The following is a 72,089-nucleotide window of genomic DNA, read 5'->3' on the forward strand; positions in this document are numbered from 1 at the left end:
TCAGAGGGACCATGTAGGTAGAAATAGGTTAGTAAATGCTCCGACTGTCAAGTGTCATTCTGAACTTTAAGCCATGACTAACAGCCTGTTTAAATCCATAATGTACAGTTCATCATTATGATTAGTGCTAACATGACAACTCTGATATGACCTCAACACATAGAAGCCCATTTCCTTTCCCTCAATAAAGCAGCCAGTTTACTTAACCCCTTTGTGACAGGTATGTAGTTTCTGCTTAACCCTGCATTGAGTGCTGCCCGTGTCAAGTTAATGCAGGAGCTGGGGTGCAGGTCGGTATCCTGAATTCCAGAAAGGAATATGCTGCGATACAATTCATTAATGAGTATTTTATTTGGATACAAATACACTAGTTGGAACCCCGATCATTACTGCTAATAATAATAATAATAATAGCATGTTCTTGTATAGCGCTGCTAATTGTACGCAGCGCTTTACAGAGACATTTTGCAGGCACAGGTCCCTGCCCCGTAGAGCTTACAATCGATGTTTTTGGTGCCTGAGGCACAGGGAGATAAAGTGACTTGCCCAAGGTCACAAGGAGCCGACACCAGGAATTGAACCAGTCTCCCCTGCAGCAATCTCAGTGTCAGTCAGTGTCTTTACTCACTGAGCCACTTCTTCTTGTTGCCCTGCTGCAGGCTTTATATCAAAGTATCCTCTGAGGCTGCACATTGCAACATGTCTATATTTTGTCTCTATATTTGTATTATTATTTTCCCAGAGCGCATTTGCTATTACTATTTTTCTTAACCCCTTCAGTGCCCAGAAGCCTGCCATTCATTGCAAATGAATGCGCTGCTTAGTTTAACCTTTACAGTGCTCTGGGTGCAGTGGGTACCACTTGACCTCAGGCACTTTCGCATCACGTGATTGCTCCTGAAATGATTCCATGACGCGTATTGGCGTAACCGTGCCGCTGGGCCCTGCAATGCCAGGGGGTCCCTAGAGGAGGGAGGAGGGGGTCCCGAGAGCAGGGGAGGGTCCCTGGACATTGGGCATGGCGGTGGTCACAGGACGGGCTTAAGTTCCGCGTCGGCTGCAGCTGGGGCCTCCGCTTAATGTGAGGCTGTCACTCCGCAGCCAATTCCTCCTCCCCTGCCTGTTTCCCCAACCGGATGTCGGCACAATCTTCCGCTGAGCACACAGCAGGAGCTGCTGGGATCGGAGCAGCCATATTGACCGTGGGGTGTGTGGTGTGTGTGTGTGTGTGTGTCAGACTGAGTGTCTGTCAGACTGTGTGTGTGTGTGTGTGTGTTGGGGGGGAGGAGAATTGTGTGGGGAACGGGGTTGAGTGTGAGGGAGAGAGAGGAGGCAGGGGAGTGAAAGAGAGGAGGGTGTAAGAGAAGGAGAGAGAGTGGGGAGGGGAGTGAGGTCAGTGAGATGAGGGGGGGGGAGAAAATGGGGAAGAAATACAGGGAGAAATAGGGGAGAGGATGTGAGAGAAATAGAGGAGGGTGAGAGCAAGGAGGTGTGTGAGAAGGGAGTAGTTTCCAAGGCTGCTAACACGGGGGCCCTGGGGAAGACTAGATTTATTTAGATTTTTTTTTTATTTGGGGGCCGAAATATTGTAGTTACGCCACTGATGATGAGACAAGGCCCCAGAAATGGAAGTAGAAGGGGGTCCACTTCTGTTTGGGTCACGCTGGCTTCTCCGCCAGAAGAGTCGACTCAGTCCGCGACTAAAAAATTGCCAAGTGCCGATGAAATACCTGTATTGTATTGTATTGTATGTCTTTATTTATATAGCCCCATTAATGTACATAGCACTTCTTAGTAGTAATACACGGGGTAATCCAATAAATAACAGATAATATAAATAACAGAGCATGGGAATAAGCGCTTTAGACATAAAAGTAACATTAAGGAAGAGGAGTCCCTGCCCCGAGGAGCTTACAGTCTAATTGGTAGGTAGGGAGAACGTACAGAGACAGTAGGAGGGAGTTCTGGTAAGTGCGTCTGCAGGGGGCCAAGCTTTATGTATCATGTGTTCAGAATATCCACAGTGCTACTCATATGCTTCTTTAAGCAAGTGTGTCTTAAGGTGGGTCTTAAAGGTGGATAGAGAGGGTGCTAGTCGGGTACTGAGGGGAAGGGCATTCCAGAGGTGTGGGGCAGTCAGTGAAAAAGGTTTAAGGCGGGAGAGGGCTTTAGATACAAAGGGGGTAGAAAGAAGACATCCTTGAGAAGAACGCAAGAGTCTGCATGGTGCATAACGAGAAATTAGGGCTGAGATGTAAGGAGGGGCAGAAGGGTGTAAAGCTTTAAAAGTGAGGAGAAGAATGGAGTGTGAGATGCGGGATTTGATCGGAAGCCAGGAGAGGGATTTCATGAGGGGAGATGCTGAGACAGGTCTAGGAAAGCGTAGAGTGATTCTGGCAGCAGCGTTTAGGATAGATTGTAGGGGAGACAGGTGAGAGGCAGGAAGGTCAAACAGCAGGAGGTTACAGTAAATCTGTTACATCATTAGGGCACAGTAAAAGTTAACAACAGTTCAGTGGATTAATCCTTATAATAATGCTGTACCTTTCATGCTGGAGGGCCTCCCCCCCCCCCCCCCCATTGCCAAACAAACCTCATTGAGCACATGGGGGGAGCACTGAGCATTTTCCTGCAAGTTGTGTTAAGATGTAAATGTCTTCACATTGTTCATAATTTGTACAGTTTTTGCCAGAATTTCAGCATTCTTCACCACTTTCGTGAAAATGGCAGTATGCAAAGGGCCATGTGACCTAAATATTGACTTTTAAAGGCTTGACTAATTTTGTTTGCCAAGCCTGCCGATTTCCATTCATCTTTTGTGAATAAAATAGGCAGATTTTGTGAACATGTTACACATCTTTAATGATAAGTACACAAAGCAGGGTAGAACAGGATTTAGGGCGTGGGGCAGATGCAGAATTGACACTTTCTATTGAAGGCTACCAAAAAAAATCATACTTGTGCAATTGTTGAACAGTTCTCGTTTTACACCACATTTCCATTGTTTACAAATAGTACAAACAGGATTGTGTTTCCTATGTTCATTGGTGCCATTTCACATTGCGGAGCCATGTTGATGGGACCTTGCAGGAGGAGATGGTAAGAGACGTAAATATATAAATCTGTAAATAAAATAAATGAATTAAAAACAGAAAATGAAATGTAATTGCAAGAAGGCTCTGGGTAACCCTGCCTCCTATTGTAATGTTGTAAAGTGCTGCGTACATTTTGAAGTTAACCTTTAATGAGGGCTTTTCTTTTTCTGTGAGCTAAAAAGCAATATTTAATGGATCCCTTCCCCCTCCCTTCAACCCCCCCCCCCCCCCTCCACACACGTTTCTCAATTTCAGGAATATCCCATCTTTACACAAGTGATGTTTTGCTATGAAGCTTGTCATGTTATTTCCATTCTCTGTGTGATAAAATGCTTTGCACAAATAGTACACCAGTGACCACTAGTGGTGAATTCTATATTATTCAAGTCTAAAGTCAAAGGAACATCAACAAAATCATCAGTGTATGTCGATTATTTTACGCAATGATATCACTTTGTTGCAAGATAGTAGGAAAATATAAAGAGAGGCAATTCTTTGTTAGAGAAAAATCTAACACTTAATGGTTTCGTGCCGGCAGCTAATTAAATGACCCATGTGATGCGTGAGAACTTTTAATTACTCTCAGAAATGATGAGAACTTAATTCAATAGACAGGGTTATGTTGCAGTATTTAGCGCAATGCTGTGAGATGTTATGGGAAATCGCTTAGCGGTTGTATTGTTATTTACAACCCTTACAATTGCAATGCAAAATTCAAAGAAGGGAAGGGTCTTATTACTAGTTGAATTAAACAGAAATCCTGCCTATGTTTTTTTTTTTTTTTTTTTTTTTACTGAATTTGGAACCCGGAGGTCCTCCAAAGCTGAACGGAGCTACTTTCAGCTCTATACACCGCCTAGTTCTGGAGATACTTAAAGGTGTGGTTCAGGAGTTGCCAACTCCAGTCCTCAAGGGCCACCAACAGGTCAGGTTTTCAGGATGTCTCTGCTTCAGCCCAGGTGGCTTAATGAGTGGCCTAGTCTTCAACTGAGCCACCTGTGCTGAAGCAGGCTCTTTGGCTGAGCCAGTAATTGAGCCACCTATGCTGAAGCAGGGATTTCCTTAAAACCTGACCTGTTGGTAGCCCGTGAGGACTGGAGTTGGCAACCCCTGGTGTAGTTACTAGTGTTCTCCATGGGTATTTAAATGGCCAATCAATAGCAAGCTGCAAGCAAGGAGGTTGCGAGACCCAGAAGATGTGGTGGCCATTTTTAATTCTAGCGTGAGCTGAAACACTATTAACAACCGGCAAGTATCTCGAGAACTAGGTAATCTCTGGAGACATTGCATTGTTCAGCTCCAGAGGAACCCCTCCACAGTTCCAATGCTATAAAATAAATCAATGTTGTAAGCCATGAACGCCCATTATGGATTCTTTAAAGCAGCAGTACCGGTTTCATCTTTTTACATTTTTCTTATTATAGGTGTTGAAGCAGGGGGTCTCCTGAGCTGAATTGCGTTAGTTTCAGCTCTGGTGACCCCCTGCTTCCTGAGATACCTCCGTAGGCAGGTCCTCCGACAGGGGCAGAGAGCCGGGATAAGTGTCCTGGGACATGTGGCGTTGCAAGTTGAGCCCGACTTCTCGCCGCCGGGCCCCCCGACTCTCCCCAGCTGCGGGCCTCCCTAACGACACCTAACACTGTCCCACAGCGAGCTTCTGACGTCAGCGTGCGCCAGGACTCTCTGATGTTGGACCATGCCGGAGGCAACCTGGGCTCAGCTTCAGGCACGCGCTGGCATGAGAGGGAGGCCCGGTGCAGGCCGATGTCAGAAGCTCGGTATGGGACAGTGTTAGGTGTCAGTGAGGGAGGCCCGCAGCTGAGGAGAGCCGGGCCCGGTAGCGAGAGGATGGGCAGCAGCCCCAAGATAGGCAAGATAGGCAAGTTTAAACTGTTTTTAGCCTGCAGCCACGTCACGGCATGACCAGTATGAAGGTCCTAACACTACCTGCTACTTAAAAAGTGGTGAGGAGTGAGCTTAGACCCAGGGAGGAGGGGGCACCCTTTGGCACACATATATATATATATATGATGTGGTGGGTGCTGGGGTTAGAGCTTGCAGGGATTGTGTGTTATTTAATTGTAAACTGGTATCAGTTAGTTGGAGGTTGGTGGCCCCTCCTCCCTGGGCTTAAGCTCACTCCTCCCTACTTTTTAAGTAGCAGGTTTTTCCATGTACCTGTGCAGGACAGGTCCACTGAGACCCTTCTCCCTCCACTGTAGAGGTAAATGAAAATACTCACAGGTAGTGTTAGGACCTGCATACTGGTCATGCTGTGATTTGGCTGCAGTCTCCGTGTGACCTTGGGCAAGTCATTATATCTCCCTGCGACTCAGGTACCAAAAATATAGACTGTAAGCTCATCTGGGCAGGGACGGTGTCTGTAACATTCCTATGTGCTGCGTACTGCGCGCTGTACTGTAATTGTGAAGCACTTTGTGTCCCATTGGGAGAAAAGAGCGATATGAAACAAAGTTATTATTATTTACTAAACCAGTAAGTTATCTCAAGAACCGGGGGGTACTCTGGAGCTCAATTTAGCAGGTTTACCCCTGAAGGGTCTCCCCGCTTTCAATTATGTAAATAATCAATAAAAAATTCAACAGGATTGCTGCGTCAATTCTAGTTCAGTAATGCACAGTATCATATTGAGGCAAATTACTTTGAGTTGGTTTAAAGTGCACTTAGGTCTCATCCTGCATAACACTAACAAGATTAGTTTCTAGTAACCAACCTTTTAAGGAGTTTTTGAAGGTTTACAAATTGATGTGTTCCTTTGAATGCTTTAGAGAAAAATGTTTTCAGCTGTTAATTGCTAAATTGTCTCCAGTGAAACGGTATCGAGTAAAATCATAGACAAACTTAGTAAAGGTTTTTAAGTAACCCGGGGATTTTTGCAAGCCGCAAAATACATGAAACCTTTTATAATTGCTGTTAGAAAAATAATATCCTTTTTTTTTTATCATGAAAAAATCTATGTCAGAGTCTAATCTCTTTACTACCAGAGGGGTTGTCCAGCCGTGAAGAGATGAAAGACTTTAAAATCACAGCTGCAGTCAATCTGAACCCCTTCATTCTACATCTGCGTCGCCCCAAAGGCGCATAGCCGAAGGGCAGCCAAAGGGTGTGAGACATTTGCTGCCGTTCGCTGATGTTTGATGGAGTTAAAGCTTCTCTATTTCAAATCTGAAACTCTCCAGCCCTTTTATCCCCTGTACCCAATTTTCCAACTCTAACTGTCCATGAAATGTCTGTGAATTGACTGTATAACCCTGTTCTTTTAATGTAACCATGTATTGTTATAACTCTGTGCCCAGAACATACTTGAAAATGAGAGGTACCTCTCCATGTATTACTTCCTGGTTAAACATTTTATAAATAAATAAGTGAATTTGTCCCTTTCTCCCACTCGCCACAATAGTGTGTCTGTAAATTTACATTGACGAAATTCACAAATTTAGAAGATTTCATAAACATTTCTCACTTGAGAACCACGGACTACCAAAATCAGGTTACCACCTTTTTTCAGCTGCCACATCTGGAAGAATTCTCCAGGAAAACACCTTGCACCTTGCAGCCTTCGTATAAATATCAGTACATATCTTGCAGTAATCTATATTCATTGCCTCTTGTGAGTTGTTTTGCACATTGGATTATATATATATATATACTATGTGTATGTGTATGTGTGTGTGTATATATATATATATATATATATATATATATATATATATATATATATATATATATATATATATATATGCAAATGTAAATACAACTGTATGCTCATCTGCATGTCTTAAGCAGGTCTGCAACTCTGCCTTTCCCCATTATCACCCAGCACATAGCACTTCCACTGCAGCAAGGGATTCTGGGAAATGACATGCAAATGAGCACACAGTGCCACTTTTTGCTTCAAAACCCATTTTTAACATGGTTCCCTATAGGCTTAAGCTTGCTGCATGGTCACAGCTTTGAGCACAGCCAGGGTTAAGGTGCATACCCAGAAAACCACCCACAGACAGCTGTTTCGACCTTAATGGGTCTCATCAGTGTGGGGTTGATTAACTGGGTATGCAAAGAAGCTAAAGGATGGGCCAACCATAATACTGAGTTAAGTTATGGTGAGTACAAAAAGTGACAAAAACCCTCCACAGCAAAGCAAATATGCAAATGTAAATACAACTGTATGCTCATCTGCATGTCTTAGGCAGGTCTGCAACCCCACCTTTCCCCATTATCACACAGCACTTCCACTGCAGCAAGGGATTCTGGGAAATGACATGCACATATATAGACAAAAGGAAGCGCAGGCTCCATAGCATGTAACTGTATAATTAAAAGGTGCATTTAATATAACAAGCAGTCCCAAGGAATTGCACTTACAGGATTTAAAAAACACACACACATTGGAGAGAAATCTCTATAGGGAGTCATCACCGGGGGTGGAGGAGTCCAGAAGATGCAAGGTGCACGTGGTCAGATGAAGAACGCATGCAGCTCCTGCCACGAGCTGGCGTCACCCCACAGCGTCTCGCAATGCCTCTGTACTTTCCTTCCGCTTCAGCTTATTTTTTCACTGCCGGTGTCCGATTGAAGCAGAAGGAAAGTACAGAGGCATCGTAAGATTAAAGTGAATATGTTAAAACATTGTCAGAGATAAATATATATGCAACATGCAGGTTTATTGACTTGTGGTTGGCTGGAATAGGTCAGATATAGAAGTTTATTATTTATAGATCTGTTTGGTAATATTACACAGGTTTTTATTGTAATAGTCATCATTTTCAGTAGCTATTTACTATTTGCAGTATTGACTGTAGAGTTGTATTTCTTCATTTTAATGGAGCAGGCATAGGTGGCAGTCTTGATCAAGTTTTCACAAAGAAAAAATCTTGAAGGACAAGGAAGGATATTCGAGAAAGGGTGTTACTAGAGACTTTACAGCAGGGGTGGCCAACTCCAGTCCACAAGCTACCAACAGGTAAGGATTCTGAATCTCCCTGCTTCAGCACAGGTGGCTCAAATACTGAGCCTCTGATTGAGCCACATGTGCTGAAGCAGGGACTGATTGAGCCACCTAAGTCAGAAGTGGCCAACTCCAGTCCTCAAGGGCCACCAACAGGTCAGGTTTTCAGGATATCCATGCTACAGCACAGGTGGCTCAATCAGTGGCTCAGTCGAAGACTTTGGCACTTTATATGGACTTTATTCCCAAACAGACTTTGTGGTTGCCATAAAGTAATTTGGTTCTGTAGTATTGCGTGACCTTTCTGGGCTTCCAGTTTATTGCTATATTGGATCTTCTTTGTTTTTATTGTGTATTTTTTGACCTTCCATCCAGGTTATGGGTCTTATTATTAAAGTTCTCTAGATTTTCTGTTTGTTTATTTTTTTGGCATGCGCGCTTTCTTTTAATTTTTTTTTTTAGTTTCTCTTCTAAATTGGTTTCCCGTCAGGAATAATCCAGTTCTGTTGCTGTGTTTCTTATTTATCTTGCTAACACCGTCTTCCACATCTCCTCGCCTACACCCACTCAATCACTTCATCGCTTTAGGACCATTTGGGGTCCCTGTGTTACACTTACACCTGGTGGCCACCTTCTGTTTATTGTAGTGATGTACCAAGTACCGGGTAATTACCCGGTACCCAGCTTACCCGGCGCTTTTTCAGCTACCCGGGAAATTACCCGGACCCGGCAGCAGGGGGCTGGAACCGGCGCCGGATAATTTCCGAGTAGCTGAAGATTTGAACACTTACCTGCAGCTGGTGGCAGAGGGTGATGAAGACTGCTGCAGAGGGTGAGGAGGACCGCGGTGACATCGTGGCAGCCGCAGCAGACATACTGGTGGTGGTGGCAGCCGAAGGCGTCCTTGTTCAGCTGGTGGGAGCAGCGGAACACACCACATAGCGGATGCCGGTGGGAGCTGGGGAACCACGTGACCAGAGTAGGAGCGTTCCTATTGGACAGCCAGGGAGAAGCTGGCTGGCCAATATGAATGCTCCTGCTCCGGTCATATGAATGAAACATTAGATCTGGAACTGCAGCTTACAGGAACTTGTAGTCACACTGGAACCGGTGTCTTTAGCCGGTGAAGTTCCTCACTCTCCCCTGACGTCACAACCGAAGATTTCTCAACAAAGGGACAGGGAGACTGCTGTTCCCAGAGAAGGGGGGGGCAGAGAAGAGTTCTCCCCAGCAAGGAAAGCTGGTACAGTCCCTAAGGCCCGCTGGACGGTGGGACTGCCTGGGTTGTTAATCCCAGGAAGATGGAAGGACGCAAGACCGTGCTGAAGCGAGGATGTCCTGTTCTTAACATTGGACTTACAGAGGAGAGATTATCTGAGCTCTCGTGGGGCTGAGCTCCCCTAGGAAGGAAGGCCGCAAGGCCGCGCTGAAGTGGGGACGTCTGCTCCAAACCCTGGAGTAACATAGAAGCAAAACACTTTATTGCTGTGTTCAGAGACTGTACAGTATATGTTCAGCTATAATAGTGTCTGTTTGGGGTGGTAACCAGCATAGCTGTCCATCCAGGTAGTAAGGGTTGAAGCTGAATGTGTAGTTAGTCTCCTAAGAGGAGTAGGAGTTTATTTTATGATTTGTTTTGACTTAAAGGGACGGTGGGCCTGTTAGTGTATTATTTGTCCTTGTAAATAAACCCCATATAGAAAAATACTGGTACCCCATAATGGGGTCTGTATCTCAGGAAGCAGGGGGTCCCAGACCTCAAATAAATGCGGTTCTGCTCCGGAGACCCCCTGCTCATCTACACTAGTTTTAAAATTGATATTAAAATCTTGCGATCGCTGGCGAGATATGCGCCAGCAAGATCGCTGCAGGTCGCCGGGTGAGCCCTTTAGAGAGATGTGACCATCACATCGCTGGCTACTCCCTCGTTTTGGGAATTTTGCTATCACTGGTTATCGAGGCTTTCTGAATACCGTGATAGCAACGCTTGATTTTAAAGCATTGCTGCTCCTGGACATTGCTCCCAGCCATCCCGTGTACCTGGATGACCACCATCCAAACGTCATTCTGGTGTTCATACCCCCCAACACCACCTCATTGATACAGCCGATGGACTATGGGGTTATCGCTTCATTCAAGGCCTACTATCTTAGGCAAACATTTGCCCAGGCCATCAGAGCAACTGATGTGAAAGGAGGTGCCATCTTGAAAGAATTTTGGAAGGGTTACAACACTCTCCATGCAGTAAGAAATATCGGAGAGGCATGGAATGAGGTCCAACAATCCAATTTAAATGGAGTTTGGTGTAAATTGTGCCCTGATTTTGTCTCAGATGTCCAAGGCCTTACAGAGACTGTTGCAGAGGTTACAGAAACTGTTGTGCAAATGGCAAGAGATCTCAACTTGGAGGTGGAAACCGAGGATATTGAGGAGTTGCTCGCCTCACATTCTAACGAGCTGAGCAATGAAGACCTCATGCAATTAGAACAGCAAAAAATTGCTGAAGAAGAGACCCACAATCTGCTGAAGTGGGACAGCCATGTAAATCTTTATCAACCAAAATGTTGACTGCGGCATTCAAGCACATTGATAGCGCACTGTCCATATTTGAGGAAAATGACCTCAACATTGAACGGAGTTCTTCAATCAGTCGCAGGGTGTCCAACCTAAAATAGAGAGAGATCTACAGGCAGAAAAGGAAAGGTTCTATCCAGACTTCATTGAAGAGCTTCTTCAAGAGGCCCAAACATTCAATTCACCTACATCACCTCCAAGAAGTCCGATATTTGTTGAAGATCTCCCCCCCCAATCATCTTCCTCCAATAATTGATGTTTGTTGTTTTTTTACTCATAATGTACATTACTGTACAGAATATAGTTTTATTATACAGTTCTGAAATCAATAAATATAATGTTTACATCATAATTTATGTGTGTGCTGCATATCTTATTGTCTGCGTGAAATAATTTGTGTATTTTACTTTTAAATATTTTACTTTTAAAAATGCCTTCAGGAACGGAACCTTTGATTTAAACTGTGTTCCTATGGGAACATGTGATTCACTTTACGACGCTTCGCTATCCGATGCCATTTTGAGTAACGCATTGCGTCAGATAACCGAGGACCGCCTGTAATTATCATTTGGGGGATTCATAACGTTTTCCAGCTCAAGTTTATCAGTGGGATTATTATGGGACTATTATAGGAATTTTCTTATTGAGATATATATTGCAGACCTGTCTAAGACATGCAAATGAACATACAGTAATATTTACAGTTGCTATATATATATATATAACATCGCCGGAAGAAGAGATCAGTGTATCTCGAAAGCTCGCACAAATAAAAGCATTTCGTTAGCCACAGAACGGTATCATCTATTTATTTTTTGATTATATATATATATATATATATATATATATATATATATATATATATATATATATGCAAATATAACTGTATGCTCATCTGCATGTCTTAGGCAGGTCTGCAACCCCGCCTTTCCCCATTATCACCCAGCATACAGCACTTCCACTGCAACAAGGGATTCTGGGAAATGACATGCAAATGAGCACACAGTGTCACTTTTTGCCTCAATAACCATATATATATATAGAGCAAACACAGGGGGTGCCCAGTGCTACATCCAAATGACAAAACATACATGGTAATAATTACAAGAAATGATGCTTCAGTGTAAATAATAATGCTAATGCTATTAATATTAAAATATGTTTTTTTAGTTAGAAATTTTGGCCAAAACATCATAAGCTTGCACACCAAATAGTCAAGGTAAACCATAATAAGTGCAAGTCCTACACTACACTGCATTAGTTCCCTATACCTCTGTGTGAGGGGGAAGAACCATAATAGATTCATTACCTGCAGCAAGAGGAGAAGATCCACAATTAAAAAGGGGGAGGTGACGTGAGCTCTGGGGGAGGTGCCACAACCTCCATACAACTGATTCCAGTCAGAAATTAAATTAACAGGTGGGTGTGGGCGTTTGAGCTTGCTGGGTGTGTATGTTAATATATATATATATATATATATATATATATATATATATATATATATATATACATATATATATATAGCAACTGTAAATATTACTGTATGTTCATTTGCATGTCTTAGACAGGTCTGCATATATATATATATACTAGCTGAGAGACCCGGCGTTGCCCGGGATGTAATGTTCCCGTTCCTCTCTCTCCTCCCCCCTCTCTCTGTTTGTCCCCCATTCACATCAATCCAGTCCCCCCCCTCCCTCCCTCCTTTACAGCTTCATGTAGCGTGTGTGCGTCAGTCACTGTGTGTTTGCTCGCGCGTCAGTGAGTCTGAGGCAGAAACACAAACACACACAGACTGACTGACGCACACACAGTCAGTGTGTGCCTCAGTCAGTGTGTGCGTGCGTCAGTCAGGCTTTGTGTGCGCGTCAGTCAGTGTGTGCGTGCGTGCGGCAGTCAGTCAGTGTGTGCGCGCGGGGCGTCAAAGGCAGGGGGGGGCGTCAAAGGCAGGGGGGGGCGTCAAAGGGAGGGGGGGGGCGTCAAAGGGAGGGGGGGGGGGCGTCAAAGGGAGGGGGGGGGGGCGTCAAAGGGAGGGGGGGGCGTCAAAGGGAGGGGGGGGGCGTCAAAGGGAGGGGGGGGGCGTCAAAGGGAGGGGGGGGGGCGTCAAAGGGAGGGGGGGGGCGTCAAAGGGAGGGGGGGGGCGTCAAAGGGAGGGGGGGGGGCGTCAAAGGGAGGGGGGGGGGCGTCAAAGGGAGGGGGGGGCGTCAAAGGGAGGGGGGGGCGTCAAAGGGAGGGGGGGGCGTCAAAGGGAGGGGGGGGGGCGTCAAAGGGAGGGGGGGGGGGGCGTCAAAGGGAGGGGGGGGGGCGTCAAAGGGAGGGGGGGGGGCGCCTCAAAGGCATGGATTCCTCCCCCTGCATTTCCTGCAGTGGACAGGAGGGGGGGGGCAGTGGACAGGAGGGGGGGGGCAGTGGACAGGAGGGGGGGGGCAGTGGACAGGAGGGGGGGGCAGTGGACAGGAGGGGGGGGCAGTGGACAGGAGGGAGGGGGCAGTGGACAGGAGGGGGGGGCAGTGGACAGGAGGGGGGGGGCAGTGGACAGGAGGGGGGGGGGCAGTGGACAGGAGGGGGGGGGCAGTGGACAGGAGGGGGGGGCAGTGGACAGGAGGGGGGGGCAGTGGACAGGAGGGGAGGGGCAGTGGACAGGAGGGGGGGGCAGTGGACAGGAGGGGGGGGCAGTGGACAGGAGGGGGGGGCAGTGGACAGGAGGGGGGGGGCAGTGGACAGGAGGGAGGGGGCAGTGGACAGGAGGGGGGGGGCAGTGGACAGGAGGGGGGGGCAGTGGACAGGAGGGGGGGGGCAGTGGACAGGAGGGAGGGGGCAGTGGACAGGAGGGGGGGGGCAGTGGACAGGAGGGGGGGGCAGTGGACAGGAGGGGGGGCAGTGGACAGGAGGGGGGGCAGTGGACAGGAGGGGGGGCAGTGGACAGGAGGGGGGGGGCAGTGGACAGGAGGGGGGGGCAGTGGACAGGAGGGGGGGGGCAGTGGACAGGAGGGGGGGGGCAGTGGACAGGAGGGGGGGGGCAGTGGACAGGAGGGGGGACAGGAGGGGGGACGCAGTGGACAGGAGGGGGGACGCAGTGGACAGGAGGGGGGGGCAGTGGACAGGAGGGGGGGGCAGTGGACAGGAGGGGGGGGCAGTGGATAGGAGGGGGGGGCAGTGGACAGTGACACACACACACACACACACACACACACACACACACCTCAGTTGATGCGCCCTTTCTCAGTTCCGTTTGGCGCCGGAGGTGGGGAGCGACACCTACCTGTACTTCCGGGCGCCGCCACCGTCTGACTCGGCGCCGCGAGGGAGGAAGGGGGTCCGCCATCTTACGCGCCGCGTGGCAGCTGCGGGAAGCGAGGTGATTTGGAGCGGGGAGGGGGGAGAGGTGATTTGGAGCGGGGAGAGGTGATTTGGAGCGGGGAGAGGTGATTTGGAGCGGTGAGGGGGGAGAGGTGATGCCGCTGGGGAGGGGGAAGAGGTGATGCCGCTGGGGAGGGGGAAGAGGTGATGCCGCTGGGGAGGGGGAAGAGGTGATGCCGCTGGGGAGGGGGAAGAGGTGATGCCGCTGGGGAGGGGGAAGAGGTGATGCCGCTGGGGAGGGGGAAGAGGTGATGCCGCTGGGGAGGGGGAAGAGGTGATGCCGCTGGGGAGGGGGAAGAGGTGATGCCGCTGGGGAGGGCGAAAAGGTGATTTGGAGAGGGGAGAGAGGTGTGTGTGTGTGTGTGTGTGTGTGTGTGTTTTATTTATTTTTTTGGACCTTTGGCCCGTCACTCCGCCTCAGGCCAATGAGAGGTGTGGGGGGCGGGCCAAGGGGGTGGTGTGAGTGTGTGAGGCCAATGAGAGGTGTGCGGGGGCGGGCGGGCCAAGGGACCAATGAGATTGCCGCTAGGGACACCGGACATCCAGCAGGCAGGCATGCATGCAGGCAGGCAGGCAAACATACAGTGCTTTCACTAATATAGTATAAGATATATATATATATATATATTTGTCCTGAGTTGTCATTCGTGTTAATATTTTAGTTCTTTAAATGCTAAACACAGAGGGACAATTTATCCAAAACAGATCTCAAAGAGCAGCCACAAATAACTATATTATTTACTGTCTTTTTCTGGAATTCTTCGGGTGAGCTGAGATCTGACGACATGCAAATTGCTCGTGCGGAGACAGCATGCAACTGTAGAAATAACACATTTCAAGCCTTTTCATTTAATAGGGTCTTTTTTTTCTGATCTTTTATTCTTAGTAGTTTAAACCCAAAGGAAGACATTAATATTAAAGGCCTAATGAAAACGATGCAAAGTAATAAACTGTTGCCAAAAGCATGTGCCTTATGGTTAGTTTGCAAGGGAATGAAGCAAACCTCGGAATCCACAGTGTGAAGGATGTGTATTAGCTGTTCTAGTCAGTCTTTGTTGTAGTTTGACACCAAAGTCTTTCAGGCTCTTGGATCGCATGATAGAATTAGGGCTAATGGTTTACAGGCTCACCTCTTCTCTTCTAAACAGTACAATCTGGACCACCTTGAATGAACCCTTCTGGAAATCAACATTAAACATTGTGGGCATATGAGACTGGAAACTTCTTAATGTATTCCAGTTATACTAGTGTATTTTTGTTACATCTGACAGTGCTTGACTCCAGTGGCTAGATACACGAAGCTCCGTTAAATCAGGGGTCATAAAATGGCATTACCTAAAGCAGGAACGGATGTGCTGCTCCCTGAGTTAACATGGTATACTCAAAGATAATAATATGCAAGCATGTCTGAACTAGAACTCACTTGCATAGGCTGGTCATGGTATTGAAGCATAACGTTGCATTATCTTCCAATGACGTGACGTTATGCCAGTCTTGGGGCTAATAGAAATAGAGCAATTGCTGAAGAGGAGAGAGACAGAGGACAAGAAATGGATTGGAAATAATGCTATGTTATTTAAATTATGTCTAACTGTGCTGTTACACCCATCCAAGTACAATAGAGGCCAGGAACTGTAGGGCCCCGCTTTTCGGCGCCCCGCTTTTCGGTATTTCACTCATACAGCGGTACCGAGAGGGGGGGGGGGGTGCCGAGGTTGCGCATGCGCAGAATGGAGGTCGCGCATGCACAGAAGGGGGAATTGCAGATCTGCGCAGACGCCAAAAATCACCGGTTCCGCTTTCCGGCGGGGCTATAGAACAGAACCCGCCGTATTAGCGGGGCCCGGCTGTACTCAACACTGTTCTACAAAAGAACTCATGTTTATTGCGGGATGAATAGTAGCTTTACTATAATCTGTCTGCTGTTCACCCCATAATAAATGTAACTTTTTTGGGAAAACAAATACCTGTGTTAACCTTAAAGGACTTTAGTGGATATGCTTTATACTTTATGATAACGCCTCATTTGTATATCATGTGCCTGGCATTATCACTAACCTCCGTTATAGTTAGTACTGTGCTCTTGAAAACATGGTCATGTGACACACACACTGTTAGTGTTGGCGTGACGCAAAGTTAGGCTAACGCCAAATGAAGTAACAATGGAGCTTGGTGGATCTGAGCCTTAGATTATAAGTAAACAATAATATATAAATCAAAGCTATAATCCTTAGCACTCACCATTATATTTAATGATATTTGGCTGTCATATTACAGTGTGAATTTGTGCTGTAAGTACACCGATTACTGATGTGTTATTAAAACTAGTAGTGCTATGTCATGGTTGATAATTACAAATGATGAAAAAGGTGGATACGAAAAAGTCAGATAGCTGTATATTTCAGACACACGTGGTGCATTGTGGTTAGGTGGACCCATTTTATTGGTTTGGTTGCTATACATTTTTTCTACAACTTTTGGTCATTGTAATATATTCCGGTTGGCTTCAAAACCCCAGTACCGTCTGCTCTTCTTTTTTTTCTTTTTTTAACATGATTTGGTTTGGGGGTTCCCCCATGCTATTTCTAGACCTGGGAACCCCTGATTTCAAAGGTACTCACCAGTAAAGGTACCAGTATTTATTTCCCCACCAGTGAAAACAAAATGGCAGACGAATCTTGGGCCGTGACATCATTGTTTGCGACTTCCTATTGGATGGCCATTTAAATGTCCGGCTGAGGCACCATTAACTATAGTGGTGAGTGTCTGGAGAACCGCTGTGTCCCTGATGCTAAAAATAGAACAGTTTAGGTCCAGGGGACCCACTAGTTTGAATCCCAGGACAACAAGCACTTGCTGAAACTGGTCACCTTTGTGTAGTTTGTGGGTTCTGAAGGAGACCATTCCTGGCGTATTATCGAGGTTGGAGATATAGCAGATGTAGAGAAGTAATTGGGAAGTAGACTGAATTGCATGAGAGATTATATATAAACTGTAAGAAAAGTAGACATCTCAGAGAAAAACATATATGGTAATAAGTATAACGTTTAAATACTTCAATAATAATAATAATTACTTGGTTATTTAAGTTGGTTAAATACTTGGTTAAGTTTTTAAACGTTATACTTATTACGATATATATTTGTCAATTGGATGTAGCATTGGGCACCCCTGTCTTTTGTTGTATCCCAGCTTCAGGACAGGTGGCTGATTGAGCCACCTGTGCTGAAGCGGGGACTGATTCAGCCACCTGTGCTGAAGTAGGAATATCCTGAAAACCTGACTTATTGGAGGGCGGGAGTTGAGCACCCTTATCTTAGCATACAAAGCTTCAACTGCAGCCTGGGATTCTGGGTAATGACATGAAAAGCAGCACACAGTGTGTTACTTTTTGCTTCTTGTCCATTTTAACATGGAGCCCTATTAGCTTACACCTGCCGCATTCCACAGCTTTTTTTAGCACAGTCTACATTTGACACTCCATAGCACTGAGACTGCACTCTTGCATAGTACTGGTCACTATCTGCAGGAGCCCCAGCTCTTGGAACATTTCATGTTTATGTATGTGGTTTCACCTGAGTGACACGCAAATTCCGATTTATATTTCCCACTTCATGCAAAAACAAATAGGACGCGAGAAGTGGCCAGAACAAGTCTGTGTGAATAACAGGAAAAGCCTCTTTTGCCTTTATCATATGGTTGCCATTTATAAAGTACTACATCATTTTCATTCCGGACGTATTTTCTCGAAGCATTAATAAAACGCCAGCACAGAAGACGCACAATGCCGAAAGCATGTTTTACATTACCCATTGCCCCATACTTTTTCAATTGCACTGCACTGGGTTTTTCTTTATTGCGGCTCCGTTGGGAATTGAACAAAGATGACCAAATAAGTAGAATATTTACTTTGTTGCGGTTTGACGCATTCAAGTCTAAAGACTGTAAATTTACTGTGAATAAAATGGTTGACCAACTTGGATTCCTATGTTGCATGTTCATCTGCACAGAAGATTCATTTTTGGATAATGTATGTCCTAACCCAGTGATGGGCAACTCCAGTCCTGAAGGGCCACTATCATGTCAGGTTTGCAGGATATCCCTGCTTCAGCACAGGTGGCTCAATCAGTCCCTGCTTCAGCACAGGTGGCTCAATCAGTCCCTGCTTCAGGACAAATGGAGCCACCTGTGCTGAAGCTGGGATATCCTCAAAACCTGATCAGTTGGTGGCCCTGCAGCTGCTCACCCCTGTCCTTTAAGGTTATATGAGGTTGAAAGTTGTTTGACCTGCTCCTTTTACAGGAATGGCGTTGTAAGGAGACTGTGGCAAAGGTACTATACTAGCCAGATATTTAAGCATATTCCAGCATCATCATAAAGAGTCAGTTTTATACCAAAGGGTAGGAATGTGGATGCTTATTAAAGGCTTTCCCGTGATGTTGAAGAAAGATGCTACTACTAGTAACGGGACATTATATCAAAGCTCAGCCCAAGCCGCAAATATTCGTCCGTGCGGTTTTCGATTAAAAACCCGCCGGGAAGCATGAAAACCCGCCATTTCTCTTCTTTTCGTTCCAACAAAGTTTTAAAATATTCACCTGTATAGTTTATTCGTACATAGATTAGTTTGATAAGATTTGCAAGCGAATAAATGCCATTTTCACTGTACATTCGAGCTTTGGCGAATAAGTTGCCTACCTTTTAGCTGCTACTCGCAGGGGTACTTTCCATTGGGAAGTGGAATCGTCGGGGCCTCCTGGTTTGCACTAGATTGAATTTTGGTGGTGAGAGACATTGCAATAAAGTGAGAATTACAAAATGTAAACAATATTCAAGGTATCATCCATAATCTCACCTTTATCCCTGATGAAGGCTCCCTTAGGAATCTAAATGTCAGATCTTTTTCCCACTGCCGGATTACACACTAGGCACGTGCCTGGGGCCCCCCAAGGTTAGGGGCCTCTATAGGTTGAGGAGGGCCAGTACTATAGCTCCCAAGGCAGCAGCTTGGCAGTCACTATATGCCATACTCTGTTGGCGCCAGGATCTAACTTCCACCTGACCGTAGGAGGGAGCTGAAGAGTCTTCGGACCTCACCCAAAGTAAGGTGTGTGTGTGTGAGAGTGTTATCTCTTACCTTCTCCAGAGCGGCCCTCCCCCAAAGCGGCGTGTTGCCATGACAACATGAGATCACATGATGCCCCAACATCATGAAGCCGCGACGCTGCAGGAGGAGGGCCGCCTCGAGGAAAGGCCCCCAAAGTATTGGTGCAAAGTTGCCCCAGATGGTCTTAATCCACCACTGGTTTTCCCCAAAGTAGTTTGTTATGCATTGCCATTAATACATTTCTTATTTGCTAATTTATGCCTCTGCGCTGTTTTTATTGTCCAGCGTTTGCTGGGGATAATTATCCCTATGCCATCTTCCTCTACGTTCCCATGCACAGGTTCCTAGCATCCTTACATTAATGCACATGAGTGCTTTCTACGGGTATCTATTTTTTATGTAACTCCTGTCCATAATTGAGGAATTCTGTACACTGCGGGTATGAGGGTCTTTGATTACCTTACACATTCACACCAAGTGTTTGCTTGCTATCCTATGTTGGATGGCCTAATTGATCTAATTCCCTTGGCAGTGGGCGCTAGTGCTATCTGAATTTCTCCAACCTTTTTTTAATATTATCTTCCAATAACGTGACATTTAAGTATGTCTTAGCGTTACTCTGATCCAGATGAGATGGATGGATCACACAGTGCTATGATGGATGGGAGTCACACGGTGCTACTTAACTCCACCACTAACTGTGGTGCTACACCCATGCAAACCCTGTAAAATGACTATTTCAGGGTCTGGATATGAGTTGCGGCAAGTTTAGGTATGACTTAACTCAGTGGTGCTCAACTCCTGTCATCAAGCCCCTCCCCCCCCCCCCACAGGTCAGGTCTTCAGGATATCCCTTCTTCAGCACAGGTGGCTCAATCAGTCCCTGCTTCAGCACAGGTGGCTCAATCAGAGGCTCAGTCATTCTGAAAACCTGACCTGTTGAGGGGGGCTTAAGGATTGAAGTTGAGCACCCCTGCCTTAAATAACGTAAGACTAAGTGCCCACATTAGCCTTAGCGCACTATTGTGGGTATGTGCTGTTAATGTAACACATCCTTTGCACATTATTTGCATGCCATCACTAACAGACGTTCTAGTTGAGCAATGATCTTCATGGAAGAAAATGACTTAACGTTACCTTATTGACCTTTGAAGTTACGCGGTTAGGATTAACATCCCGCCAAGTAACGTAACTTTTGTAGATCTGGGTTTAGCCGGTTAATGATACAGTGTGTCCATTTACTACAGTAGCTCTGTGCTGGGATTCAACACTGGTGCTGTCAAAGGTTCCCCGTATCACCCAAGTAACTGTAATAAGAATCTAACCTGCTCTGTGATCCTGGACAATGTGTTGCATTAAAATCCTGAAGATGCCTCCAAGAAGGAACATAAATATTACAAAAACCTTGCAGGCAGGATTTGGTCGGCATCGATGTACTGTTTTCATAAACACAGTTTGTAGACTTTATTCCAACTGGGGGAGTTTGCAGATTTCATGCTCGTCTCAAACCACGGTTCATGTTTCTTTTTTTTTCTTTTTTTAAAGGATTGTAATATAAAATGTATTTCATGTTAATTACTTGGCAACTGGTACACGTTTACACATGTTATTCATTTCTGTTTGTTATATTCATGTCTTTTGATGTTATTATAAATAACTTTTTTTTTATATATCTACTCTTTTTTGTCAGACACCAAGTTTTGTTAAATTGACTGGACAATGATCCAACTACAGATGTGTAACCTTAGACAGTTTAGTTGCCTTAAAGCAGCAATATTACGTTACCCCTTTTTCTTTCTTATTATTTTTATATGTAAAGCATGTAACAATGTATAATTCTACATTTTTACCAAAGCTGGCAATTGTTTGGTGCTCTTGTTATAAATCTGAAAAATGCATATTGTGTGCCTAACAAAATGGCCGCCTTCTAACTTTGTGCTGCAGTCTGTGAAATACTACAGCTGATATGAAACATTATATTACAGCTCAACCCCGTTATAACGCGAACCGTTACAACGCGAATCCGCTTATAACGCGAAGCAAGTGTGGCTCCCAATTTTCGTATGTATGAATACTTTTCAACACGATTATTGGTGTCTTAAATACTTTATTGTACAATGCATACAATTGTACATTAGTTCTAATGCGATCCGCTTATAACGAAATGTGATTCTTTTGACCCCAAGCACAGCGTTATAAGAGGATTGAGCTGTACTAAGTGTAACACATTATAGTTATATCTTTGAGAGTAATAGACAGTCTGCTGTTTGGAACACATCAAGAGACCTGTTTGTGATACTTTGTTGTCAAAGGGCAGAGCTCAAAAAGGTGTGTGTCAGAGCATGTTTCAAAAGAGGAAGTGGAAATGTACTTTCTAAATGGTGGCTCTAACAACCAAAGGATGATCAGTGCATTAAAAAAATCATTAAAAATTGCATTAGAAGTTAAAAACAAATGCAGACAGTATTATCTAATAATACAGAACTGATTTTTTTTTTTTTTTTTAAAGACGAGTATTTCAAAGGTTGTAAATTACCCTCACTAGACTCGCAAGCCTCAGACGCCTGGAGTGCTCCAGTTACTGAGGAAGAAGTTTGAAACCGTTAAATCCATCAAAAAAGCAAACGTACTGGGGCCAGATGGGTTTTCAAACCTGTACTATGAAAAGTATGCAGCAATTTTTAAACACTACCTCGTTGGATTATTTAACAAAATGCTCAGAGGATCTGTGAGACCGGGCAAACTACTAAAGGCCTCGATAACCGCAATATCAAAGGAAGGAAACGACCCTTCACTATGCACAAGCTACAGGGTTATAGCCCTGATAAATACGAATATAAAGGTTTTTGCCAAAATAATGGCAACGCGCCTTGTGACAGGGTGAATTCACTACCCCAATATTATGGAGCTATTCAGGTAGCTTCGATAAGTGAGTTATCTACAGTTTTGAGCACTTTTCGGGCGAGTTTGCATGTGTAGCTATAATATAAATTGGTTAAAATTGTTATTACAGCCTTGTTTGTTTGTTTTATGTTTGATGTTGTTGTAGTTTTGTGTGTGTTAGTACGTGATGTGAGTCAGTGTTCTACGTTTGTCTGTTTAGTTTAACAGTATACACTATGATTTCTCTTTGGGGGTTAAACACACACATATCACGGGACGTTATCCATGGAGCCACAAAGTCGATCCAGATGAACAGGACTTTATTTTCCTAAAAGAAGTTTAACCTCCATCATTACATCTGGACATTCACCGGACTGTATTTTCCAAGGCGCCGGTTTGTATTTGTTGTTTCCGTGACACAAAGGCAGGCGGTAATGCTAAGTCTTGACTTAGAAAATGCTTTTGACAGGGTTTCCTGGCCCTTTATGTTCTGGATAATGAGTAAAATGGAACTGCATGATAGATTCATAACAGGGATAAAAGTGCTATACTCTATAGCCCCCTCCAGTGGGGCAGAAGTTGGATCCCAGCGTTGACAGGAGGAAGGAGCGTTGGGTCCCCAGACGAAATGCGCTTCTCCTCACCGAGAGGTAGGTGTGTGTGTTTTTTTCTTTGTGAGAGGGGTCTAAGGCTGCGGCTATGGTCTGCGCACTTGTGGACGGCCATAGAGGGCGCGGACGATTTTTGGCAAGACAAATTTGTTTGATTTTGTCGCACGATGGCCGTGTCACGTGCACGGCTCAGCCAATGAGGGCGAACCGCTCACGTGACATCATGGCCCCGCCTCCCCCCCGCCCACATCAGAGGAATCCTACAGGCCACGAATCGCTTCTCCTACAGGCGCGCAACGGCATGCGCTCCGTCGCTCGCGCCTGCTATATCCGAGGCCTTACCTTTTCCCGGTGCGGGGTCACCGCAACACTGGCAGGCCACTCATCAAGGTAAGTCTCCTTAACCTTTTTTTACGGGAGGGGGTTTGGATGCCAGCGTGCCGTCTTGGGCCTCACAAAGCCTAAGGCTGTCCCAGGACTCCAGGCTGACAACCTCCTCTCAGCCCCCTGTGTGAGACGCTGGCTGTCTGCATAGACGGCTTGTTAAATCCGTCAGCTCAGGCTAACTGATTACACCCGGAAGCTGCTGCCATCATGCGTTATCCCCATGCTGGGAACTGCGCACGCTCTGACCTTCTGCTGACACACACAGCCTCTGAATCTGTCAAAATCTATATCCTCCATCTTTGGGACTAGAGTTGCCAGGTGTCCAGTGATGAACTGGACTGTCCTGTATTAGAGGTAATGTTGGACATGTATGTGTCCGGTATTACATCTCTTGACATAGTGACCTGACTGGCTTAGGCGGGGGGGGGGGATTTCCCCCAAGTAGGGAGAGAGCAGGGCTGTTGCTAGAGGGTTGGGCAGCTTCCTACATCCTGATTGGTTGCAGCGAATCAGGCAGAGGTGTCAGGAGCCTGGGGGTGGGGCCAAGGAGAGGAGGAAACAGCATGGAGCGGAGAGAGGTGAGAGTATTTTTGGAGAAGCCACCTGGCAACCCTATTTAGGGCTTATATATAGTATTTTATTGAAAGGATCTGGATTAAGTCAGTAATGTTCAAGTATTGCCACTCCCTATCTGAACTTCCAATTTATTATTGATTGCAAAACGCCCTGTCGCTAGCAAATATTAATTAATTAATAGAAAAAATTCTGCAGGGTGGAAAGGTTCAGTATGGAGGACACAACAGTTCTAAGATCTTTTACAGGAAACGAAAAGTGGCTGAAAAACAAACAACATTTTCAGTATAAAAATAGAATTACAACTACAGCTTTAATTATCAGCGTTTGTTTTAGAGCAGATAAACTTCAATATGTAGGAATTAATGCAAAAAGAACATGATATTCCTTAAATTACCTGCAGTACTTAATGTCAGATGTTTTCTAACTACTTTATTAAAGCCATCAATGAAATGCACAATGAGGTTGTTGGTTTTTAATCAAAGCTAATGATCATTATGAGGCAATTATATTGTCAATCATTTCATACCTTAACCAGCCATCAAATGGCCATAGTACTCAGGCCGAGGGGGGCGTTCCTGGGGGTGTTCCCAGTGACGTCACAGAGCTGGTTCACCCTCATTGGGCGAACCGTTCACGTGACCGCCCTATCGCGCAAGAAATCAGTTAAAACGGATTTCTCGCGCATCGCGCGCCCCTTCCTGCCTCCGCACGCCCGCACCCCACATGGACGCGATCACTGCCTTGAGGCAGTATGATCGCCCAGCGTGCAGACGCGTCCGCGTGGCCCATACTATGGACGCAGCTTAGGCCGCTGGCTGGAGCACGAAGAAGCTACTACCTGCGGCTGCAATGTCCGTCCTGCCTGTGCACCATGCCCTTGAAGTGTAACATGTGGCATATACTCTAATAAATGAGCATGCCGCACTGTAAAATAATACCAGGGCCCTGCATTGCTCTGTAATTCAACGTGTTCACCCAAACTGCCCTCTAATATGCAATGTGTCAACAGGTAAAAGATCTTTATCAACGGTTTGAAAGGGTCATTATGGGTAGTAGTTCCGGAAATATGAACACTTACAAATCTGGTGCTATTCTCATTGTGATGTATGTATGTATGTATGTACAGTATGTGTGTCTTTATTTATATTGCAAAACATACTGGACACCTAACAAGCTCCTATTGTAAATCATTCTTCCTGTTATTTCACAGGTTATTAAGAATTTATATTAGCGTTAGGGACCCCTGATATGTGGTCTGCCTTGGCGTTGGCTCAGGGGCTTACAACAATTTTGGCCAAAAATGTCAAACTAAAAGACCATTTTACTTATTAGATATTTATACATATATATTTAGGCACTGTACCGTGTATGAGTCTCACTGGATGTGCTAAAAACTGAGCTTTGTCTGTGTTTTATGTTCTGTCTCTGGTTTTAAAATATATATTGCCATGCTCAGTAGCACTCCTCTGTGACACTCATATGCTTATATATATGTTGTGGTCATTTTGGGGGTTCAATAGGAGCTTGTTAGGTGTCCAGTATGTTTTACAATTCTTGTCCAGCTAGTCATGGCTGATTGGAGGGTGGCAACCTCCTTCCTAATTTAAGCTCACCCCCTCCCACATTTAAATGGTTATGGGCTCACTCCATAGCATCTTCCACTCAGGGGAACTTGCCTGCTTGCAGTTTGGCTGTGACATCTCTAATACAGAGTGCTTTTCCTGGTAATGTACAGGTTAATAAAAGCTTCAGTCAGACTCAGAACTTTGCAACTAATATTGACAGATTTACTATAAATCATTCTTCCTGTTATTTCACAGGTTATTAAGAATTTATATTAGCGTTAGGGACCCCTGATATGTGGTCTGCCTTGGCGTTGGCTCAGGGGCTTACAACAATTTTGGCCAAAAATGTCAAACTAAAAGACCATTTTACTTATTAGATATTTATACATATATATTTAGGCACTGTACCGTGTATGAGTCTCACTGGATGTGCTAAAAACTGAGCTTTGTCTGTGTTTTATGTTCTGTCTCTGTTTTTAAAATATTTATTTATATTGCACCATTAATGTACATAGAGCTTCACAGCAGTAATACACGTGCCAATCATATAAATAACAAATAATTTAAATAATACAAATAACACATTATGGGAAGAAGTGCTTAAGACATACAAGTAACATTTAGGAAAAGGAGTCCCTGCTCCGAAGAGCTTACAATCTAATTGGTAGGTAGGAAGAACCTACAAAGACAGTAGGGCATTCTGGTAAGTGCGTCTGCAAGGGGCCAATGTTTATGTATGAGGTGTAGAGTATTAGCCACGGTGCTACTCATATGCTTCTTTAAGCAGGGGGGTCTTAAAGTTGGATAGGGATGGTGCTAATCAGATATTGAGGGGAAGGGCATTCCAGAGGTGTGGGGCAGTCAGTGAGAAAGGTTTAAGGCGGAAGAGGGCTTTAGATACAAAAGGGGTGGAGAGCAGACATCCTTGAACAGAGTCGGGATGTTATATAGCGAGAAATTAGGGCTGAGATGTAAGGAGGAGCAGAAGAGTGTAAAACTTTTAAAGTGAGGAGGAGAATTGAGTGTGAGATACGGGATTTGATAGGAAGCCAGGAGAGGGATTTCAGCAGGGCAGACGCTGAGACAGATCTAGGAAAGAGTAGAGTGATTCTGGCAGCAGCGTTTAGGATAGATTGTAGGGGAGACAGGTGAGAGGCAGGAAGGCCGGACAGCAGTAGGTTACAGTAATTGAGATGGGAGAGAATGAGGGCCTGAGTCAGAGTTTTAGCAGTCGAGCAACAGAGGAAAGGGTGAATCTTTGTAATATTGCGGAGGAAAAAATGACAGTTTTTGGCTACCTTTTGAATGTTAGAGAGGAGTCGAGTGTGACCCCCTAGGCAGCGTGCTTGTGCTACTAGGTGAATGATCGTATTTCCAAGAGTAATGTGGAAGGAGGTAGTAGGGCCAGGTTTGGGAGGAAATATGAGGAGCTCTGATTTTGACATGTTAACTTTAAGTCGGTGGAGGGCCATCCAGGATGATATAGTAGAGAGACATTCAGAAACTTTGGTCTGACATTCAGAAACTCCTTGGTGAAGCCAGTTTCCTGAAGTTTGTGGTTCAATACTATATCAACACCGCTGATCGATGAGGAGTCTGTTCCTTCTTCCGGGCATTCAGCATATGCATTTCCACCAATCAGAGCTTCATCAATTCAGGTGTAAGGTCAGGGGTTGAAAAGTAAATTTGTGTGTCATCAGCATAAAGGTGATATTTTAATCCAAGAAATTTGGTTAGGTCCCCTAGAGATAGTGTGTAAAGAGAAGAGAGATCGATAGAGGTGTTAGCAAAAGAGACACTGAAAGTATGATGGGAGAGGTAAGAGGAGACCCAGAATAGAGCTTTGTTATGAATACCAAGAGTATGTAGAATGTGAAGGAGAAGAGGGTGGTCCACAGTATCAAATGCTGCAGAGAGGTCGTGTCCTGGAACAGGATTGTGTTTTTTCTGTCTTCTGGCTGTCAGCACTCCTCAGCCTAGCTTTTGCAACAATGTTGTGACCCTTGTGGGTTTCTTGGCTTCAGCCAGTTGCCTTGGCAACCCCCCCCCACCTTTTTACCAGGATGGACTACTCCCCCTCCCCTTGCCAGGTGGTATTGTCCCAGTACATTTTTCGTTACCACAGACCGGCATGCTGTCTTTAAGTACCAGCAGCCACCTTGAGCAGACATCTCTCATATCCAGGTAAAGCTACTGATTTTTTCCTATCCCTATACCTTGCATTAGCCCACTTCCCTCATAGCTCCCCTTCCCCTCCATTACTCTTATGTCCCAGTGTTCCCTCAGTACTTTTCCCCCCTTTTTATTTGTATGTTGTTGCCCCAAATAAACACTTCAGCAAGTAAGAAGGTTCCTTTGCTTGATATATGGAATTGAGTAACCTGATTGTCCCTACTCTTCTACCAGGGTGTGCTTGGGCCAGAACAGTTCGATTTAATATGAGCAGAGTGTAATGACCCGTGTCTTTGGCAGCATCGATGTCATAGTTATTTTAGTGAGAGCTGTTTCAGTGGAGTGAGCAGTGCGGAAGCCAGATTGTAGAGGGTCTAGTAAAGAATAGGTGTTGAGAAAATGGAGCAAGCAAGAGAATACAAGACATTCAAGGAGATTAGAGGCAAAAGGCAGGAGGGAAACAGTACGATAGTTAGAAAGACAGGTAGGGTCAAGCTTGCTGTTTTTGAGTAATGGTATAACTGTTCCATATTTAGAGGAGAGAAAGGTACCAGAGTAGAGGGAGGACTTAAAATGTGTGTGAGCATAGGGATTATAGAAGGAGCAAGAACATTTGGTATCTGTAATGGAACACTATTTGGAGCAAGCTAAGCACAATTAAAACTCATTCATGTTGTACACATATTACTGTATATACAAATACAATTCTATACATACATACATACACACAATATGGAGGGATGTATGCTGGATATTACCCGAAGAGACAGGAAAAGGAATGAATGGTTCAGAAAGCAAACAAAAGTCTGTGACATCATCACAAGATAATGGTGCTGGGCCAAACATATTGCAAGAAGAAATAACCATCGTTGGACAGGGATGGTACTGGACTGGGTACCAAGGGGTATCAAAAGACCGTGATGATGACCAATAGTACGATGGGAAGATCAAATGAGAACATTGAAACAACGTAGAGAAGAGAGGCTTGCAACCACGGGGATGATTATATTTGTATTGAGAAAGGTCCCACATATGCCAAAAAAAAAACTGTTTCACTTCGTGTTAAGCAGTAATTTTTGATAATATATTTGCACATTTTCGGACTAGCAATTAAAGCAAGAGTTTCAGAAAGTACAGTAAAATGAATATTTCATGTTGTTTCATTGATTGTTTTTCCTGTAGAATGCTATCACTAGCACTTTGAAACCGCTTGTGGCTCACATGGTATGAACAGTAAACCGTTCCCCATAAGATGTCAGTTCAGGCTGCTTTAATGAACAACCCTCCTAGGATAGTAGGATAGGGCTGGCTTTAGGGCAAAGTGGTTGCCTTGGGCCCTTCGCCTTCGGGGAGGTCGGGGGGGGGGCCACGCTCCCTCCTCGCCATCTTGCTTTTGGCGCTGGGATCCAAATGCCGCTCAACAGGAGAGGGGAGAGCTCAAGGAGGGAGCTGGGGAGTCCCCGAACCGGCGCAGGACGGCACCAATGCTCACCCCAAAGTAGGGATGGGGGAGGGTGTCTGTAGCTGGAGGAGGTGTCTGGCTGGGGGACAGGAGGGGTGTGTGCGTGTATGTGTATAAAGCTGGGGGAGGGGAGAGTGTGTGCGTGCATGTGTATAAAGCTGGGGGGCAGAGGTGTGTGTGTGCATGTGTATAAAGCTGGGGGAGGGGAGAGGTGTGTGCGTGCGTGTGTATATAGCTGGGGGAGGGGAGAGGAGTGTGCGTGCGTGTGTATAAAGCTGGGGGAGGGGAGAGGTGTGTGCGTGCGTGTGTACATAGCTGGGGGAGGGGAGAGGAGTGTGCGTGCATGTGTATAAAGCTGGGGGAGGGGAGAGGTGTGTGCGTGCGTATAAAGCTGGGGGAGGGGAGAGGTGTGTGTGTGTGCGTGTGTATAAAGCTGGGGGGGAGAGGTGTATGTGTGCGTGCGTGTGTATAAAGCTGGGGGAGGGGAGAGGTGTATGTGTGCGTGCGTGTGTATAAAGCTGGGGGGGAGAGGTGTGTGGGTGCATGTGTATAAAGCAGGGGGAGGGGAGAGGTGTGTGCGTGTGTATAAAGCTGGGGGAGGGGAGAGGTGTGTGTGTGCGTGCGTGTGTGTGTGTATAAAGCTGGGGGAGGGTAGAGGTGTGTGCGTACGTGTGTATAAAGCTGGGGGAGGGGAGAGGTGTGTGCGTGTGTATAAAGCCGGGGGAGGGGAGAGGTGTATGTGTGCGTGCGTGTGTATAAAGCTGGGGGGGAGAGGTGTGTGCGTGTGTATAAAGCTGGGGGAGGGGAGAGGTGTGTGCGTGCGTGTGTATATAGCTGGGGGAGGGGAGAGGAGTGTGCGTGCGTGTGTATAAAGCTGGGGGAGGGGAGAGGTGTGTGCGTGCGTGTGTATAAAGCTGGGGGAGGGGAGAGGTGTATGTGTGCATGTGTATAAAGCTGGGGGAGATCTTACCTTATGCAGAGTGGCCTTCCTTCAGCAGCGTCGCGTTGTCATTTTGACCCACTGTGTTGCCATGACAATGCAACGTTGTTATGCCCCAATGTCATGACTCTGCAGTAAGAGGAGCCCTGCTGCCGGCACACGCCTCCTTGGGCCCCGCCAAAGGTAAGGCCGGCCCTTATCAGAGAGTAGGGACTGGCTAAAAGGTTCAGAAAATCTGGGATCAAATTGAACTAGCAAAGGCAATTGCTACTCATTCAATTTTGAACTTGTTTCTTAATTCTCTCTTCAGAAGTCCACTGCAGTTCACTAACAAAGGAGCGGCTCAGTGAGTAAAGACACTGACTTTTTAAGCAACAACACTGAGTTTGAAGTAGGGGAGTCTGGTTCAATTCATGGTGTCAGCTCTTTGGGACCTTTGGCAAGTCACTTTATCTCCCTGTGCCACTGACCCCAAAACATAGATTGTAAGCTCATCTGGACAGGGCCTGTGTCTGTAACATTCCTATGTGCTGCGTACCGCGCGCTATACTGTAATTGTGACGCGCTTTGAGTCCCATAGGGAGAAAGGCGCTATATGAAATAAAGTTATTATAATGTCGATCTGAAACAGGTGAAGAGCCAGCATAGTCTGCTTCTGAGTGGATGTTAAATAGCAATAATGGTTGTGTGATAAGGCTACAATATATTTGAATGAAAAAAACACATGTATAAGGCCTTATTTATGTTACATTCAAATACAAGGGCTGCAAGGGGCCTTATAGGCCCCCATCTAGTACATCGCCCATAGGGCTTAACTGACGAGATTCTATTGGATATCAAATGGAACAGTCACAGCGCACATTTACTGCTATTTCAATACCGTGGATCCTGTGTAGCAGCCCAGGCTTTCATATTCGTCTCATTGTTATTTTTATTGCAAAAGTCAACACACCTTTGTCAGGAAAAGTGATCAGCCATTGCATTTAAAGTGTATGTGCCCTATTTTTAGTCTCAATGTTAGGTGGGTGTAGCGTTTTTAGAGAATTGTGCAAAGGAGCATGTTAAGCGAAAGTGTAACGCACATTGATTTAACGTTTGGGGGAATCGATTGCGAACTCTGACCAGGGCACGATTTTTTCCATTAGTGAAAAAAAGGCATCTTTTGTCTGCTTCGCAACCTCGGGTGAGAATGTAAACACTTCTCTCCTCTCAAGGTAGACATTGCTGTCCAATGTACCGCATGGATTTCTAGCACTGAGGAGGTTATTCGCATATAATCAGTCACGATAACACAGAACCTAAATAATGTAGCAGGTTTGTTTACTAGTTTCAATTGAGTTAAAATCTCAAAACCACCAGGAGCCATTTAAAAACAAGGACTTTGATGTTGCTGGGCAAAATAGGGAGATAGGCTACTTTGTCTTCTGCCAAGTTTTGACAGTTACCATGAACAAGATAATGCATTATATGAGCACTCAAATCAATTGTAAAACAAAGGCCAGATGCAGACATGAATTTATGCATAAATATCTACTCAATAATCCTGAAAGAAATGACCGGCAATCACCTCACAAAAGCCTGAATGATTCTGAAACATATGTTACATAGTTACACAGTTGCATAGTAGATAAGGTTGAAAAAGACATACGTCCATCAAGTTTAACATATGCTAAATTTAGATGACAGATACTGTATCCTATATTTGTACTAACAGTATATGCATCCAGGGGAAGGCAAATAAACCCCCCGCAGTGAAATATCATCTAATGATATCTCATAAGGGGAAAAAAAAAAATTCCTTCCTGACTCCAAATATTAGCAATCAGATTTCTTCCTGGATCAACATCTTCCCATGTTTACTTATTTGGTATATCCCTGTATACCTTTCCTTTTTTTAAAGAGATGTCCAACCTTTTTTTTTAAAATATCTATTGTATCTGCCATCACAGTCTCCATGGGAAATGAATTCAACATTTTAACTGCCATTACGTTAAAGAACCCTTTCCTTTGTTGCTGATGAAATCTCCTTTCCTCCAGCCTTAAGGGTTGACCCTGTGTCGTTTGTACTGTCCTTGGGATGAAAAGTTCTTATGAAAGCTCCTTGTACTGTCCCAGAATATATTTGTATATAGTTATCAAATCCCCTCTTAGCCGCCTCTTTTCTAATGTAAACACATCTAATTTAGCTAGCCTCTCCTCTTAAGTTAGATTGCCCTTCCCCTTTATTAATTTGGTGGCGCTTCTCTGCACTTTTTCTAGTTCCTTAATGTCTTTTCTAAGGAGTGATGCCCGAAATTGTACTCCATATACAAGGTGTGGTCTTACTAATGCTTTGTAAAGGGGCATAATTATGTTTACTTCCCTTCCATCCATTGCCCGTTTAATGCAAGATAAGATCGTGTTTGCCTTTTCAGCTACTGCGTGACTTAAAATATGTTTTCTTTTGTTAAACTATTATCATCACCCCAGGGATGGGTGGGAGGAGCAGTACAGAAACGGAGTCACTTTTATTTTGAAGTGCTGAGAATATAATGAGGGAAGACTTTTATTGTCACCTTCCCTTTACTTGTGAAGATCTGAATGTTGGTTGAATGTACAGTATCTGCTTGCTCCTGGGAGCATCAGGCAGTGATAGAGTCAGCTGCCAAGGGTTATCGTTTCCATTATGATGGTGTGTTCCTGTTGTTCATTAATCTTACCCGAGAGATCCTGCTGAAGATCAGAAGTCACTTCTTTCATTAACGGGCAGATACACTTCATTTTTCCAATGCCTGAATGCAGAATAATGGTTATCTTGTTTCCTACAGTAGTATTTGTATATCTATAACAAATTGGCACTGGCAGTAATCTTCTAGCATATTGCTGTTACACTTAAAATACACACAGAGGTCTGCTACCTGCTAGTATAGCATTTCACACTGATACTTTCAATCAGCAGTGTCATTTACTTGATCACTTGACATACGTGGCTGGGTAAGTAAGTAGCATGGGTTGAAGTATTTATTCACTAGTGTACTGAAAGAAATGAAAGTGTAGGTTTGATAAAGCACCTGGACTCCTGATCTGTCTGTGCCATTAAATCTGTGAGCCAGATAAACAGAGCTCTGTCATGTCACTTAATGAGATGTTAACCCAGGTTAACATCACATTAAGCCTTAATGCAGGGGTGCGCAATCCTTTTCCCGCTGCACTCCCCGGCCTGCTCTCCTCCCCTGCTCGTGCCCCTTCCTGCTTGGCTCCGGCATCAAATGACGCAGCGGGGTCATGTGACGTCATGTGACCCTGCGGCATCATTTGACGCTGGGTTACCATGACAAAGCGTCGCTGGAAGCCAAAGCAAGTTAGTTACAGGGGCCTCGCGCAGTCCCCCGGCATTTCATTTAAATGCCTTGGGGGAGAATGTGGGACGTCTGTAACTACCCAGTTGGCGCACCCCTTAACGTGTACCTTTAAAAGCTAACAACGTAACATTAACTCACTTAACTGATGTAGGTAATGTGACGCAGACCAGAGCTTTGGGAGTCTGACCCTGGAGCACTGGTGAGTATTGATTCTTTATTGTCAGCAGAAATGCCACATTCTAAAGCCAGGGACTTACCAAGATCCAATGATAAAGAGCTTACAACTGGCAGATCTCCAAATCACCCGCAATTCGTTCTAACACATCTTTTGGGCCAACTGCAGATATTAGGTTTTGTTTGCCTGAGCACAGCACTTTTCCCCCCAGTTATGGCAGATCAATGTATAATTAAATTGCATATTAACCCTTTACACGCCGGGGGGGGGGGGGACTTCATCCATTTGGGAGGCAGGTGGCAGGTTCCCTTAGCTCAGTATTTGATCAATCCTTTCTTTCCTTTCCTTTCCGTATTATACTGCAACATTATGATACAAAATGTACACGAGCCTTAATTGGAGTAGTCTGCAAAAAAGAAGATCATTCCGGCCGGTTCACAATAGTAATACGATCACGTTACACAAAGAAGAAACTGATTCAAAACAATGATGATTTGCATAATTTTCAGCATTTGAATATATAAGGTTGATTCACTAGTCCAGGGGTGGCCCGACTGACTTTGAATCTGAGTCAGAATTTACCAGTGTCAATGCCAAAGAGCCACATTAAGAGCAAAAGATCAAATTGATAGTGAATAATAGGTATATGTGTGTGTGTGTGTGTATATATATGAACCAATGCTTTCCCAGGCGGGAAAACAAAGAAGCAGCACTCAAAGCAATATGGTAAATACATTGTATTAAAGACAATACATCAGCACAGATCACACCAACGTTTCGGTCCAGAAAGGACCTTCCTCAGGGAGTGCTAGAGGACAATGGCACCCAGGAGTGTATTTATACCCATAATGCACCAGGTGTATCCAACTAGAGGGAGCTAATCAGAAAGACAGGGAGATCCGTGTCATCAGACAGCATCTCTGTTCTGCGGTGGCCATCTTGTTTGTCTGAAGTAAATGAGTCATGCAATTGCACATGTGACCACATGGAGGCGGTCCTTTTATGTGTAAACAAATGAGGGCTTCCTCTGTTGCTTGGGAACGATCCTATGGCATCTAGTAACCTTGGTAACCGGATATAACAATCCCTGCACATGCGCACACTTCCGTATGCAGCAATCATGGCCAGCCAGCATAAACAGCAGCGCGAGCGCCTGAAATGACCTGAATACTCCCTGCAAGACATTTCAGTGAGGGGAGTGTTTAGTGAAAAGGACACATAGGGATATAAACACAGTTTTCCTGGATGCGTGGGTGACATAATGAATACATAAGGCAGCACTGCCACACACGGCACCAATGGACATATACATGGTGCTTTTAGTGATATTTTTGGCTAAATCTTTGTCCATCACACCTTTGTCAACATGACACCTACTGGTGCCGTGTGTGGCAGTGCTGCCTTATGTATTCATTATGTCACCCCCCCCTGTTACAATTCCTTAACTGGATGTGGTGGAGCGCGGTGGTGGAAGTCCTCCTTGGTGACAGACAGTGGAGGCTGCTGTCTAGCAGCTGATTTTGTCTCTGCTCACATACAGTAGGCCCCAGCCCCCTATCTGTGTACAGGGTTGTTGCAGAATCCCAGCTCCAGCACGCTCCCATCCTTCTGCCGCAGCCTCCCCACTCTAGCAGGCCCCCGCCGTCCTCTGTCACAGCCTCCCAGATCCAGCATGTTCCCGCCGTCCTCTGCCACATAGGGCCGCAGACAGATTTCCCAGTGCCAAGGACTAGAGTTATGATGCCCCCCCCCCACATCCGCAGTTTTGCGAGCCCACCCGTTTCACACCTCGTGAGCCCCATCTATTTCCCCTCCTCTTCCCATGTATTTCTCTCCCCTCCGTCTCACTCTATCTTCCTCACTCACCCCCTCTGTCCTCTCACACCAGCCTCCATTAATTACCCCACTCTGACTCAATCCCTACCCCTGCCTCACATGTATTTCTCTCACCTGCGTCTTACTCCCTCTTTCCTCACTCGCTCCTCTCATTCTCCCCCCTCCATCAATTACCCCACTCTCACACTCAATACCTTCCCCCTGCATGTATTTCTCTCCCCTCGTCTCACTCTTACTCCCTCTTTTCCTCCCTCACACCTCTCTCCTCTCAATCCCCCCATCTCACACTCATTCCCTCTAACCCCTACACACACACACACACCAACCCCCCAATACATACAAAAAAAATCTTCCCATCCCCAAAATATATACCAAACCCCCCTCACCCTGCAAATAAATACAAAACCCCCAGCCCCTCAAATACATACCCAAACTCGCCCAAATACATACCCAACCCCCATATACATATAACCCCCCCAAATACATACAACCCCCATCCCGAAATACATATGCCCCCACCCCCCAAATACATACACCCCCCAATACATACCAAAACCCCCAACCCCCAAAAACATACAACCCTCCCAACCGCCAAATACATACAGTACAGCCCCCACCCCCCAAATACATACAACCCGCACCCCCCCAAATACATACAACCCCCACACCCCCCAAATACATACATCCCCACCCTCCAAATACATCCCCACCGCCACACCCCAAATACATACAAACCCCCCAAATACATTTAAAAATAAATACAAACATACCTACCATGGGGATAATCTCAGGCCTCTACTGCCCCAGCTCTCCACCAACTTGCTTGCCCGGCTGAAGGTCCTCTCGTTGCCGCTGCCGGTCCCGACTCTCCCCCAGCTGTGGGCTTCCCTCACTGACTGTCCCCACAGCAAACCTCGGACACCGGGATTTGTAAGAAGCCTTATTACATACCCCTACAGTAGGAAAGTGTGATATCTGCCTCCCGTCACCATCGCTAGCACCAACTAACGCAGATTTCTATGAGTTAACGCTTATTTGTGTCACTAGTGTTATGTAACGTGGTTTTCATGTATGCAAATGAAAATTAATATCGCAACCCATTTATGAATAAATAATTTTATGAATTGTAATAATTGTCTCTGCAATACCATTTTTTTACACCAAATTTGAGTGAAGAAATATAGATTATGCACCATCCCGACTCTTGCGTTCCTCTCAAGGATCTTCTTTCTACCCCCTTTGTATCTAAAGCTCTCTCCCGCCTTAAACCATTCTCACTTACTGCCCCGCACCTCTGGAATGCCCTTCCCCTCAATACCCGACTAGCACCCTCTCTATCCACCTTTAAGACCACCTTAAGACACACTTGCATAAGTATGCAATAAGCATATGAATAGCACTGTGGATTATACTGGACACATGATACATATAGCTTGGCCCCCTGCAGACACACTTACCAAAATGCCCTCCTACTGTCTCTGTACGTTCTCTATACCTAACAATTAGACTGTAAGCTCCTCGGAGCAGGGCTCCTTTTCCTTAATGTTACTTTTATGTCTGAAGCACTTATTCCCGTGACCTGTTTATATTATCTGTTATTTATTTGATTACCACGTGTATTACTACTGTGAGGCGCTATGTACATTAATGGCGCTATATAAATAAAGACATACAATACAATTTATGTCAATCCACTGTGTTTGTATTGGTATGTGCAGTACCATCTGATTCCCAGCAGATGGCACAAGGATAGGCAGGAGATAAAGTGGAAATCCCTATCCAGAATCCTTCAGTTGAAGGCGTTAAAAATATAAGTACCAATCAGATGCACTTTTCGGAACAAAATAGTGGGATTTGGAAGAAAAACAAAAAAGGTTTGACTGCACACTTCCACTCATATTACATTACAGATACTACAGTGGTTTCCAGAAGAAGTACACAATTCTGTAAGATATTGATCTGGTGCCCATAATTCTCCTTTCACGGAAATTTGAAATGGTAGAAAATTATATTTGTTGCTTTTGAATAAGGTACCTGGTAATAATACCCATGTAAAAAAAACCCCATTCTTTGGGTATATATTATGCTCAAAATCTATCTATTTTGATATTAATAAAGGCTCTAGAGAGGTCGAGCAATATGGGCAAAGTGTAATGACCTTTGTCTTTTGCGGCATGGAGGTCATTAGTTATTTTTGTGAGGACTGTTTCAGTGGGGTGAGCAGTATGGAGGCCAGATTGTAGAGGATCTAGGAGAGAATAGGAGGTAAGCTAGAGAACACATTAAAATGTAAATTGGTACATTTACGGCCATATCCTATATAGCCCAATGTTTAAAGGAAAAAGGAATACCAGCACGTGGGTTAAATATCTGCCCTAAAGTGCTAAACAAACAAACTGTGTTTAAACCTATAAAACACACAACTATCCTATATACAGTGCAAAATATATCCAATCTGTATTTGTAACCATGTATTTTTTGTCATAACTCTGTGCCCAGGACATACTTGAAAACGAGAGGTAACTCTCAATGTATCACTTCCTGGTAAAACATTTTATCAATAAATAAATAAATAAAATCTCTGTGAAAAGTGCACTTACATAAACAAATGTCCAAGTGAAAATGTCCCGCAAAGTAAGTCCACTTTGGAGAAAGTATCCACAGGTTAACTTGATCCAGATGATGGGTGTGTCTCTTCACACTTGTTCCACTTTAAGAAAAGAGAGAGAGGGACATGGCATAATAACGTTTATTACAGGAAAAGATACAAGTAGGAACACTCACAATCGTGCTATACAGCAGTGCATTGGTGCACAGCTTGCCAGCTCCTGTTGTCTTTGTTAGGCCTAGGACATAGTAAAATCAGCGTCGCTGAGGTGGGCTGAGCCGCGCTGAACAGATGCACAAAGCCCCTGCATCTGTAATCAGTGCGGCTATAGTTTCTCCCTCTGCATGCGTGCTGATGCGTGCGGAGGCTGAGAAACTTTCCCGAGACAGGCAGTTTTGAAATTTGCCACTCGGGGAAGCGGAGGAGCGGTCACGTGACCACTCCCATCCAATGGGAGCGGGGGACTAGCCCCGCCTCCCGGCACGCCTCCTGGCATGCCTCTGCTCCAGCCCCGCCCCGCCCTGCCCCGCCCCCAGAGCGCGCTCACTGCCTCACCTGCAAGGACAGGAAAAGCCCCATTTTGGAGCAGGCGAGGCAGAGCAGGAGCGCGGCTCAGCGCTGTTTGCTCCTCTATGTCTACAAACTTAGGCAGATCTTCCTTCACTTGTCCTCTGTTGATTTCTTTGCAGGTGGGGGGGGGGGGGGGGGTCACTAGCCTCTCTGCTTCCAGCAGGCTACTTCACCTCTCCTGCTCCAGACGTGCACGTGACCAGGCTCCAACAGCTGCGTGATGACTGTGTGAGGAATTAGCTCTGCTCTCAGACAACTATGGTGGCTGTGAGTGCCCAAAACACATCAGACGCGTTTCGCCAATGCCTTCCACATCACGCATTTTTTCTTTTAATTATAATTTTTTTTTAAGCAGGGTGTTTACCCCATTCATTTACTCTCTGGTGACCCTCTGCTTCCCGAGATACAGACCTCTCTGCAAAGTTTAAAGCTCCCGCATCACTAGGACCAATAGGAAGCCGAACCTGATGACGTCACAGCTTCCTATTGGTTCACAGGGCGTGGGAGCTTTGAAATGCTGACATAACATGACCCGTGGTTGAGCCGCCACCGGCACCCCCTGTGGTCATATGTATCTCCAGAAGCAGGGGGTCCCCTGAGCGGAAATGATTGGGGTTCAGCTCTGGAGACCCCCTGCTTCAATCCAGGATAAAAAAATATATATATAAGATTTTTTTTTTTTTTAAGGAGCATGGATTACGGCTTTAAGGGATGTGTTATTTTAAGTACACATTACAATAAATACAAAGCAATAGAGTGTTTCTTTCAAATTGTTCCCAAGTTTTTGACTCATTATAATGATAATTCTTAACTGATGAAGAAAACAAATGTATGAAACAGGATAAACCAGTGACAGATTTCAGAGAATAGAGTAGTAAATAAGCACTCAAGGGGTTATGCCTCAAAGTGTCCCAGCTGCAAAACTGGTGCAAAAAAATAGTTTATATATAAATTCTGTAAGTATTCCTCAATACTATGTACAATGAACCAATATATGCAGAATTAATGTTGATTTTCAAGTGCTCACTGTGACAATCTAATCTAAATGTTGTAATTGGAGGTAGCTAACGTACTCAAGGTCACGGGGAGCTGGGTGTCTGGATCACAGACCAGTGTGATAGTCTCAGCACGGACCTAATCTGCTTCATGTGCAATGCAAATCTATCATAATTGGAAGAGCAAATGTGTCACATTGTGCCCTTTAGCACGGAGGGTGTTGGATACATATAAATGATGCGTGTGCAGTCTTGTTTGTGATTTACAGCATTGTAACCTTATTGTGCTATTGTAACCTGAATATAATGGGGATTGGAGACAATAATCATGAAATAGAATCAGGGGTGATGCTGCTGCATCATTTCATGTCTCTCTGCCTCTTTAAGGTGTCCGTTGTTGTCAAGGGATTCATTTCTTGGCCACATCCAGCTCTTGGTGCTACAGAGCCTGATTTCTTTCCCTGTCTCCGGGACCTATGATATAAAAATAATACTCTTTAGATACAATCTTTGCTGCTAGAGCGGCCAGCAGGATATTGTGTAGGAATGGGATGCTGGTCCCAGTCCCATTGGAAGCAGAAGTGATAACAAATCAAACCGTAACTCCTAGACATTTAACCGTCATTATCCACTGTTACTAAAGTGTTACTTACAATCAATGGCTAATTCAGGGCATTCAGCAAGAGGTGATAAGCTGCATATTAAAAACAATCTTACATACATCTCTACTAATTGGACTAGATTCGTTTTTTCTTAAGGGATGTTCTAGCAAGCTTGACTCTACCTGTCTCTCTAACTATCATCCTGCCTCCCTCCTGCCTTTTGCCTCTAAACTCCTTGAATGCCCGTGTGTTCTCTAGCTTACCTCCTATTCTCTCCTAGATCCTCTACAATCTGGCCTCCGTACTTCTCACCCCACTGAAAAAGTCCTCACAAAAATGACTAATGACCTCCATGCCGCAAAAGACAAAGGTCATTACACTTTGCTCATATTGCTCGACCTCTCTAGAGCCTTTGATACCTTGAACTCCTCTTCTCCTTCACATTCTCCATATTCTTGGTATCCATAACAGAGCTCTATCATGGATTTCCTCTTACCTCTCCCATCGTACTTTCAGTGTCTCGTTTGCTAACACCTTCTCATCCTTTGTCGATCTCTCTGTGCGGGTAGCCCAGGGCTCTGTCCTGGGACCTCTTCTCTTTTTTCTTTAAACACTCTCTCTAGGTGACCTTATTACATCTCTTGGGTTCAAATATCACCTCTATGCTGATGACACACAAATGAACTTTTCAACCTGACCTCACACCTGCGGTACAGACCAAAGTCCCTGAATTTCTCTTCACTCTATCATCCTGGATGCCCCCCCCCCAACTCAAACTTAACACGTTCAACGCAGAAATCCCATTCTACATTACTGTTGGAAGCACTACCATACACCCAGTATCACACGCACACTGCCTAGGGGTCACATTTGACTCCTCTCTCACATCCTCCTTTCACATTCACAATGTAGCTAAAACCTGTCATTTTTTCTCCGTGACATTGCAAAGATTCGCCCTTTCCTCTGTTGTTCTACTGCTAAAACTCTGACACAGGCCCTCATTCTCTCCCTTCTCAATTACTGTAACCTTCTGCTGTCCAGCCTTCCTGCCTCTCACCTGTCTCCCCTTCACTCCATCCAAAACACTGCTGCTAGAATAACTTTACTCTATCCTAAATCTGTTTCAGTGTCGCTGAAATCCCTCTCCTGGCTTCTTATCAAACATCGTGTTTCTTAGAAAATATTTTAAAATTGGAAATACAGATGAATGTGAATTTAATGACATTGCCAGTATCAAGAACCTGGACAACGTCGGGAGGGCACTCCGCACAACGCCTCTCTAAGGTCATTTAAAAAAGGGTGAGAAAGGACTTGTATATTGAGTTATATATATAAGTAAACTTAATTTACATGTGGATTAAATGTAAAGAACAAACTACATGATTAAGCTGATACTGTATGTATATCTTTATTTATATAGCGCCATTAATGTACATAGCGCTTCACAGTAGTAATACACATGATAATCATATCAATAACAAATAATAAAATAATAAGCAGGGGGGAAAGATGATCAGGGGGGGAGGAGAGGGGTGCAGGGGGGGAGAAAATGGAGAGAAGGGGGGATGGAGGGAGAGGGGGATAGAGAGAGGAGGGAAGGGGGGAGAGAGGAGAGACGGGGGAAAGGAGAGAATGGAGGGGAGGGGGAGAATGTAGGGAAGGGAGAGAATGGAGGGACACACAGACAGACACACAGATACAGCCCCGATCCAGCCAATGGCATGCCCCCTCCCTTAATAGCCACACCCTCGCTCTAAAATAATTGCAGGGCAGCCGATAACTCATGCTTGGAGAGTTAGTGACGTCACCGCTCTCAAGCATGAGCGCGGTCACCGGCAGCGTGGCCGCAGCCTTATACATTATATGGAGCTGGATGGTGATCCTAACCCCACTGTATGCGCCCGGTTGCTAGTTAAGTATTTTTTTAGTTGTTCTTAATTTATTATTCGAGTGACCCGGACATCTGGTTTTTTTTTTTTTTCTAAATAAAGATATACACACACACATCTATGATACAGTGCTGGCATCTGTGTGAAATTAGTTGTGAAAACTCAAAGTATATATTTATTAGAAATGAATAATATACATGTCATCCAATTAGCAGAAGAGATGTGCCAATTCTCCGTCAAAATCCTAATCTGACGCGGATTGGCCACTTCCTTTCAGACGCCGATTTCCACCGATTTGTTTTAAAGAGGCAGATTCATTTTCTTATTACTAAAAAATCCCGCTGGCGGATTCAGAATCCGAACGGGCAAACTGTTTCCAAATTCGACATACGAAATTATAATAGGGGGAGGAGTATATAAATAGTGCCATATTTAAGTGGAACCGACGTCGGATTCTTTGGAATCCGAAAATTCCGCGTATCATGGTCAGATTTGAAAGAATCCCATCTGGCTAAAGTGGATGAAATCCGACTTTGTATCCACGTATCGGATTCAGACAGGTTGGCTCATCCCTTATTATCAGCCAAAGAACTGTATAATATTGTGTTGACCTGCCATAGTTAATTATGTAACTAGACTAAAATACAGTCTATAAAATAGTAGGCAACATACAGTATAGTATAGATCTGGGGTGGCCAATTCCTGTTGACTAAGTCATTGACTGAGCCACCTGGCTGAAGCAGGTATATCCTGAAACCTGACCTGTTGGTGGTCCTTGAGGTCTGAAGTTGGCCACTCTTGTTATAGATGGTTTCCCCAATGCAAAATTATGCCACTAGGCCATTAAACCAGGGGAGCGCAAACTTTTTTCCCTGCACCCCCCTACCGGCAGTTCCCCTCTCTCCGCCCCCCTCTTACCTCGGTTCTGGCGTCGACGTTATGACATCACGTTGCAACGTGAGGTCACATGACTTTGCGGCGGCATTTGACGCCGCTTTGCCATGGCGACGCATCTAAGAAGCCGCCGGAGCCAAGGTAAGTACAGTTTACGGAGGCCGTGCAGCTCCCACGGCACTTAATTTAAATGCCTTCGAGAAGCGTGCAGGGTCTCTGTAAACCCCGCTGTAGAGGTAGAGGGGGGTTGGCCCGGTATTAAAGGGGTTGCACCCCATATGGCCACCCCCTGACCTCACCTGGGAGGCAAGGGGTTAACTGGACTGCGGTCCAGGAATGTGGTTTACACCTTGTCATGTCATGAAAAATGTATGTTCTCCTGTTCCCATGTTTCATTATAATCCTGTATTTTAATGTTTTAAAGTGCATTTATGTATCTCCAGTTCTGGAGGTCACAGAGAGTTGATATTTGGCCAATGTGTGGAGTCACTGTAGGTATTAAGAACTGGCAAATTTCGACCCACTGAGCCCACCCGAATGGAACTTATTAATATGTGTAGATATTAAAGTATATATGTATGGTATTTTGGATCTGCTCTGAAAATGCAGACCATCTGCTATGCTAATAGGTCATGAAGGGCTGCCGGCTGATTGAGCCTAAGCACTGTGATCAAAAGTTAACTGCCTGGATTGTTTACACTAAGTACTAATCAACAGACCAGTACTAATCAACAGACTCTGCCACTCTAATTGTTACCTGAGGGTGGAGAATCATCAAACTGGAGTGGTTTGTAAGTGTTATGTTTACACCTACAAACAATGCAGATACTTCATTTGGTAAACTGGTCGTCGCCCCTGATTTAATTATGGGGCTACCCATAGAGTCCCAGTACACATGGGCTAATTAGCTGGGGGGCGTGGGTTAATCTGTGTCTCCACGTTAGGGATTGGATACAGATAATTGTTCACCAATAGTCTGTATTCAATGTTAAGAATAGGGTTACACAGGTATATAAACTGTGTACACCCTACAGTTTCTAGTCCTTCTTCTGATACCATCTTAAATGTCACCGGATTGCTGGAGAATTGCTAGCTGATACTTCTCCATCCCCCAACCCTAAGTAAGTGTTACCTTCTTGTCTGTTAATTGTACTATATTGCTGTGTTCACCTTATTTAAGGAATAAATATATTTTATTATATCTAAGCCTCGTTCAGTTCAACCCAGATATTTGGTGTTCATTATATCTTGTCATAAGCTACCGTGACACCCGCGCCCCCCGCAGACAATCTCGTGCCCCCCAGTTTGCACACTGCTGCATTAAATACACATGTAAAACAATGGCAAATATAAAACCAACTGGCACAGTAGGTTAAAAGTAAACAACTCAAGTTTAGAGGAAATATATAACGAAAGGTTCATGTCTATGATTTTATGACTTCTTTGGGAGAAATAAAGAACATTTAACAGATGTAAAAAAAATGGATAGAGGTGCGCTCAGGAACAAGTTGTGCCACTACCAAATTAGTGTAGACATTTTAAGTAAGTTCACAAGGAAGTTTATAAAATGTGAAGAGATGCAGCTGGTAAGGTTGATGGCTCAGGGCATCAACAAAAGGCAAAGGTACAGAAGAAAATACCAGCGCAAAAAGTTCACATAATACATTTTAGTAGGACATATAAAAATATATACAGTATTACTGAATGAATAAAAATTCCATGAAAAGTGCCACATTGAGCATACAATACTAAATGGAAAGATAACAGTGTTGCATAAAATCGATACGATGTCACCAGATATCCCGTGTGAGAATTGCTCTTTGCAAGTAGTTGCCAATTTAGAAGGCAGTGTTGAAAAAGTCCACACTCTAAATGAAGATAGCGCTGAGAGGGAAAGCAACCGCTCTCGGCTCCACAGTACACACAGCTCCTGCTCCACGAATACAGAGGTAAGTTCAGCCTTACGATTAGGAGGTGGAGTGCTATCTGAGGCTGAACTTACCTCTGTATTCGTGGAGCGGGAGCTGTGTGTACTGTGGAGCCGAGAGCGGGTGCTTTCCCTCTCAGCGCTATCTTCATTTAGAGTGTGGACTTTTTCAACACTGCCTTCTAAATTGGCAACTACTTGCAAAGAGCAATTCTCACACGGGATATCTGGTGACATCGTATCGATTTTATGCAACACTGTTATCTTTCCATTTAGTATTGTATGCTCAATGTGGCACTTTTCATGGAATTTTTATTCATTCAGTAATATATATTTAGCAGATGTAACTAACATATACTTAGAGTATTAGCCTAAAGCAACAATTCTCCCTTCTTGTTTTGCCCCTGGAGATGCATACCTGTAAACTGATCCTTTAAAAAATGCGTCATCATCTCAATTTATACATTATATATCACAAATAATCTACAAATATATATGTAGTGCAAGTAAACAATGTAAGTTTAATGCAATCAGGAAAAAAAAATGCTTTTTTACTCTATGGTATTAGTGATACTGTACGTGTAACAGGGGAATCCGGAAAAAAAAACATTTAAAAAAAGAATGAGTGGATTTTTTTCTATGTAATGGGTAGAATGATAATGGCTACACTGTATAGGATGGAGTGTTTGATGCAGTCAGCAGCAATCTACAGTATCTATATGGAAATACAGCACCTGCCTTACAGCCAAGATATGTGCTGCATTGATTTGTCATTATTTGACTTTGGTTTAGAATTAGCACACACATTTAAACACATAATAGCATTTCCACCGAGGCCCCCAATGTCAGCAGCCTTGCAAGCCCCCCATCCCTCTTAGTCCCCCTCCCCAGCCCCCCCCCCCCCCCCCCACACACACACTTCCTGGCTCTTTAACCCCCTCTATTTCTCTTCCCTTTGTGTCTTCTGGCCCTGAAATATGTCTTTCAGCACTATTTAGTAAATATGGGCCAGGAGCTGTTTCCTTGCAATTGGAATCAAGACTTTTATAATACACTTGCAATACTTACAGTACACACTAATTTACAAAAGGCAAAATGTACTTGAAAGCTGATTTGAAACATAATGCACTGTAGTAATAACTTGATTTAGAACTTTCACAATTCCCATTATGGTGATTTGCCATTTGTTTAGTAGCAAACACTAATAAACACCCTATTCTGTTTTCACTGGAGGAAATTCATCACATGCTGAACGCTTGCTTAAAAGACTTATGCTTTCATTTAAATGATCCATTTTTTGGTGGTACCCCCTACCAGCATAATAATGAGTAATGTTGGCTGAATTCCGTATAATGTTATCTGCTAAATGCACCTGCTCTCATGTTGCAGCTTTGCTTATCACAACTCAAAAGAATGGCGCAAAAGACACACACTGAAGGAGTGTGAATGCCATTAATACTGCAGCAACAGAGTTTAGCAATTTAAGAAGAGGGGATAAAAGCATTAGCATTTAATTCCAAGGAACGGTGTAATCCTTCTATGCAATGTGGAATATGTTTAAATCATGAATTTCCTTACAACCTCACTTTCACGAAGCTGGACATGCATCCTGACGTCACCTCATTTGTAAATGTCCTTCCTCTCACATCTGGGTATTAAATGAAGGATAATAGTATATTATGTATGTATGTATGTATGTATGTATGTATGTATGTATGTATGTATCCCCACACTGAGGAGACCCATTAAGGTCGAAAACAGCTGTCTGTGGGTGGGTTTACTGTCTATGCATCTTAACCCTTGCTCTGCTCAAAGCTGTAACCATGCAGCAAGCTTAAGCCTATAGGGAACCATGCGAATGGTTTTGAAGCAAAAGGTGGCACTGTGTGCTCATTTGCATGTAATTTCCCAGAATCCCTTGCTGCAGTGGAAGTTTTGTGTGCTGGGTGATATTGGTGAAAGGCAGGACTGCAGACCTGTCTAAGACATGCACATGAGCATGCAGTAATATATATATAAGGGACCACTAAGTATCCACACACACTTTTAGTTGTGCTACAAACTCTCACATTTCCACACCCACCCACACCATTTATATCCACTCCCACTCCACACACACCTTGTTTAAAGCACTGTATATACTGTGGGCTCTCCATTCATTTTTATTCACACTGATACACATACATACTCTTTCTTCACTTGCTTTCACAGTAACCTTTTGACACCTCTAGCCATAAAACACATCCACACCGGGGGAAGGAACAGCACAGATAACATTCCAAGAGACACTGTTTTTAAGTATACCTTTTGCTTCATTCATTGTAACATCGCCGGAAGAAGAGATCAGTGTATCTCGAAAGCTCGCACAAATAAAAGCATTTCGTCAGCCACAGAACGGTATCATCTATTTATTTTTCGATTATTGAAGCTCGGCTAACACGGTACTGATACCTCTACATATATATATATATATATATATATATATATATATATATATATATATATATATATATATATATTGTGACATAGTCCAAAGATGTTAGGCAGCTTTCTGCCCCATTTTAGGTCAGAAAGTGCAGAAATAGTTACAAATGATCCATTCCATAGCTTCACATTAACTCAGGCAGCTGGATGGAAAATCCAGACCACAGATTACAATGTGTCTAGTTCTCCCTCACCTGCTCTTCTAATCACATGCACAGGTATTTAGAGCAGAGAGGTTTGCATTTCAGTCTCTCTCCTTAGAGCCTGGGGGTTGGGAGTGTCGCTGCTCCCCTGAATCCAGTTCGGGGTGGACGGCCCCTTCAAGTATCACAGTACCAGAGGATTTGCCTGGAGACTTGGGACCGAGTTCCCACCACGAACAGATAAGACAAACAAATCTTTAGTGCTGTATCTAAAAGACTATGCTTTATCTAGTGACCCTAAATGAGAGGGCATTCTTTTAAACTGGGGAACCAGGTTAGTTGGCCCAGCAGCAGTTAGAGGCTGATTCTGATGTGTAGTTAGATCCCTGAATGGGATAGGATTTGGTTTATTTGATTTGGTTTGGTTCTGAAAAGTGACACTGTGTGAAATGCTATATCACTGATATGAGTAAACCGCTGAATGAAAATGTCTGAGTGCCTCTAACCTACACATGTTAAAGCTGCAGTACCTTACTTGGATGAAAATAAAGCAGGCAGAAGTCTGAGTTAAGCAACGTAATACTTTGCATGTTCCTGTTTGTTGTATAATTAACCCTAGAAGACTGTGTCGGGAAGAACCCAGACAGACGTCAGCGCTACAGAAGAGGGGCGTTTGTCACAATATATATATATATATATATATATATATATATATATATATATATATATATAAGTTATGGTGAGTAAAAAAGTGACAAAAACCCCTCCACAGCAAAGCATATAGCAAATGGAAATATTACTGTATGCTAATTTGCATGTCTTAGGCAGGTCTGCAACCCCGCTTTTCACCATTATCACCCAGCAAACAGCACTGGTGCAATATACAATACATATATGCAATATACAATATTGTGAATATATACATAGGATGACCAGACGTCCTAGTTTAACCAGGACAATCCCGTTTTTTTGGACTTTGTCCTGGGTCCTGACTTTTTAAATAAAATGTCCTGGATGCTTGCCGGCCGCGCATGCGTGATTGGCGCTTGTTGGCCGCTCAAGCGCATGCGCGGGCCGGCAAGCTCTGATCGCACATGCACAGCAGGCAAGCCCCTCCCCAATGCGCATGCACAAACTTTGTCCTGGGTAAATATGGTCACTTTAAATATCCAGCTTTTAACAGCAAAAGGTGGCCCTATTTTACAGACACAATCTGCACTGTAACTTTTAACAGATGCCTAGTAGTGCATGTTACTATGAGAAAGGGCGCTAAGCTTTCAGATTTGGGGGTTAATTGTAGTCAGGGTCAATGAGGAACTTTGTCAGAAAACAGCTCGATCGGCCCCTTTGGCAGAATAAGTCCCATAGTACTTAATAAACCACATAGTGTAATGATACTTTGTTCCATATATGTTGCCATGAGCACATTAGGCTGCACTGGGCAGAGCATGTGATAATACTCTGACTATAGAAAACATTAATGGGATAACTCTATATTGTCAGGAAACTCCAATTGACTTGAATGGGGTTCTTCAACCCATTGTCCGCTTTGAACAATATGGATGTGCCCATCTAATTTCCATCCTAATCTCATTGGTACATAGTAGAGATATGTGTGAATTTTCAGTTTTGGGGATTGTGCTACTCAGTTTGATCAATTGGAGTAAAGTAATTGTTGATGTTAATGGAATGCTGCTGTTTGATGTACTATTGGTTTTTATGGTGTATCTCTACACCTCACAATATACTATGAATCCCTATTAATTACAGTCACTATTTTATTATCAGTACTGGCAGCTTCAGTAGTAAATCTGTCCCTGTTTATCTCTAAACATGGCATTCATTCAGCGTCCTTAAAATACAGACTCACTTGTTCAATAAATGAATAGCATTCCTTTTGTATTCATTATTGCTTGAAATTCTTATTATTAACTATAATTTGAATATTAACGTTATTATTAGATTTACAGAACTGCCGCCTATAGGCACTTGCCTGGTGCCATGCTCCTCCTTTGTGCCGCCCTATTCCTTCTTCAGCATCAAATGACGCTGCAACGTCATATGGTGTCAATGTGATGTCGCACGGTGTCTCGTTGCCATAGCAACATGATATCATGTGACATCACTTTGCAGCGTCATTTGACGCTGAAGGAGGGCGTCGCGAAGGAGAAGTTAAGAACTTTAGAGAGGCCCCACACTATCCCCCCGGCAATCCGTCGGGAAGAGAGCGGGGCCTCTGTATATGGGGAAACAAAAATCCGTCCCAAAATTTTGCCACCCTAGGTCCGAGCCTATCAGGCCTTACGGGAAATCCACCACTGCGTATTTATAAAGAAGAGGAACAATGAGTATTCTGGTACCTTGTGATCCTTAACAAAGGATCATTACATATATCACATAACACATCAACATAACATGCCCCCTAAGAACTGTGCGGGTGTATGTCAGTGTCTGGTGCTGGGATCTCTCTGCTGTGCCAGCTCTGCATTAGCAGCTCTCCCCTTACACTTCTGCGTCTGGTGTCCTGCCTGGGACCCATCTGGACTTCCTCTCTGATTCAGCAAAGCAAACTGGGTGTTGTAGTTTCCTATTGCAGAACACACAAGAGACTATAGAAGGAAGCCGCAAGGCAGGGGCAGGGCTCCACACCACAGCCCCGGCTGTTTCCTCAACCTCTGAGGTTCTAGGAAGGAGCTGAATAAGCAGCAGCCTCTGTCCTCCCTCTATTCTAATCACCTCCCATCCCCTTCACTCATCTCCCACCTTCACTCACCTCCCTCCCTCACACTCACTTCTCTCGCTCCTGTACTGTCTGAGACAGGAAACAACTCGCCTCCCCCCACTCATCCTCCAGACACACAGAATGAACAGGTAGAATGTGCAGGGGTTATTGGCAGTGTGTGGAAGATGGGGAAGGGGTTAATAAGCATGTATTCTGCAGGGGGGACTAAGGAGTTAACCTGATGGGAGGAGGTATCTTATGGGGCCCAGCAGGGTGAGGAGGTAATTGGGGAGGGGGAAACTGATGGGGCTCAGTGGGTGAGGAGGTATGTGCAGGCATTGGGGGCAGAGGGTGATGGAGAGACAATGATCATATAGGGACATTAGCGAGAAGTATATATTTTATTAATTTTATCGTAAATCATATTTTTTTCTCTGGCCAATACTATTGCTATTTATTATTCAATGTAGTGCTGCGTACAACTCTAATTCTCTCTGTCGGCCCCCACACAGCGCCCCACACAGCGCCCCACACAGCGCCCCACACAGCGCCCCACACAGCGCCCCACACTGCGCCCCACACAGCGCCCCACACTAACAGCTCCTTTGGTTTTCCCTGGAACACTTTTTGTAATGTTCGCAACTATACAGAGACCGGGCACTAATTCTCCTCCCCCCCCCCACCCCCTCCCCAACAACCCGGGGACCCCTGGTCAACAATCTGTCCTGGGCCCCATACAAGCTGCTGGCGGCACTGGCCTCACACGAGAGTGTGACTTGTTATTTTATTGTGAGTGCTTAATAAATGTTTTAATGCACTATTGGGGATTGCTTTGCGCTCGTTTACAGATACATTGTTACTTTTTTGGGGATTGGACCTGAACAAACAGCAGTGACCTCCTGAGATAGGACCTATTTTATTGGAATAACTACATCATTTGGACCCACACTAACTAGCAGTTAACTTCTCTATGGACCGTAGGTACTAACCTAACTGCTTCATAATTGTTATTAATCCACGTAACTGTTAATTTACTTCATTTTATTTATATTCTTCACATATATTTTTAATCTTTTCTATGTTTATTTCCTACTCTATTAAAAGGTATATCTATTTTCATTTTACTAATAGATACTATACATATCCAATATTGAATTGTCCTTTTTTATCCGATTTGCTTACTTACATTTTTGTAATATTGTGGATTCCAGATTGTGGTTTATTATAATAATAAATAATAACTTTATTTCATGTAGCGCATTTCTCCCAATGAGACTCAAAGCGCTTCACAATTACAATATAGTGCACTGTAAGCAGCATATATGAACTTTTGCAGACACAGTCCCTGCCCTGTAGAGCTTACAATCTATGTTTTTGCTGCCGGAGGCACAAGGAGATAAAGTGACGTACCCAAGGTCACAAGAAGCTGACACTGGGAGTTGAACCAGGTTCGATTGCTTCAAACTCAGTGTCGTTATTGACAGGGTCAGTGCCTTTACTCACAGAAACATCCTTTCTCCCTATATAGCTGCCTACAAATGTGTGATACCTCAAAGGTTTCTACTTCAGATATAATAAAAGTCAGATTTACCAGGCAACGTTTTTTTTGTTAAAATGCCATTGTCTTTATTTACAGAGTTAGGCTAAGGCCCCGCTCCCTCCGCCAGCGCTCCCGCACTGCAGACAGGCGGGGTGCTGACATACACAGACCGCGATATGCGGTCTGTAGGGAGCCGGAGTGGGAGGTGGGCGGGAGTGGGAGGGAGTGGGAGGCTTGAGCGGGAGGGGGGGCGTGGCTTGAGCAGAGGGACTCGCTACTCTCCCCCCCTCCCTCCACGGGCTTGGGCTGGAGCTGCTGATTGAAGTAATCACAAGCAACACACACACGCAGGCACTCATACACACACGAAGGCACTCATACACACACGCAGGCACTCATACACACACGCAGGCACACACGCAGACACACACACACACACACACACACACACACACACACACACACACACACACACACACACACACACACACACACACACACACACACACACACACACACACACAGGCACTCCACACTCCTCCCCGCAGCCTCTCCTCCTCCCGAAGCCTCCCCTCCTCATTGGCTCACAGCCACACCACGTGATGCGTCGAAGCTAGGGATTACAATTCTCTTGTATCCCCTAGCGGCTGACGCGTCACAGCGTATAGTGAGCTGTGCAGCCAGGGGGGACCGTGACCGGCACGGGAGGATTCCCCTGCTGGTGGGGAACTCGCGTGTGGCCGCCCGCGCCGCCGGGCGCAGCGGGTCCCAGCCCTTAACGTGTTTACTCACTGAGCCACTCCTTCAGCCACATTGTGCTAATAATACTATCTTATCCTACACTTATTTACTAGCCACTGAGCGTCTATTTAAAAACAAACAAAAAAAAAAACCTTTATACAGAAACCATTACGAGCACCCAGTATCAGTGTTATTAAAGTAGGAATCATGCAGAAGAAATAGTTACTTCAGTATTAGGGGATACCTTTTTTTTAGTTGCACTAACTATTATTATTAATATCATTATGATAATATCATCAATTGTTAGTCCAAACAAAAAAGAATATATATCAGGAGTTACCTCTCGTTTTCAAGTATGTCCTGGGCACAGATGACAAATACATGGTTACATTAAATGAACAGAGGTTGAACGCCAAGGAACAAGTGACAGTTGCTTGTTCCTTGGCTCTATTTAAAAAACTAACCGTCCCAACTGCCTTCTCCGATCGCACACGCGACCAACAGCCTAGCTGGGGGGGGGGGGGGTCAATAGCTGTAGCCACCCATGCGGGCTAGGCCAGCTCTAGGACAGAGATAATACTGTATGTGATTATGGGCGCATGAAGCAGTTACAGACAAGGTAAAAATGTGAGGCAGCTGAAGACTTGAAATGAATTAAACTTTAGGCGGTTTTGAGAGTCTCTGGTAGGTTTTTCCAGTTGTGAGGTGCAAGGTAAATACTCAGGTACTCATTTATCCTGCACTATTGCAACTGGGCTAACACGGCTATTTCTACTTCATTCATAAAGTGGGAATGCAACTGAGCAGAAAATTGTGACCAGAACACTGTGAGGTCATCAGTGACATCAGGGTGGGAGGGTGTGGCTAAGCTGCAGCTGCTGCCATTTGCCTGGTGTTGTCATCACTGATTGGCCAAAATGCTGTCATATTATAGACTGTATAGTGAGGTCACGTGAGCTCTCGCGACATCATAATACACTGAATGTTGGTGAGCTATAAATGCTGAAGTCAGGAGCAGTTATCATTCATTTGTCAGCCTAGAGCAAAGGAGGAGGAGAGTTTCCTTGTAACAGCATAAGTAACATCCTGATGACCAATGGAGGCACAGTGAGATGTGAGTGCAGTTTATTCTAACAAGGACTAGTTGGAACAAGTGATGGAATACCAATCTTCAAGGACGCGGGTTGAATACCAGTCTTCAAGGATGCGGCTTGGAATGGTTCCCCTGTCCTGACCGGATACACAACCACCCAGCACCGGAAGCTGAACAAGCCTGTAAGGACGCAGGGCTTGTCTGCAAGGAACCTGAGTTGTGCAGTCTGCTAAGGAAGCAGATCTGACCTACTGCAAGTGTAACAGTTCCCAACGGGATCACCTGTAAACTCGTGGGATAGATTCCCAGCGCCTCCAAAAAAAACTTACTGTATGTTGATTACAGATGTTCTGTATTATGCTATGTTCGGTTTGAACTGGTAATTAGCTTAGCTAGCCAGTTGGTTAGTCAGGGCCTGTTCTGTTTAGTAAGTCTCCCTAACATGGAGTAGGCTTTTCCTTTTATGGTTTTGTTTTGCCTTAAAGGGACCGGTGTATCTAACTGTCTACTTGTGTGGAAAATAAACCACCTAAAGGAGTGTTTCTGTACAAGTGCAGTGTGTGGACTCTTTATTGACCTCGACCATAAGGGCGCTCCATCACATTCCCTCATAAACAAATGGGTTTGTTTTTGGAGTCCAGCCATCTTCCACACACAGTTCAAAGCCCCCCCCCCCCCCATCCCCCATGCCTCCCTGTCAATACTGAAGATGCCGAACACAACTTGTTGGTCAGAAATCTGCCTGGACGATGTCACAGTCACTTAAAAAGAGGAGGTAATTGGGGAGATGTGTGGGAAAAAAACAGACCCCTGGTAACCCTACTCTGCAAGTGCTAGAGAAAGCAGCATCTGATCTATATGAGCCAGGCGTGGAAGGAGCAGCTGCCAGAACAGGCAGAATCAAGCGTGCTCAAGAGTCAGGTGCTTCAGAGATTATCTATTATATTGTTACAAATAAAATTGTAACCCTTATAAATGTGTGGACAGCTTCTTATTATGAATAGTATTTATTGTAGAAAGTCTCTCCCCTTGCTCAATGTAACAGCATAAATGTTACAGTATGTGTCTATAGCAGTGATTCCCAACATGGCGTTTAGGAACCCTTAAGGGGAAATAAATAATGACGGATCCCAGGTAGTATAGTGGGATGCTGAGCCAGTGTAAGATCCCCCCCCCCTGGTCTATAACCACCCCTCTCTATAGATCCATAACTACCCCCCCCCCCCATGCCCATATCTCCTCCCCCAGGCCTCCCAGTGCACTGTAGGGTTAGTATATTAAGGGTGGAGGGGGAGTCTTTTCCTTTGACCTGGACCCCAAGATTTGTGTGTGTGTATATATTTTAATCTGGTCTGTAACTGTTACATACGCCTATAATATATATTATCTCTAACTGTGGATGCAATGTCTTGTATATAATGTACTGTATAACCCTGTTCACTTATGTAACTGTGTATTTGTAACCATGTATTATTTGTCATCTTAACTTTATGCCCAGGACATACTTGGAAACAAGAGATAACTCTCAATGTATTACTTCCTGGTAAAACATTTTATAAATAAATAATATATATATATATATATATATATATATATATATATATATATATATATATATATATATATATATATGTGTGTGCACAGTGGCACATTTGTCAAATGACGCTGCAATGTCACATAGCGTCTCATTGCCGTGGCAACGAGACTCCATGTGATGCCATGTCATGTGAAGTTGCAGCGTCATTTGACACTGAAGGAGGAGGGCGGCACGAAGGAGAAGGGCGGCACGAAGGAGAAGGTAAGATCTTTACAGAGGCCCCACACTCTCCCGTGGCAATCAGTGGGGAAGTGAGCAGAACCTCCGCATATGGGGGGTAGGGGGGGTGGGGAGGGGGGGAATTTGCTATCCTCAGATTTTGCTGCCCTAGGCACGCCCTCTCACACGTTGTACACCGAATTTGTTTGACTTAACAACATTCTTCATGTGTGAGAAATGTGTTACCATTGAAAAAGCAAAGATTAAAAATACTTATAACTTATAAGCACATTCTCGGACAGATCCAAAACCCCACCTTTTCCCACAGTCACTCAGCATAGAATGCTTCACCTGCAGGCAGGGATTCTGGGTAACAACATGCAAGTTGTTCCCTATAAGCTTCTGTCTGCCGCATCACACAGCTTTTTCAGCACCACCTGGCATAAAGAAGTGTTTGATCAGCCAACAAAATAAAGCAAAGCTATGCAGTCCATCTTTTGTTGGCAGGGAAGGGGTTACCCTGATTGCCAGTCTCCTTACGTACATTCTCCAAAACAATAACTTTATTCTAGTTAATCGAATTGCCCCCATCTCCCATTTCCATACTGTCTATGTAACTTTGTAATTGCATCTATAAAATTAGCAATAAAATTCCACACAACAATTTGTTTGTTCTTATCTGCGCTGTTGCCTTTGTTTGGTAATGGCATTTTCTCAGTATTTACTATATAGTGATTTCTTTTAAAATTGAAATTAAGTAATCATCTACTCAATTAAAAAAAAAAACAGACTGTGTGATTCAAAGTTTCACAGCATGCAACAATCTCTTCAACTTTTTGTTTGCTCCAACAAGGCAAGAGATTTATTGGGTTTTTGTGTTTGTATATTGTATATACATCATTAAATGTACCTTTTTACGCTATGGGGCATGCACTCTCTCTTCTCTTTCTCCTCTAGGCCAGCGGTGCGCAAACTGTGGGGCGCGACCCCCAGGGGGGGCGCGACACTGCCGACGGGGGGCGCGGGGTTTACAGAGGCCCCGCGCGCTTCCCGAAGGCACTTAAATTAAGTGCCGGGGGAGCTGCAGGGCTCTGTAAACCTAACTTACCGTGGCTCCGGCGGCTTCCTCCGTGTCGCCATGGCAACGCGGCGTCAAAATGACGCTGCGAGGTCATGTGACGTCACGTTGCTATGGCAACGTGACGTCATTACGCCGGAGCGCGGGTAAGTTGGGGTTGGGAGGGGGGCGCGGGAGTGAGGGGACAGCCGGCAGGGGGGCGCAGGGAAAAAAGTTTGCGCCCCCCTGCTCTAGGCTATAATCAGATGTGGTTAATCCTTTGGAGAGCTGCTGGAGACACCCACACCACAACTAATTAGCAATTATCTGATGGACTTTTCTAAAGACTGGTTTCTATAACTTCATTTATATTTCACTGTTTGTATTTATATTTTTAGTACTATATTAATTGTGCATTTTATTTTCACTATATTCACCTACCGTTCCTATTTTCCTATTAGGTCACTTTTAATTTTATTCTATCACTTTGGCACTACTTTATATGCTCTTATATATATATATATATATATATATATATATATACATATATATATATATATACTATATACATACATACATATATATATATACATATATATATATATATATATATATATATATATATATATATATATATATTATATACACATACATATACATATACACATTCAAAAAGTTATCTGAGATTTGTGATGTTGTATTGTACATTTTAAACATCAAAAATTGTTGTTTAAATATTGATGAAATTCTGAAAATTTATTCATATCTTCTAAATTAACAGAATATCATCAATATAGCGCATCTATTCAATAATATTTTTCCTGAAATGGGTTATTATTATAGCATGTGTTTGAAAAAAAAACAACAAATACATTTGCTAATGAAGGAACCAGAGCAGAGCCCAAGGTTATTGCTTTAACTTGTGAATAACACTGACAATCAAATGAAAAAAAAAAGTTATTTTTCAATATTATTTCTACAATTTGTATAAGTACATGTGTGGGAGGTACACCATCTCTTTATCTTAAGATCTGTTCTATCACCAGGACAACTTCTACATGTGAAATGTCGGTGTAGAGCAGGGGTGGCCAACTCCAGTCCTCAATGGCCACCAACAGGACAGGTTTTAAGGATATCCCTGCTTCAGCACAGGTGGCTCAGTCAAAGACTGGAGGACTGGAGTTCAGCACCCCTGGTATAGAGCACACGAGTAGAATCTTTAATGCACGAAGCAATGCAGTAACTACATTAAAAAAAAATGATCTATACATTTTGCAAACGGTTCTATATTGAATCAATACTGAAAACTATTGGATGCACAGGCAGAGGAGAAATTCCCTTGTGTACTTTAGAGTTGGACAAACACAAACTGGACCTGCCACTCACCCTATGTAAAACCCCTGTACATTAAAAAATAGTAGATGTGGTGCATAAGGGAAGAAAACAACTATATTGTAACGACTATGTGAAACCTAAGGTATGACATGAAAGAATCCCTGTTATTATGCACTCTACCTATGTGGTAGTAGATTTTAGAACTCAGAACAGATCACAACGATTAGGGAGTATTATAGATCGCAAGAGACCCCATAAATATAAAACAAAAAAATAATAAAATGTTATTAACATCTAATTCAATATAAAATGTGACATACAAGTGAATATGTGTAATGCAAATAAAATCCTCTCAGTGAAAACCGGACACGATTTAGTATGCAATCAATAAGATAGGATAGGTGTAAGTAGTGGGGTCATTGGGTAAACAAAAACCTAGGAGTCCCACACAGTAGCACAAATGCCAATTACTGGTGGCGATATACTCATCACCTGATTTACTTTAGAGTTGTATAGAACACGGGTATCTTGGGAAACGTAGCTGACAGATATTTTATTCCTTGACTAGTTCAACACTTTGTTTCTGGTAACTGTAGAAAATGCCCCAAAGTGTTGCGGCATTTGTCTTCGAAGGATCTGAATCCAATTTAACATACAAATGACTGTATTATCTGTTCATTGTTTTGTACATTCACCTACCTAGTCAATCATATTTAAAACCACAATACCTCCACTTGTTTCAGCCTTTTTTTTATTATAATCGAGTTATCCTTAGCTAATTTCTTTAAGTGCAATTCTTTATTTTCTTACTTACATTTTTGTATACTTATTTCATTTAAGCTGAGTACTATCTGATGTACATGATTGATCTATTTCTTAACGTAATCAGATAAAAGAGGCATTCCAAGCGGCACTTTAAAATAAATAAATATCTTTTTTGTTTTAATATATGCAGCCTTAGATGACCTTTTATTGGAAACTAATTACCTAAGCTGCCGATCGATTCATTATCCTGTGATCAATCAGCAAAGATCCTGCTTCCCAGGGTTCACTAAATGGCTGCCTTTCAGTTTCAATCAATCCTTCAGTCAGTGTAATTCAACAGTTACAATGTATTCTTGTACATTATATATTCTTATATGTATTCTAAGGTAACATTATCTATTGTTACAGTTTGCAGCTCAAACTGCTGGGAATATTGGCAACAAATGATCACAAAGAGTAAAGTGTTTGGCCTGGGACATAGACATTCCTGCCGCGCTGAGCCGCGCTCCTGTTCTGCCTCGCCTGCTCAAAATGGAGCTTTTTCCTGTCCTTGCAGGCGAGGCAGTGAGCGCGCTCTGGGGGCGGGGCGGAAGCGGGGGTGGAGCAGAGGTGGAGCGGAGGCATGCCAGGAGGCGGAGCGGGGCTAGTCCCTCGCTCCCATTGGACGTGACCGCTCACATCGCTTCCCCGAGCGGCAAATTTTAAACTTGCCTGTCTCTGCAAAGTTTCAGAGCCTCCGCACGCATCAGCGCGCATGCGGAGGGGAAAACTATAGCCATGCTGAACACAGATGCAGGGGCTTTGTGCATCTGCTCAGCGCGGCTCAGCCCGCCTCAGCGAGCTTGGACTTACTATGTCCCAGGCCTTACAAATATCTTGCACTACTGGGGAAGTGTGTTATAACCTGCTTTAGAAATCAAGGGATGCCCAGTATTTTAAAGATGGCATTGAGAGTTGAAAAAAAGTAGTATTTGCTAATACTACAGAACTGATTTATTTAAAAACCCCCCCACATATTTAGGATATTGCTTGGATTTCTCCTTAAACGCTTTGTTAAGTCAATCTTTAGTGGATCTGGGCCTTTGTGTATTTTCTGCCTGCTGCTGGTATATATAGTAAGGCAGGGGTGAACAAACCTTTCAGTCTGCGCCCCCCTGGCCCCTCCTGCTTGCGCCACTCTCCTTACCTTGTCTACGGTGTCAAATGACACCGCGGGGTCATGTAGGAGACAAGGTGAGTGAGTTACAGAGGTCACGCGCGGTCCCCTGGCATTTCATTTAAATCCTTTGGGGAAGAACGCAGGGCCTCTGTAAGCACCGCACCACCGCCCCCCCTAGAAAATCTCGTGCCCCCCCCCTGCAGTAAGGTGACCCTCACGATTTTTCTCATAACCTTGGCTATACTGCATACATCTGCCTGATTTGTAATTATTACTTTCAGTGTTTGCGCTTTGTATATGTCACTCTTGACTGTAAACTAAAGTGATGTAATTTATGTTAAGATGATGATGTCACACTTACTAATGTTTGGTGTGATCATTTATTTTTTCTTCATGGATTGTGGGTATGTCCATGTATGCATCACTTTACAAAAATAGAATAGAATGCATAATAACATTTGGGAAAATTACTGTTTTTCCCATTAATTAATTAACAATAGATTTTGAAAAGTTGTTTCTTTGTTCTCTATGCATTTGGACACCTCGTAAGATATCGTAACTAAATTTTGCATGATGGTTGCTGTCTATGTTTGTATACCAATGACATCATTAATTACATCACATAGGACATCACCAATGACATGAGCAATGACATAACTGATGACATCACAAATGACATGTTCCCATGACACAATCCTCAAGCTTCACCTTAATCTTGGCCACTCTAAAAAAACAATTTGCAACATTAGCAAAAATACAGCAACAGCCAAAGTTCTTCAAGCACGCGGGATCATTGGTTGGGACGAGAGGACAATGTCCTACAAACACGCTGCATTAGAGGCGCTCACTCAAACACTTCAGGACCTCAGAGGCAATGAAACCTTTAAGGATGGAGTTGTTGTTGTTTTTGCAGAGGGATTTCACATTAAGGAACTAAAGAAATTATTTATTTATTTATAAATCTCAGTATTTTTTGGTTTCTTAGAATTGCCGAGCAACTATCAGCTAGTATTCTATATTCATTTAGAGCAAGGTAAGCGAGGGAGCCCTCATTTTATTTCAAAACTCCAATCCTAAATATGAGGACCTGGTATGTAGGAAAACAATTCAAAATATGAGCCATGACATGCAAGGTAATTGAGTCTTATAAGGATTAATTTTGTGTGGATTGTAGTATTGCCACAAGCCAGAAACTCTAATGAAGATTAAGTATATTTATGAAGTGAGGCCATTAACAATGGATGAGATAGCGGAATCCAATTTCCAGTTCCATCAGTGATGCTAACGCAAGCTGAAAAATCACTGAAGCTTGGAGTATTGTTTTAAATTGTATAAATACATCCATTTAAATATATATATATATATATATATATATATATATATATATATATATATATATATATATATATATACCATCACGTTTTAATGACATGTCTTAGGCAGGTCTGCGACCCTGCTTTCACCATTATCCCCAGCATACAGTGCTTCCACTGCAGCAAGGGATTCTGGGAAATGGCATGCAAATGAGCACACAATGTGTCACCTTTAGTCTGAAAAACCATTGTTACATGGAGCCCATATAAGCTAATGCTCGCTGCTAACACAGCTTTAAAGCACAGCATGGAAATCAGATGGTTTCTCTGGCTTTGCATCTGATTCCCATGCATCTGATTTTTTGGAATAATGCCAGCCAATCAGAATGGCTGTGCTTAATTTGCATTTAAGATGACGTCACTAAATCCAAGATGGCTGGTGTCACAATATATTTCAGCCAATCAGAGTGTGGAATTGGTTCCCACGATCTGATTGGCTGAAATACCATGTGACGCCGGCTTCATGACGTCATCTTAAAGGCAAATGAAGCACAGCCATTCTGATTGGCTGGCATCATTCCCTTTAACTGACGTCATGTAAAAAAAAAAAATTAAAGTTGGAACATGGTTTTAACAGCCAAACAGGTGGCTGTTAACCATTTGGAGGCTAAATGTGACGTCACAAGCCCTATTTAAGGCTGTGACGCCTCATTTGAGCCCAAGAAGACGACGAGACAACATCGGTTGGGATCTACCATGGGGCTTTTTGGATTACAACAAGAAGATAGAAGATTAAGAAGATCAAGAAATGGTTACAGATGAAGATAGAAGAAGGTGATTAAAGAAAGAAAATAGAAGATTTGGGTACCTGAGCCGGATCTTCATGGCGGATGGCATTGGATGCTGTTGGAGGGCTTCAAGGTACGTGAGCTTCCTGTTACCCCGGGAGTCGGAGGGCCACCGCTTCTAATGGTAAGTAATATATTGAATGTTTGTAAATGCCTCTTTTTACATGTTTATTCATTCGATGTGTTTTTTTATTTTTTGGGGGAGGCACATTGACTGATAATATATTAATCTGTACCACTTTAGGGTACAGATTAATACATTATTATGACAATATTTGTGGTGCATTTGTGGCTTGGTATTGCTGTTGCTTTTTTCCATTTCAGTTTATTATGTGGATGTGATTGTTTGTTTTTTCATGCTTAATGGTAATAAAATGTTTGCGATTGGTGTTCGTTTGTAGTTAATGTTGTATTATGTTAGCTAATGCGTTTTATGGTTATTTCAGATATTGTTAGAATTTCTTTCTTTGTATTTTACTGTTTAAATTCATTAATGTTGTAGTAATTAATTGTTTTGATTGGTTAGTGTTACTATTCATTTTGAGTTGGTTTAGGAATTAATTGGTTTGATTGGTTAATGGTTTAATTAATTCATTGTTGATGTTGTTATTGCTTGTATTGATTGGATTAGCTGGCTACTGTTTTTATTTAGTGAAGTGTGTTTTTTTGGAGTTTACTTATGTTTTATTATTGTGTGTCTTGTGTATTAATGTATTGTAATTAGGGTGGCCATTGAGTGCTATAGAGGCTTATCATGCCCATATTATTATTATATGGGTATGATGTACCACTATACTACTCAATGGGTACAGGGTAGGTATAGTCAGTCCGGGGTGGGTGCTTAGGCTTCACGGATGGGTGAAGGGGGTATTAGCAGTTGGGTTAAGTCCCCCCGCAACCCCCCCGCAAGGCCTAAACAGCCACTAAGGGCCAAATTCCCCCTTCACCCACCCTCGCTAGCCACAGTAAACCTGACATGGGTGTTTAACTCCTTCATTGCCTTAGCGGTTAGCCGCTAAGGTAATGAAGTTGCTGTAAATGCATTTTTCCTGCATCGGATGCATGCCGGGGGGCTCCGGAGCTGCTATTAATGGCTATCAGCTCCGGAGACCCCCGGCATCAATCCGAGGCAGGAAAAGGGCCTGATTCTTTCTAAGTCCCGACACATCGCAGCTCATCGAGGCATCTCCCCACCAATCTACCTAAATTTTTTGGTGTATTGGATTTGGGGAGAAGAACGCCTTTTAGGGCTGCGATAGGCCGCGACATCCGACTCGCGGGTATCTGAATCGCGCCAGTTTATGATCCTGCCAAAAATGGTCGATAAGCGGCTGATCAACGCTCAATTGGCGATTTTCTTAGGATCATAAAATTTTGCGTCGATACAGGCCGTTATCGAGCACTTATCGAGGCTTACTGAATACGAGTAGCCATTTTGGTCGATAAGTGCTCGATAAAGGCCTTATCGAGGCTTTCTGAATGAGGCCCTTAGAGTTGAATTTATATAAGTCTTCTGTCTGCAAAACTGGGTAAAACAAAAAGTGAGCATAAAAAAAGCACTCGAGTAAAAAAAAAATCCATGAATAAATCTGGTGGTGTTTTTTCACTGTGTTTGGAGAATTTTTTGTTGTTGCTGTGTTTATGCAGCGACTTCAATCTCTGAGGAAAACACCTGTGAAAATCAGAAGCCCTGTGCTTTCGAAAATGACCTTCAATGCCCCGTTTGACATTGAAAGGTTCAGGAATTGATCATGACATCTTCCAAAGAAGGACATTTTAACCTGTTGCTGACGTACTGCGCCAGGTACCTTATTGATCCCTTAGTTCAATAAGTGTTGCAGTTGTGAGGGAAATCTTCATGTAATCATGTTCCTGTTTAAACATGTCAACACCTGGTCAATAATGGACCATAAATAGTTTTCAAACAATGATGAGTAGGCTGCTTTTCTATTTACTATGGCATTTACTCATTGATTTTATAACAAAGCAGACCGTGACAGGGTTATTTAAGGTAATGTAAAACTGGCGCAATAAACAAAGCACTACATGTACCATGGGATAAACCCACAGCAAACAATGGGGAGATTTCTCTTTGATAAACTAACTGCAGTTTTTCCCCCAGATTGGTAAGAGGAGACTTGGATAACAACGTAAGGTTTGAGGGAACCAGTCCCAGAATCAGGGCTCAATTACACCATAACAACATTGTAATAATGTTCACTTGTGAAACACCCATTGGGAATCAGCTATAATCAGAGCTATGTGACCTTTACTCTTTGACAAAGGGACTTGTTCCCAAAACGCGTCAGTTACCCTGTACCCCTCACTTGTTATGGAATAAACTATTTTTTAACCCCTTTTTCTGGTTTGTGGCCCCACTTCTTGCTACTGCTGTGCTCCGTTTTGGACCCTTTGGGACATCCATTCAACCTGACTTGGATAACAAGTTCCCCTTTGGGTTGCAGCCCCAATGCAGAAAGGATGTGTGTTGAAACTACTTGCATCAATGCCTGCCTTCTCCAAGCAATTTGTAAGGACTCTCGCAAATTGAAAACGGGACAATGGGCAACCCGACTAATTTATCAAATAAGAACCCTCAGATACCTTATCACGTGGTACAGATGCAGCGGCCGTTATTCGAACATTTCACGCGTTGTATCCCTCGGAATACCCATGTCATGGTGCGTTATTTCTTCCAACCTTATCGCCTTAAGACGCGTGTTGACTCGTGTTTTTATTGAGTGCAGAAAATGGCATTTTAGTGTCCTGGTTTTTAAACACCTGTAAATTGACACAGTATAGTACTGTACACATTACAATTCATTCATTTCTGCCACGAATACGCGAAGAGTTGCACCCAAAAAGAAATCGGGATCCATGAAATTCAAACAAATCAACTGCAGTAAACACAGGTGTGCCTGGTGTGATTGGGGGAGTGAATGCCGCGTGGAATACAGCAGAGCACACGAAAACGGCTCTGTGAAATGTTCGAATAACTGCCGCTGACACTATACGCACTGGGCAGAGATCACCCTATGGTACGAGGTCGAGAATGATAACCCTTCCTTTACCTAACTAGTCTTGGATCGTTATTGGCAGAGTGATTTTGCCATGCGGGCAGTCACATCTCCAGTAAGGGACCTTCCCCAGCCCTCCTGGAGGCTGTCCTCTGCCAGGGAGCAGCTGCCCTGCTCGCCGGCACCACCGGAGTATCCTCTTGATTGGCTGGAGATTCCATAGAGTGCCTCCCACAGCCAGTTAACTCCATCTTCCCATGCCCACGACAGAATCTCTGGGAGGTCCGCTGGAGTAGGCTGCATCAGAGCGCAGGGTGGTCCTGACATCTTGATGCTCAGGCAGGCCACGTGGGAAGAGGCCCGCCTCATGGAGCTATAGGCTTTTGCCCATTACTGTGAGGAGGTGGGGGTAGTTTTGGTGGGGTGATGGGGCAGTTGACCTGGGGTAGATGGTTAGTCCTCCCAGGGGGTGATTGTGGGTGGCTGGAGGTGTTAACCACTTCATTACATTAGCAGTTAGTAAGGCATTGTATACAAATACCCCAGCTTTGTAACTTGTATATACTTTTGGCATAGAGAGCAAAGTCTCCATCTTTGCTGATGACACCAAATTGTGTAAGGTAGTAAAATCAGAGCAGGATGTAATTTCTTTCCAGAAGGACTGGGAAAGACTGGAAACTTGGGCAAGAAAATGGCAGACAAAAGTTCTTAAAAGGCAATTTATTAGAATCGTATATGCCTCGATTCTAATCAATTGCATTTTAAGTACTTTTGTGCCTTAGCCATCTCTGCAGTGCACTGTGAATTTTCCTACTCAGTGGATGTTCTTTTTGTGACTATTACCATCACCTCAGCAGGACGCATGCCACAGGAGTTGTTTACTACCAAGCCGTGAGTACTTACAAACTTGCTTCACTTGCCAGATTTAACACGGACACTTGACTTCGGTCCCACTGCTTCCTCCAGGGAGGGGATCCATCTCAACTTTCCTCCAGGTTAGGCTCCAGCATTGTCCCAATATTTCCCCCAGAGCCCTGTACCCACACATATAGGAGGTACGCATTCACTTTATATAGATCTCTTGCCTCTGGTGGTGGATGTAATAATATCCTCCACAAGATTATTTTACCAAAAAGTGCTTTACATCTACAAACAGCATAAACATTGTCTCAAATTGGCTCTGTAGCAATGCTACTGGACTTACCTGTCTTAGTATTTGCAAATGAGGTTTAATACAGACAAGTGTAAGGTTATGCATTTGGGAAACAAGAATAAACAGGCGACTTACAAATTAACTGAGGCAGAATTAGGTCAATCCTTGATGGAGAAGGATTTAGGAGGGCTTCTAGACAATAGCCTCAGCAATAATGCCCAATGTCAGGCAGTAGCTGCAAAGGCAAATAAAATTTTATTGTGTATTAAACGGGGTATGGATGGAAGGGAAATAAGCATAATGATGCCACTGTTTAAAGTATTAGTAAGGCCACACCTTGAATATGGAGTGCAGTTTTGGTCACCACTATAAAAAAGACACTATCGAACTTGAAAAGTGCAGAGAAGAGCTACCAAAATAATAAAGGGGATGGAAAAAAATCTGATTTATGAGGAGAGGTTGGCTAAATTAGATGTGTTCACATTAGAAAAGAGGCATCTAATAGGGGATATGATAACTATGCACAAATATATTCAGGGTCAATACAAGAAACTTTCAAAATAATTATTCAATACAAAGGCAGTACAAAGAATACAGGGCCCCGTGGTGTTCGTGGAGGACAACGTCATGTATACTGACCATATCGAGCTTTGGATCAGATACATCGATGTTGTGCTGTTGCTCTCGGCAGGGATGGAAGAACTACTTAGAAGTTTTATCCAGACACTAAACAACAATAGGAATAACCTTACACTTACCTTTGAGGTCCAAAGCGAGCGGATTAATTTTCTCGATTTAATCATCATTAAACAGAAGGATGGCAGACTTGCTACTACCATCTACCACAAGCCAACTTCCACCAACAGTTTGCTTATGGCAGATAGCCATCATCCCTCGCATATGATTAACAGTATCCCTACTGGACAATTTTTGCGCCTTAGGCGCAATTGTTCGGACATTAATTAGTTTAGGACACAGGCAAAGGATATGACCGATCGATTTATTGATAGGGGCTACAAGAAGACGGTTGTGAAACGGGCATATCATCGGGCCTTACACACCCCTAGACCCCAACTACTTACCGAGCATTCACATACGAGTAAGGCAGGTGTCGATATTATCCGTTTTATCGCCACATTTCACAACCAATGGGGATCATTACGTCACATCCTAGCCAAACACTGGCATGTACTTCTTGAAGATGTTGATCTATCCCAAGTTCTTCAACCTACTCCAACTAGGGTCTGCCGTCGGGCAAGAAGCTTGAGAGATAGACTAGTCATAGTCACTTTCAGAGTAGGCCAGTGAGGACGTGGTTAGGTCCTAAACCACGGGGTACCTTTACGTGCGGCCGCTGCAAGGCATGTCCCCATATTAATGTAAGCAAGATCTTCACAGACTCTGAGGCCCTGGTCACGTATCAGGTTAATTCCTTTATTAATTGCTTGACAACGGGGGTAGTATACCTTATCACGTGTTGTGGTAAACAGTATGTAGGAGAAACCCATAGGGCATTCAAGGTTCGTATATTAGAACATTTGGGATCTATCCGTAACCTAGTGGACACTCCCGTTGCGAGACATGTAAATAACATGCACCATGGGGACATTAACAGTTTGCGTTTTATGGGTATCGCACATGTTCCCTGGGGTCCCCGCAAGGGCAACCGGGACCGCAAACTCTTACAGTGTGAATGTAAATGGATACATACACTTACCACACTATCTCCACATAGTCTCAACAAGGGATTTATTTACACCTCCTTTCTCTAGTCTCGACTATTTGAGTATCCATTACTTCCACCTTGTTATACCCTTCCCCATTCTCTAGTTTTACCATCGTAGGGATCAGTGGGTCCTGGGTATACAGCATAATTGTAGTAGGATCCGTTTTGACTCTTATGTCAGGTTAGTTTATCCCTACAACATGTTATTAACTTTACTTGGTGTTTTCCCCCCCCTTTTTCCCCCTTCCCCCTTCGCGGGCTTCTGTAGGGGATCCGCCCTTACCCCTTTGAGGCAGATCCGCCAGGCTAGCTCATTTTTATTACATCAACACTGGCAGTGCTATATTACCGATACTGTATGCACATTCATAAGATACAACACAGGGGTTAGTGGGAACCGGAATACAGTATTAATCTTAGTAGGATCCGTTTTGACTCCCTTGAGGCGGACCCGACAGGTTAGTCCACTCCTACATTTCCACCATACCCTCTATACTTTTATTTTGATTTGGTATTAGCACTGCCCCTTTAAGCAGAGCTACCTTCTTGTGTGCTTATAGTGTTACTTATCCACACGTATTCTTATACCACCTAGCTGCAGTACCATTTTACATCAGTGGGGGTTATATCAGCATGGCTACTCTTTCCTCTATGCAACATACCTTACATGTCTCTTTATGTCTCTGTTACTATTGGTAACGTGCTATTCAAGCTGTAATTAATTAATTGCAGAAGGGGAGTTACTTCCCTCCCCTCCCGCAGTGCTCGCACCATGATTGGTTGCGAGCTGACCACCCTTGTTCACCTCCCGGTACTTGAGGGCAGTGATACCATTGAAACAGGACTCCTCCCCCTGTGAAGAAGCACGCCGAGACGCGTGAATCAGCTGTCAGGTAGAGTGACGTCAGTCCTCCTGACTGTCACGGTGACGAGCAGAGCGCAGTGTGTGGATACTTAATACACAGATGATTTTTCTGAAACAGCACACTAGAAACACACCAAGGTCTGCAGTGACTCTTCTTGCCAGGTTGTATTGCTCTATACTATTTGTGGCAGCAACTTATGAGGATCCCATTTTTTACTTTGTGATGTGTGTTCAATCTGCTGTTGTGGCATTGAATGCAATAACGGATTATTAGTGATTTCCCCTATGACTATTGAGTCTGCAGCACTATGCTTCATACCTTTAGTTGAGTACTTAACTATGACTTAAAGGGCAGTATCACTACTTGTTGGGAGTGTGTGTGTTCAATCTGTTGCTGCATTTACTTTATATGTGAGCATGGACATTGTTCTATTTCTCCAGTGAATATCTACTTGGGGTATATATAGTTGTATCAGACCCTGTATCAACAGGACCTGTTTTAGTGTGGTTACTATACCTTTCAACTATACTTCTCACTGGACCTGTAGCCCCCTACATTTATTCACTAGCTGCTCTGTCTCGTCTGTCGTGTTTTACAGTTTATTAAAGTTTATTATTTTGCGTCTTGTGTTCAATGGTGTTGCGGTACCTTTGGTGGTCTGTTCCCATTTTTTGGTAGTAGATTATTAAACTATGTAACCCTGTTTCCCCCCCCCCCCCCAGTCTCTACGGGAGTGTGAGGGGTGCATGGGGGCTGGTTACATGCGGTGTGGTGCGTACCTCTGAGGAACAGGAGGGCCTGAGCTTCCCGCGATGTTGTGGGGGAGCCAGGACCAGGCTTCTGGGGTGTTAGCCTCCATGATTTCTTAGTGGTGCAGCGCCTCCATCTTCTATACTCCCAGGGTAATGGGACAGTACCGGTATAGAAGAACCCCTCAGGTCCCAGGGTTATACTCTCCAAATCACACACAGTCTTTACGGGTGCAGAACAGTCTCTTTATTTGACAGAGCAACAGTATCCCAACGATAAGGCTTCCAGCAACCACAATACAATCGCCAGTGCAAGGTACAACCCGCTCAATTCCCACGACCTCCTCCTCTCCTTCCCGCCAAGTCACTCGGCCGACAGGATGGTCTGAGCTAGGGCTGCAATACCCCGTGGCCCACCCCCTAGGTTAGCCTCGAGGTGGGTCTTGAATTCTCTTCCCATCACCCCTGGCAGCGGGGTGGGGGCATTGGTCCACCAGTCTATGATTCTATCAGCTCTACTTATAGACGCTGATCTGTTTGGTTCCTCTCGCTCTCAACTGGCATATTGCGCCGGGGAGCCTGTAGCCTCCTGATACTCCTCGGACCGTTCCGCAGGATTCGTGGCTCACGACCTAATACTCAGCAGCTCTAGACTCTTGGTATCACTGCTCACTCGAACTCTTCTTAAGCTACTCTCTCTATTTTAGAACCATCAATCAGAGAGGAACACGGCACAAAGCAAGGACGAAGAACAACAACCCACTCACCGGAGTGGGCTGCTAAATATAGAGCTAGACCCTCCCCTCCTGGTGTCAGCAGCACCTCCCTTCTTGCTCATGCCTGCAGCAGAGTCCAGGCCTGCGTCTACCATTCAGGTTAGGGCTATGAAGGGGGAAAACCCATGATGATTACTGGCGCCTGATCTTAACAGGACTTATCACAGTAGAAGGAAGATAGGTATAGCCTGAGCTGTTTACAGGGGGCTACAACTACTACTTGTAGTATACCTTGTTCACTACTTTCACATCATGAGTGCAATTACTAGGTGGCTTGGGTGACCATCTGGTCACTCTTTTGTGTGTTTTTCTGTATCCATTTCCCCTATGTCCAAGATATTTAATTGTCTGTTTGGTGAGCGTAGTGTCTCTGTCTGTCTGGGTCAGATAGTCTGTAAGAGCTGCACAGAGAAGTCCCAGAGAAAAGCTTTCTCTCTGTGTGTCTCCCCGAGCAGCTAATGAAAGGAATAATTCCTGATCTTTTTATAATTGTTTTTTGACATAGGTTTGAAGCAGGGGATACCTGGAGCTGAACCCCATTAATTTGACCTCCGTGGACACCCTGCTTCCCGAGATACAGACCTCAGTAGGGGTCCCAGTATGTCTGCAAGTTTAAATATCCAACGTCACTGGGGCCAATACTGTAGGAAGCCTCATCGGATGATGTCACAATTTCTTATTGGCCCATTACGGAGTAGCAACCGACACTCCCTACATAAGTATCTCTGGAAGCAGGGGGTCCTCACAGCTTAAATTAATGATCCACTCTGGATCCAATCCCCAGCTTCAAACCTATAAAAAAAATATTTAAAAAAAAAACAGCGCTTGCATTACCTGCCCATTGATAACGTAGATGACTGAATATGGGCCTCTAGTATTCCCCCTCATGACATACTGTAGAGGCCCTAATTCGGGCACGTACATCACCATTGGGCAGGACACTGTACAAATACATAATGTACAATTTTACAATAAATTAATAACCCCCCTTCATTACATCAGTGGCTAACTGTTATGGTAATGGAGGGGTTGAGCCATCTTGCAACCCACCTAGGAGGCTTAACCACCCTCTCCAGGGGAACTCCACCTTCACTTACACACCCTACCCCCAAACATACCTTCACACCCCGCTAGTCTGATGCCCAATATCTCTATTAGTAAAATGTAGCTAATAGTGGTTTGGGGCCTTAACCATAATAAAATCTCCATAAGCAGGGGGTGCCGTGGTTGTAACGCTGTGACATACAGTGGGTAGTAGGATAGTTAAGGTCTTTAGGGCCACTATGGCTTTCGAAAGGAGTTTATACACAGGTCATGGGTAAATGATTTGGCCTAGTCCCGGGCATTCACTTTGGCTGCCTATATTACTAAGGCAATATAGGAATCCAAAGTGACTCACTTCAGAACCCTGGACAAGGCCAGATCATTTTCTGCTACCTGGCATTAGGTGCTTCCAGCTTCCAGCACATAACGCCAGCTATATCCATCTAAAAAAAAAAGCCTTAATTCCGACACTACTGAGGATATGCGTTTGAGTGGTCCACACCTCGCTTGCATATCTTTAGCACAAACGTCCAATAAAGTTTACAGAGATTTGAAGATCCCCATTAGCACTTAACGAGACCGAAGGTAACGTCTCGTTTAGTAGTTAACAGACTTCTGAGGATCTAGCCCATAGAGCCCAGCACATTTATGGTTCTGGGTGTGTTGCATCTGGTAAGATGTGGTCTCTTTCTTGTTCAAGTAATTTATATGTACTGTGGGATTCATGCAGTAGGTGGCAGTACAATCTTCTGTAAATATGCCATTTCTTCCTTTTTGTAATGTAGGCTACAATTTGACAGATTTTGGTCCCAGTAGTGACACTGATACCAATCTCACATGCTTTGATGCGTGACTGAAATGTGCAGTATCTCGGGAACAGAAAGGCCCAATGATTCTGAATGCCGCTGTGTTTCAGCACATTCAGACATTGACAGCTTGACAAATCCTCCACAAGCCATGTACAACTAGTTAGCAAAACGATTGGAATTGAAAATCAATAATCCAGCTCCTTCTGTCTGAAATACTTTGTGTTTTCTCACCTGTCAATAGACATTCTGCACTAATAGTTATATGATTGAGGGGAATCACACTATGAGGATCTGTGTGTTGTATCTATCTCATTATAGTGCATTATGTTGTAATATGCACAATGTTTTTTGCATACATTACAATGTGCACCCTTTTTAACGCAATGTTTTCAGAACAATGTAGTTGGAATATTCTACTTGCAAATGCTTTCTGTGTGGGTTCTTCAAGAAATACA

At 44.0% G+C, this 72,089-nt stretch overlaps 1 long non-coding RNA gene across 1 annotated transcript; it reads right to left on the minus strand.

Moving 5' to 3' along the window:
- Positions 1-2,858: 2,858 nt before the first annotated feature.
- LOC142467698 (uncharacterized) lies at positions 2,859-29,798 on the minus strand. The gene is made up of 3 exons (XR_012788478.1): positions 29,732-29,798; positions 18,697-18,764; positions 2,859-3,122 (listed from the first exon to the last, which is right to left on the minus strand). It is a non-coding gene; the product is annotated as an uncharacterized LOC142467698 (long non-coding RNA).
- Between the last annotated feature and the right edge of the window lie 42,291 nt (positions 29,799-72,089).

This window comes from Ascaphus truei, chromosome 16 (assembly GCF_040206685.1).
Source record: "Ascaphus truei isolate aAscTru1 chromosome 16, aAscTru1.hap1, whole genome shotgun sequence".
NCBI lineage: Eukaryota > Metazoa > Chordata > Amphibia > Anura > Ascaphidae > Ascaphus > Ascaphus truei.